The sequence below is a fragment of the Misgurnus anguillicaudatus genome, chromosome 23, assembly GCF_027580225.2.
Source record: "Misgurnus anguillicaudatus chromosome 23, ASM2758022v2, whole genome shotgun sequence".
In the NCBI taxonomy this organism is placed as follows: Eukaryota; Metazoa; Chordata; class Actinopteri; order Cypriniformes; family Cobitidae; genus Misgurnus; species Misgurnus anguillicaudatus.
The window spans coordinates 1,067,224-1,139,312 of record NC_073359.2 but is presented as its reverse complement, the minus strand read 5'-3'; the positions used below and the strand labels follow the sequence as shown (position 1 = coordinate 1,139,312).

Sequence of the window (72,089 nt, the reverse complement as noted above, 5' to 3'; positions counted from 1 at the left end):
AAAACCCAGTCCTAATTAAAAAAGAAAACAATTTTACAAAATTTTTGAATCCAATATTGGGTAAATATATAGCATAACAAGTGATTTATAAGCTTTTTTTAGGCTGGTCATTTTTGATTAAATAACTTTAATTCATATTGTTTAGGCTACTCATTGCCTCCTCAGTTTCAGCGGCGAACTGGCTTATATGCTGCTCAGAAGCTGCAAAGTCTATGAATCGCATGTATACACAAAAGGCTAATATTTTAACTAAAAAAATGTTGGCTTGTAAATAGTTTGAAAACGGTATTAGCCGAATAATAACGTTGCTAATGCTAACCATTACTAGGCGTATTTCTCTTTAAGTTACCTGTTGTCACTTTTGTTTGTCCTCTTGAAAATAAATCTGTAAGTTTGGCACATTTGGCAGCATCCTCCTCCTCTCAGACGCGTATTGTTACGGTAGGGCCGGCCCAGCCTACCGGAGAAAAGTTTTGGAAAAGACCTGCTATGGACCGAACCAACTCTATGGGAGGGGAGGGGAAAACTCCTTCACATGGTACAACCCATGCAGAGGCTGCGCGCTGTCAATGCGAAACGTGTGAAGTGTCATTTAAGAGAAGATAGACTCACTAACGTGACAAATGTAAAAAAAAAAAAACTCGACCGGCCCCAAAGTGAAGCGGCCCACCGGGAATTCTCCCGGTTCTCCCGATTACCCACTCCGGGCCTGACCAGCTGTTAGTATTACTGTCATTTCTACAGAATCTTTTTACAGTGTATGTATTTACATGTCTGTAAATGTTCCTACAGTGTGTCATTATTATTATTTTATTATTAATTAATGTTATGTTTTATCTTTGGTTTTTAAATGAAATACGTTAACAGAGGTGATTGTCTTGCACATCATAGAAGACAATGTTAGCATTGGTTAATTTTAACATAAGGAGAAAACTACGTAATTTTGAGCTTTATTGTGCTGTATATATCGTGTCAACATCATGTCCTGCACTGCAAAAAAATTATTTTCAAGAAAAAAATGTTCTAAGTATTTTTGTCTTGTTTTCTGTAAAAATATCTAAAAATTCTTAAATTAAGATGCTTTATCTTGACGAAGAGAATGTCCCAAGAAAATAAGTCTAGTTTTTAGACCAAAAATATCAAATTTAAGTAATTTTGTGCATAAAACAAGCAAAAAAATCTTGAACATTTTTCTTAAACACTAAATTCAAGAAAAATTCAAGAAAAATTTGCTTACCCCATTGGCAGATTTTTTTTGCTTGTTTTATGCACAAAATTACTTGATACACAAAAAAACTAGACTTATTTTCGTGGGTCTTTAGCTCATCAAGAATAAACTTCTTAATTTAAGAATTTTTTAGACATGGTAACACTTTACTACAATGTTCATAATTTAACATTAGTTAATGTATTAACGAACATGAACAAACCATGAGCAATACATTTGTTACAGTATTTATTCATCTTTGTTAATGTTAGTTAATAGAAATAAAGCTGTTCATTGTTTGTTCATGTTAGTTCCCGGTGCATTAACTAACGTTAACCAAATTTTAATAAAGTATTAGTAATTGTTGAAATTAACATTAATAAAGATTAATAAATGCTGCACAAGTGCAGTTAATCATTAGTTCATGTTAACTAATGTAGTTAACTAATGTTAATTAATGAACATTATAATAAAGTGTTACCGACATTTTTACTTAAAACAAGACAAAAATACTAAGAAAGTTTTTCCTTGAAAATAATTTTTTGCAATGTGCAGACTTTTCAAATCTTCAAATGCTATATTATCATATTTCGACTTTAACAGTTTTGACATTTGTTCAAATTAAATATTTCTTATATTTAGCTGCTGTTTTTGTTACACTAGATAAATATCCTGTGCCCCGCCCACTTCTCGATGTTCTTCTCACAGCGTCTGTGCCCATTTAACTGCATTTTTTAAAATGATAGTGAGGTGGACTGGGGCTGAAAGAGGGGGGTTTCATGACTCTTTAATATCCGGTGTAAAATATGGTTCCTGAAGCAAAACATGTTGAAAACCCCAACTAAAAAAGTATTCCTGTTCTGCTGAACACAAAGATATTTTGAGCAACGTTTGTAACCAAACACACTGACTTGTTTGCATACTATGGAAGTCAATGGTGGTCCTGCTTTATGCTTGATTACAAATATTTTCCTCTGTGTTCATTTTTGGGTGAAATATCACTTAAAGTTTATAAAATTAAAATAAATAATTAAATTGGGGAAAGGAAAGCATCACTCTCTTTGTCTCTCCAATTCTCTGCATCAATTTAAAACTTTGACTATACGTAACTTTTTGAAGTATTAAAATCATTCAGTTATTGTAATCCATTGCAGTGTATTGCAGTAAATTCCAATACATCATGCAGCCTAAGTTTGTGCTATTATTTATATGCTAACATGTCTGAAGTTGACATGAACTGAAGTTGAAGTAAATTAAGGTTTATTTATTTCTTATCAAGGTCTGCTGCTGATAATTGTGCCAAATGCAGACAGCCTGATAGCGTGGAGTCGTGGGAATCTTGAGGTGATATCATTTGGTTAGACGTATTAACAGTAAGCAGTTCTTTCTGTCACCCAAACAATTGATAATCTTTTCCCCTTGGAGTCTTCTGCTTTGCATATCAGACCTTATTTGCTCGTAATGATGTATTTTTGGCCTTTATCCATCTAAATGTGTCTGTTGTGAGGCATAGTAGCTTCAGCTGACAGGAACGCAAACTAAGTTGGGATAAAACTGTGAGGAATATAAATAGGCCTTGTTAGTGTGAAGCTAACGCGCCGCTAAGCTAATGGCATGCGCTTCTGGCTCGATTGGTGCTAGATTGGCTTTTCTTATAAGAAAAATGCCACAGTCAACAACTGCATTTCTAAAAGTGACAACCTGGCCTAAAAAGACCTTTGCATGTGGTTACAAACGACTGAGATTTCATATTTTTGATTGCTGAATTGCAAAAAACAAAGGGCATTTAATATTTGCTAACAAGGAAAGCAATATATTGTTGCAAAGATGTAAGATTTACAATTCAGCACACCGAGACATGGTCACATTGTCAGTTTTTGAAAGCTGGCAAAAAGAAGAACGATTTACTGTGGTATAATCTTGTGAAACGTTCTAGATACAAGAAAACGCATAAACTCAAACTCATAATTCATGATTAACTGCACCCCTTCAGAAAGATTAATGTCAGAGAAAGTTAATAATTCAGTGTTTTTCTGCTTTTTAGATTAGCGAGGTGAACAGCGTGAGAGTTCAGGGACTGGGTGAGACTTTCGTTTTACTGGACTTCTTATCACGCGGTAGGAGGTTTATAGTTATTTCATGAAGATTGCTGTGGCGAGCTCAGCCGAGCTTAACCTGAAATCACCTGAGAGGTAAGCTGGATTTCAGCCATGCATTCTTGGTACAGTATGGCCAACTTATACCTCAGTATTATCTCAACGTAGTTTGCTTTCTCACATCTAAGCTAAGGTGAATGGTACATGTATGCTGTGCATGTATGCCGTTAAAAAAATAAAGATGTTTTGGTTGTTTTGTTGCATTTCTTTTTATAACAGCTAGCATCTACAGCTTTGCATGTTTCATTAGCTGAGGGTGAAGCACTTGGTCTTGAATGAACCAAAACACTGAGACCATTAAACTTCTGCCCAACTTGTTTGTGTTTCTCCCACTGGCCGCTCGCTGAATCTAAAATCAATTGGCTCATAGAAAATGCTATCACCGAGATACAAAGGTCAATAGCTGAAGGTGTGTGCTAAGAAGTTTCTCAACATTGACATGTATTTCCTTGGGCGAAAATAAAGCACTGATATGAACAGAGAAAAGCTTACAATGTTCCATGAAACAAACTACTGTACAACAAAAAATTGGTTTACTGAAAGCAACAGATTCAGATGCTGGGGATATTTCTTGAATCATATGAGGCAGTCGCTTGAAAACAACTCGGATAAAAAAACATTGACTTTAACTTTTCTGTTTTGGTTTGTTTTTTATTTAATAGCTATTGTACATGTCCTTAAATGTCAAACAAACAAAAAACTATACAACTGTTAAAGCCCATTCATATCATATATATGGCATGAAATTCAAGTCAATCTTTTTCATTCCACATCTGAAATATTGTACTGCTGTAATAAAGAATGTCAAAAGATTACACTTTGGTAAGCAGACGACTCTGGGCCAGATCCGCACCGGATCAGCACCGGAGCTGGTGACTTTGGGGCAGATCCAATACGGATTCAGCCCAGAGTCATCTGCTGCACTGCAAAAATGACTTTGTTACTTAGTATTTTTGTCTTGATTTAAGAATTTTTAGATATTTGTACTGAAAACAAGATGTATTTTCATGATGAGCAAAATAAGTCTAGATTTTAGACAAAAAATATACAATTTAAGTGAATTTGTGCTTAAAAGAGGAAAACAATCTGCCAATGCACTGCAAAAATGATTTTCAAGAAAAAATGTTCTTAGTATTTTGTCTTGTTTTCATTAAAAATATCTAAAAATTCTTAAATTAAGATGCGTTTTCTTGATGAGCAAAACGACCCAAGAAAATAAGTCTAGTTTTTAGACACAAAATATAAAATTTAAGTGATTTTGTGCATAAAACAAGCAAAAAAATCTGCCAAATGGGGTAAGCACATTTTTCTTAATTTTTTCTTGAATTTAGTGTTTAAGAAAAATGTTCAAGATTTTTTGCTTACCCCTTTGGCAGATTTTTTTTTTTTGCTTGTTTTAAGCACACATTCACTTAAATTTTAAAGTGAAATAAATCTGCCAAATGGGATAAAAAAAAATCTTGAATTAAGTGTTTAAATGGGACGTATCATGTAAATATGACCGTTTCCATGTTTAAGTGCTATAATTGGGTCCCCAGTGCTTTTATCAACCTAGAAAATGTGCAAAAGATCAACCCAGTAACTTAGTTTTGGTAAACCATACTCTGCAAGCAATTAAAAAATAGCTCATTTTAATTTGGCTCCCCTTGTGATGTCAGAAGGGGATCTTATTATAATAATAATAATAATGCCCCTTAATCTGCACTATCCAACCACAGCACTGCCATTTAGTGCAGAAATCAACTCATTTGCATTTAACTCATTCGCCACCAGCCTTTTTTTTAAGTTGCCCGCCAGCATTTTTTGTGATTTTCACAAAAGTTTCACAAAATGCCTTGACTGCAAAAATTGATTTTCAAGAAAAAAATTCTTAGTATTTTTGTCTTGTTTTCAGTTAAAAATTTCTTAAAATTCTTAAATTAAGATGCTTTTTCTTGATGAGCAAAACTATCCAAGAAAATAAGTCTAGTTTTAGACCAAAAATATAAATTTAAGTGATTTTGTGCATAAAACAAGCTAAAAAATGCCAATGGGGTAAGAATACTTTTTTCTTAAAGACTAAATTCGAGAAAAATGCAAGAAAAATTTGCTTACCGCATTGGCAGATTTGTTTGCTTGTTTTGTGCACGAAATCAATTAAATTTTGACTTATTTTCTTGGGTAGTTTTGCTCATCAAGAAAAAGCATCTTAATTTAAGATTTTTTTATATTTTTTGTGTAATCAACAGCCGCGTGACGTCGACCAGCGTAGCGCAAGCCTAGGGTTCGGTTCGGTGGAAAAAAAATCTAGGATTCGGCCGAACCCGAACCCCTTCAAAAAGCCCAGTATTCGGCCAAATCCGAACCCGAATCCTGGATTCGGTGCATCCCTAATTTTTACTGAAAACAAGACAAAAATACTAAGATTATTTTTTTTCGTGAAAATTATTTTTTGCAGTGTTCTAGGAAAAAATTCTTCTATAAATATATCAACATACAAAGCAAATGAAACAACAGATCCTCTGCTTTCAAACAAACAATAAACAAACAAAACGGGGAAAACGTTTCATCTTGATTTGTTCTCTTTTTATAACCTTTCAAATATGGGTAGGTTTCTTCAAAGTGGTAATATGCTATATTAAATTATCTATATGGTATTTTGATCTAGAACTTCACATTTGAACTATGGGGAAACCAAAGATTTATTTACCATCCTAAAAAGTTCCTTGTAAGAATTTTTTTTAACTTATTTCTTTTTCTTACCCAATTGGCAGTTTTTTGCTTGCTTTAAGCACAAATTCACTCTCAATTTATATGTTTTGTCTAAAAACTAGATTTATTTTCTTAGAGGTCATTTTGCTCCTGAATCTTCATTTACGAATTTTTGAATATTTGTACTAAAAACAAAACAAAAATACTAAGTAAAAAAGTCGTTTTTTGCAGCGTTGGGAATGTTTTGGGAAAGTGCTTGTGTATAACTCAGTGGTTGAGCATTGTGTTAGTGCAAAAGATCATGGGTTCAAACACATATATACTGATCCAAAATATACCTTGTAATGCATTTTAATAAGAATGTCAACCAAATTTAAAATTTGATAATTGTTCTTACCCTAAAGAATAAAGGTTGCTAACACAGATAGTTCAGGTCAAATGACAGCGTCGGACACTTTAAGATGACCAGGTGACTAAACCAAAACGTCAGTGGTGTATTCATAATAAATAATATCTTCCCCTACCTCAGACAAAGCAAAATCTTACAGCTTTAGTGTTCACAGATCTTTCTTATAAGAGCACTTCACTACCAAATTGAACGACTCTAGCCAGTAATAGGTTAGAAAAATGAGAAGAGATCGCACAGCGAGATATACATCATCTCCACCACCTTGTCACTGAACACCCCCGAGGGTCAGTGCATCTGGCGCTACGCACCGAAGCCACGATAATGAGACCATGTCATCACCGCTGAAAGGATCGAATTTACTTAATGGTAGAAGTTCAAAGACTTATTTTACAGCTGAGACGACAATGAGACTCTGCCGTTGACCTTAACAATCCGGCCGTGGGAGCGATACCCTCAACTAGAATGTGTGCCGGACACAACTGTGTCTTTGTTTTCATTACAGTTGTCCTCCGAATAATGGAGAAAATAACAGGAAATAGCATAAATCATTATACATAAGTGATGTTAAATTGGTTTACTGTTGAGTCAAAACCCGCTAACTTTGAAAGTCCACCTTGCGTTTCTAGTAAAACACTATTTTCTGTCAAATTAACTGTTTGAAATGTTTTAAATAAAACCCAGATTTAGATCTGACATTGTTTTCTGAAATTACAAATGACTATACATTGAGTGACATGTTTTGGTGTTTTGGCTGCAGGCTTATTGTTCTAGTTTTAATTGGCCATTGGGTTGGTTTTCATATGCAGACCTGGCAGCAAAACCAGCTTCGACTGTGTATAATTAAGGAAAAAGTAAAAGCCACTCATTCAATATTAGACGCAAACCAAGGACCTTTCCCTCAAGGATGGGCTGAAATCAAATCAAAATGGTTCTCTTGACAGATCAGCTCCTAAAACAGGTGCTTACGGTACTTGTGTTATTAAATTCATGACACATTAGAGCGTGTACCATATGCCTATCTAATCTGGTTAACCACTGCAGGCCTGCCACGGATATAAGCAATCATTCAATACAGATTGAGGATTGATTTATCAGAGGTCTGGTCCACTTCTGCGTCGCTTATACGCTCGGTAGGATGAGCAAACATGCAATAATGAATACATTCAGTTGTGTGTAGTAGTAGTGTCTTTCTATTCTTTGGGAATAGGAATCCAGTGGCTTCTCAGTGCCGATCCAGAATTCCCTTCCAGATCATTACAGCTTTAGGCATAGAGTCAAGTCTGGCATTCAACCTGCGTGTTAAATTTAAACCAGAGCCAGAAAGTGTTGCCAGATATTCTCAGTAAATTCGTCGGAGTTCAATTAACAAAACGAGAATGAAAATTAACAAAATCCAAAGCTGAATGTGACAGCGTGGAAACTGCAATTGAGTGTGCTGGTTCATTTCCATTATAGTCCCGCTGATTGCTCCAACCCATCTGTATCACAGTATTATGTTACTCAAACAAGATCTTAAAATCTGCTTAAAATCTGATCATAATTTTTAAGTTGTTTTATGTTTTATAAATGCTTTTGATTTAAGACTACAGACTACAGATTTGTGTTTATACTTCATAAACTCGTTTAAAATACCTTAATACCCTGACTTTTTCCATGTTTAAGTGCTATAGTTGGGTCCCCAGTGCTTGTATCAACCTAGAAAATGTAAAAAAATATGTGTGGAAAAAATAGGTAATTGAAATTTGGCTCCCCTTGTCATGTCAGAAGGGGATCTTATTTTAATAATACCACCCCATTATCTGCACTATCCAACCACAGCACTGTCATTTAGTGCAGAGAGAAACAAAGAATAATTGACAGCACAATTGAGTTTTAATTTCAACAAACCCGCATTATGGTGATCAGTGTTTGCATTAGCACCAGCTCATTTGCATTTATAAGGACACACCCAAAAACGGCACATTTTTGCTCACCCCTACACAGTGGCAATTTTAACATGTTATAATAAAGCTAAAACATTACATACGTACTCTGGGGACAACAAAATATTTATTTGACATCTAAGTATAAACTAGGGGTGGCCTGATATGACATTTGGTATTGATATTTGTGCGATATTGCCGGGTCGAATATTGTAGAAGTCTGGGAGTACAATGCAATGCTTTTTGTACGGGTAACAATTGTGTTATTTGCAGCTTAATTGATTAAAAGGCCGATAGAGATGGTATTGGATCGGTATCGACAGATACTCAAGGTTGTAGTTTTGACATCGGTATCAGGCATGAAAAAGTGGTATTTGGCCCAGCCCTATTATAAACAATTTATCCGTATTTAAAAAAAAAATTCCCTCATAAACTTCAATCAAAATCTGAAATGTACTTCCGCCCAATTGTGGCGATCTTTTTCTGATGACATCAGTTAGATGGCTAACCCTCAATTTCCACCGACTGCGGAGTGGCTGTGGATCCGCTGCGGAACGGCGGCGGAGTCAATCGGTTTCCATTCAAGTCAATGTGTGTATTTCCACTGACTGCGTTCCGAATCCGTCACAGCTCCGGCCATCCGCAGCCCTCCGGCACAAATACGCAGAGCTTCTATTTTTGACGGATGCCGGACAGCTCCGCAGGGCGGAGCCATGACTTTATCGCGTGATCATACCTGAATTCACGAGATCTCGTGTTGGGATCTGGGCTGGTTTGTTATAACGTCATACTTCAACGTCATAATGGGCGGAGACAGAACTAGATATCGCGCGATCTTCATGTGAATTTGCGAGAACTCACGGGTCCTCGTCACTTCAGAACGCAGCCGCTCTGCAACAAATACGGATCCGGTGGGTATTGACGGACGGCCGAGTACGGAGCCGTAACGCAGCGGAGCCGATCTGCAGCCGCTCCGCAGTCGGTGGAAATTGAGGGTTAGGCGGAGCATCTATTAACCCCGCCCCCTACAAGTATCAGTCTGCTGCCAGTTCTATTTCTAAATTAAATGCCCACTTTTAATATACAATCAAAGCGCAATGTATGCCAAGTTTGCATTGTAAACTCCAACACCCGCACAGAGTCTGTGAGTTGCCCGCCAAAGCAAATTCTATCAATAGCCTCAATTTTAATATTTATTTATTATAAACACCAATCAGCCATAACATAATGACCACCTTCCTAATATTGTATAGGTCCCCCTTTTGACACCAAAACAGCCCTGACCCGTCGAGGCATGAACGGTCAATTATCCCTTCATGCAATGTTGTTTTTCAATGACTAACTAATACCTCATCATTTGGGTTGTACGTGCCATGCCGAGCCGGTACATCCCAAAATGAGTGCGAGATGATCAAAGCATACTTTCATCACAGCCCAGGAATGGACTAAACCGTGACCTTGTTGGTCAAGCTGGTTATCAAGACCTGTTAAAACAAGATCACGTATTAACTGTGCTCTGCCCGGCAACAACAGAGAAAACTTCTTTATTCTCCCAACTCGACTCTCAGAGTTTAAAGCTTATTTGTGTGAAAACGTATTGCTGCGTGTCTCTCTGCAAACTAGCATTTAAAAGAAAGCCCACAAGCTGATTTATGAGACATGGTTGAAAGCATTGTTCTGGAAAAAAAATGAACTGCAGCTCGGCGGCGCATCTGTTTGGTCAAAGCGACACAATCGGGTCTGTGGCATGAAAAGGCGGGGGAGCGCATTTCTGTCAGCACATCTAAATAACAATGACCACCCAATAACAGTCTGGATCAGGGACTGCCTGGTGGCATATATAGGGGGAATCTCTTCTCACTTTGCAATTACAAAGAGCAGAAGGTTACTAGAAATCACCATTGATCTATTTGAACTTCATTGATCCGGTTTTAAAGGAACACATTGACCCAAGGGCATGTTTGATGTGTACGAATGTGGCTTGCTGCATCATTGTATCTAGCGATGAAGGCCACCGCAGTACATTCAAGTCCTCACTCCCACATTTTCACTGTAGGAGTGTTTGGAATTTGTTGGGTAGAATTGAAAACAACGTTTCGGTGGGGGTTGACCTTTAATCTATGGTTCGGTAATTTTTAAGCAGCCGTGACTGAGTTACTTAGGCCTCAGTGGCACGGAGGGGGTGAACAGGTGGTCAATGGATCACAACAGCCATGGGAATGTGCCTTAAATCAGCGGATGCTGGCACCGAATCACAGCATTTTGATCTTGAGCAGAAAATTACCCAAAAGCAAGTCATGCAAAAGGATTCATTTATAAGAAACATGTTCATCTGTGATCGTAAGGAAGCACTTAAAAGTACCTCTTAGAGTGCTTTTAGAGACAGTAGAAATATATACTATATTTGTCTGTAATTCCAATTATAAAGATGTTTAAGAAGATGTTTCTTGGCTTAGCCATGTTTGAAATGGAAATGACTTTTACATTTAATCACTTAGCAGATGCTTTTATCCAAAGCGACTCATAATGAAGAAAAGCATGGCTGATTTATCCAGCAGCCAACAATATTAGAAGTACACTAGTAAAAAATTGCCAAAAATGATCCCAAGTTGTCACTGGGGCATAGTTCACCAGAAAATGAACATGAGGATGAATAAATATCAGACCATCCTTTCAAAAAGGTCCTAATATGTATACATTTGGTACCAGTATGTACTTTGAGGTACTAGTATGGGCTCATTGACAGCTATGGACCACTTTTGTACAGCAAAAATGAGTTTTAGTAGTATACCAGAGTAGTACAAAATAGTAATTTGTTAATAAGAAGTGCTTTTTCCATGTTTTAAGTGTTATAATTATGTCCCCAGTGCTTTTATAAACCTAGAAAATGTAAAACGATCAACCCAGTAACTTAGTTTTGGTAAATCATTCATTGCAAGCATGCGAAAAAATAGCTCATTAAAATTTGGCACCCCTTGTGATGTCAGAAGGGGATCTTATTATAATAATACCACCCCTTAATCTGCACTATCCAACCACAGTACATACATTTAGTGCAGAGAGAGAGAAAGAAAAATAATTAACAGCACAATTGAGTTTCAATTTCAACAAACCATCATTATGGTGATCAGTGTTTGCATTATCAGCTCATTTGCATTTAAAAGGACAAAATGGCAGATTTTTGCTCACGCGATTTTAACATCTTATAATAAATTATTTATATGATATTTTGAGCTAGAACTTTATACATGTACTCTGGGGACATTTATTTGACATCTTAAAAAAGCTTGTGGTGGTCTCAGCGGATTGGGTGGAAGTTTTTTGGGTGGAAGATTTTTCTTCAGAGTCAAGGTTCACGTAAATTGTACGTCATTGTGAAGCTAAGAACCAGGCTTTACTGATTTAAAGGTAGTCCAGAAAGCGACATCAGTAGTTTAAATATTACCATGCTTTAATTTTGCACTCAATCCACTTATGCACTATATATATATATATATATGTGTGTGGGTGTGTGTGTGTGTGTGTGTGTGTGTGTGTGTGTGTGTGTGTGTGTGTGTGTGTGTGTGTGTGTGTGTGTATATATATATATATATATATCATATATCGCATAGACTTGTTGGGTCTTTAGAAGTTAGCAGGCTGTTAAGATGAGAGCTTTTAGTGAAAATTCTGTTTCTGACTTTGACAAACTTTACAAGGTGCATTGCATCATGTCTTAAAAGAATTTCACAAGAACCACAAGTGTTCTGGCTTATGTCTCAAGTTTGCCACCAAATTCCTAAAGCACAACTGAGTATTCAAATTTTCTGCATTATACACTATGGCTCCTAATATTGATGCTTATCATTTCTGGATGGAGAGAAACTTAACCATCAAACACTAATACCCCAGCGAGCAACAGTCATCATTTCACCGTCTATGTATAGACCCGCTATGAGTAACCAACCCACTTCTAGCAAAAATAAACTTGAATTTGGTTACGTAATTTTTGAAAAAACTATCGAGATATGTGATATTTCATCATGCAAGCAAAGTTTAGAGTGATTACAAGGTGTTTGGTTTCATTAATTTATTTTCAGACTATGGTTTGATTTGGCATTGCTTTAGTCTCGACGTCTGGGCTGTGTTCAGACTTCTATATATGTTTTTAAAATGCAAAATTGCTTGTTGGGACCCCGTAGTGATGTCTACCGAACAGAAAAAACTTCATACAAGCTTCCGCTCAAAGCTAAAATATGCCAATAATGTAAAAATATTGTAATTTATGGTGTCAAAAATCTATTTTCATTGTAGAAGATAATTGCAGCTCTAATAGTGACAGAAAATTACCATGCATAAAACCTTGACAAGTTCATAAAGAAACATTTGTGGCTTAAGCGGCGGAAATCCACCCCTAAGACTGCCCATGTAGCTGTCCTCCATCCAGCAGTATTATTGGACCGTCTTTGGCAGTTCTTCTCCATGACCCCATTCATAAAACATTCGCTATTGCCATCATATGAAGCTGCGTTCACATGCACCAATTAAACATATAATTACTATGTAGAGGCATCATTTGGATGATGACATGCATGCCAGATAACAGAGCCAAATTATATGTCGCCTAGCAACGTTTCATCGCGTTAACCTCTAATGTTCACTCTTGGCTTGTTTCTTTCGCCCTAACCCAATGTTGCTATCCTACAAGATTTGCAATGCAAATTAATTCATGCATAAATTCAATTACATTCAATCGAATCTCTAAGTAAAACATTTAGTGTTATGAGTTGTGTCGTACAAGGGGTGTGGCGTCAACGTCATCGAGGTCTTGAACGGGCATTTGGGAATCCTTGTTAATGAGGTTGAAATTTAAAATCGATATAATTGCAAACTTCATAATAACGTATGTGCGTGCGACAAGAAATATCCCTCACAGCGGGGCGAAATTTAATATCGGGGAGAAACGGCATTATGTACCTGTTCATCTTTTAATACGATTCATCTCATTTCAATAATGACAAAATAATGTAATTACTGTACTACATCATCACCATGGAAACAGAGATGTTCATCGCGGATCTTTATGTACTTGACTGTAGTCTGGGCAAGCATGATATTCTCAGACCTTATGAGACAGTTTCAGTATTTACGTCATCCAAACTCCGGGCTTTATTGTGGTCGCAGGCACGATTGAGAAATTGATCAGAAACTTGATACACACAAAGAGCCCCGGGCTTAACAGAAATGTCACCGTGCTATAGCAGAGATCCTAAACAACTGACTTTTCTTGGCGTCGGACAGTAACGTTGGGAGTCGAGCCACGAATGTTTGTTTAACAAAATGTAAATTACAAATCCAAGATGCCCGATCGTGCACTTGTTTACTCTGGAATCAATGGATCATAAACTTTTCAAAGGATTGTATTTGTGCCGCTCCCCTCAAAGTGGCTCGCTCACAGTCTTGTACAGCCAAGAATTCCCATAAAGGACTCAAAGAAGCCAATTACTTACTATTTACTTTATGGCTCATTGAATACACAGCAACACCCAGAGCCTCTCCGAAATCTTTTTCTGCTTTACAGAGATAGTGATATCATGACACAAAACCTTGTTAAGGGCTTTTGCAGCTCACTCCAATGCACAACGACAGCGATTTTCAGTCTGAATAATGAAAGCAATGCTATAAAAACACAAACTCCACTTTGAAAGAATCTCAGGGAGGTGACTGTGCTTTGCAACAATGTCTGAGATTGAAATTACTATGGAATGGCTTCACGGCCCAAAGGCTTATAGGCACCGTTTCTGAGGTTTGTCTTTTGGGATCTCTTGGCGCAAGGCAAGCATTCCACGGGTCTCCGCTAAATGCAGGGGAATGTTTTAGGGTAAACAGGCCTCTTAATGAAAGAACGGGTGATAAGCCAGGTGAGACGGTTTAAGTCATGGTGCCCTCCGGACATACAAGCCTCTCACAATAGAAGATGCCTCAGGTGATCACAAAGGCTGCTGCCGAGTGAAATTCCAAAGGTTTGGGGAAAATACCAGAGTTAGGTCAGGGCTTTTGAAGGAATCTCAAAGACAAAAGATCAATGGCGTGGCTTTACACGTCGCCCCACTCAGAAACTTTAGTGACCTATCTTTGTGGCCCAAGGGGACGAAAAGGAGAATGAGAAAAGGGAGGATAATCAGGTTCTCACCAACTTTCCCATTGTAAGAGGTTAGAGATGTGAGGTTGGATCCTGCTAACTCCAAGTAATTATCCACAGTACAGCAGGTACGGATGTATTTGAAAGAGGTACCCGCAGTGTAAAAGCGGATGGTACAAAAGAGATAAGATAGGATATCACAAACAAGATCTCCTTGGTTTTAGACATCAGTGACGTTAAATGGAGAGTTTTGTCTGAGAAGACCACAAGTGAGGAATTTTAATATAAATGTTAACATTTCTGATCACATTCTTCTTACACTGTAAAAAAATATGTCATATCAACATTTCATTTTATTTAAGTTCAACAATGTCAACTTAACGTTTTTATAAGTTATGTCAACTTATTTGCTGGTCTAGTGCTGCTATAGACGGTTTTATCGGACGCACACGTGCTGATGCAATACACGTCTGGATCCAAACTTTCTGTGTTGTTTTTTTGCTTGTTATATAAATAAACAACGTTTAAAGAACTTGTTGTTATTTATTCTTAGCGGAGTTTACCGGAAGTTACGTGCTGACCACGACAGCCGCTTGTTTATGTTGTTACTGTTGAAACCGTCTATAGCACAGTGGAAGAGCATTGCATTAGTAGCACAAAAGTTGTAAGTTCGAACCCAGTGAACACACATGATGATTAAAGAAATGTATACCTTGTAATTCACTGCAATGCCCAGTGTGATTTTTTACGCATAGGCGAACGTACACGCACAGTCAAACACACAGCCTTGCAAAGCATAGTTCATTTGACTCATGCACATGACAATGATTTGCAATAGCTCTCATAGCCCACTGTACATTCTACATACTCCTGTACATGCATGCAGGACCCTTGCATACAATGTACGCCGGGTTTTAAAAATCCAGCATTGCCCGTACAGTACAAATGCACTCTTCTGATGACGAAAATTGCCTCATGTGCACTGTACGCGAATGTAGTCATAAAAAATTGACCATACTTTGTCGCTTTGGATTAAAGTGTTTGCCAAATGCATAAATGTAAATATAGTCTACGTCATCAGCATGCGCTAGTAGTAAACAAATACAGGTGGTAGCAGAAAGCACACTGTGCACTGATCATGCTGATTTTCTGACACTGTCTGACCTTATTTATATTTTTGTGCTTTATATGGGGTCCCCCTTTAGCCTCGGTTTACCCATGCTGCCTTGCGCGCAAATTTATTCACGCTGCAAGTCTAGCATGAAAACTACGGACCTCTTTTGCCCCTGAAATAGGGAACCAATCACAGAACGGGGAGGGGGCAGCAAGAAGATGACAACGTCTATGTGACACACCGAAGCAGTTTTGTTATTTGTTATAACACGGCAACAGACGCGAAGTTACTTTTCGATGCAGCCTTAGATAGTGTTCTAAGTAGTTTGAACGCAAGTTTATTTAAAAAAGAGCAAGTTTTGGCGTTAAACAATTTCATTTCCAAGAAGGATGTTTGTATATGGCAAGACATGATAACCACAGAGTTTTATAGGACCAACGGCTCTGGGCATTCGTAAACCACACCTCAAATACGAGAAAATGAGCATATGGTTTCCAGACCACGTCTCATTCTCTAGTCTATGAGACTCATCTGGTGTTAGCCAGGCTAGAGTCCCTCAATGCATATAGGAGGTCCGGGACCACCCCAGCCCCCCCCCCCCCCAGTCGTGCAGTGTATACCGGGCTTAAAATATATGTTTATTCCTTTTGCGGAATGTTACGTGAAACAACAAATATAACATTTTTACTTGAGTAAAGGAAAATGAAGCAATTCATTAACTTTAAGTTTCCACTATCACAAAGCAACCTCTGAGCAATAAAATCTCTCTCTGGCATGTCCTCGGGCTTTGGTGGTTATTCTCTAAAATCCAACCTATGAGTCTTTCATTTGCTAAGGGGACAGGTGCTGCTCCTTTAAATCCTTCCTCCAAACCTTCATCCCTTTACAAGCCAACACGTCCACACAGATGTTTATCTCGGCCCTGTGTCATACGATATCAGAGTCTTCCAGGTACCTGAGGGTGACCCTCCCACTCCACGTCATCTTTTGTGTACTCAGCTCAGCTCGTGAGATGTGAGGAAGGTGGGCGTGTGGGTGTGAAAGTGTGCATGAGCGTCTGTGTTACGGGTGTAATCAGAGTGATTAGTTTTCATTGTTCACTTGTTGTTTGCTCACCTGCTCAAATGCATGCCTGGTGAAGCATTTTTGAAACCTGATGTCTAAAGCTTGCTGAATTATATGAACACCTGTCTTTTTAAGTAATAAAAAATAGCAAAGTAAATCATGTTTAAATTCTATCAAATCAGAATAGCAAATATTTGTAGATTATTATGCTGTAGGAAGGTTGGTGTATGAGCTATCTTCTGATAAATTAATGGTGTCTATCGCATTTTACATTTTATTTGATAAAGTTTAACGAGTTTGGTTTGGGTTCACTTAACCTTAAATAACTGCAACAGGTAAAGCAATAAATGTAATATGTAAATGATAAAAAATACACATTTTGGCTTATGTTACTGCTTTGGACTCTTTTTATTTCAATCCAGCAAAAAAGGAAAATCTATTTCTCACACAAACTTATTAACAGAACACATTTTCAAAAGCCTTTTTGGCAACTTTGCATTTAAAATAAGAGTTTGCACTCAAAAATATACTAGGTTCATTTTAACCTGTGGTTTGGTCAGAAAGCGACAAAAATTATCTAGAAAGCGTCCACACTAAACAATGCAGTGTTATTTTCAACCCAGCGTTGAGTCAAAAACGGAGAAACCCCGCCTTTGAGTCCCAGGTAGCAATACACTGTGGGGCAGATTTGACCCGAAGGTGGAGTCTCTTGCTATCAGGGGTTTAAGTATGTAAATGTTTATATTGACCCAGCAGTGGGTTAAAACAAGCCAGCATTTTGGTCTTAAACATCCCAGCATATGTTACTTTATAACCCAACAGTTGGGTTTGTTTCTTTTTTGACCCGACATTGGGTTGAAACCAACCTTGCTTTTTTAGTGTTTAGGGACTGATGGCATCCAATCCAATGTAAAAAGATACGATCTTTACTTATTTAATGTCTCCTTTAATAATGTTTTATTGCAATATAATATTATACATTATACCACAGGCCTGTTGAATGCTTTATTCTGATTGGCTGAGAAATGTTGCATGGGTGTTGATTATTTTATTGTAAACCGCACCTAAACTTAGGTGTGCATTATTTTCGAATAATTCTACGACCTGTTATCAATTATTCCTTACGTTCTTATAAAGTTTTATTTCAATTATGTTTTGCGATGCACACTTCCAGAGGTCAAGACTTTCAGTAATATCTACCAACGCTATCTCATGAGAATTCGTACTTTACGAGTTGGCTAATTCGTATTAATTCATACGACCACATTCGTATGTTTTAGTACGATTTGCCTTGACCACTGTGACGTTAGGGTTAGGTGCGTGGTTTCTTTGTTGTTTTTTAATGAGAATCGTCTGATTTTGCACAATTAACTTCGTATAAATTCATACGAATTAGCCAATCCGTAAAATATGTACGATTTCTCATGAGACCAGGCTGTATCTGTCTGACAATATACACTGTAATCTTACTATAAAGTAAATAAATTATATTTTATTAACTCAAATATTGTTTTGAAAACTGTAAATAACCAATTAACACTTTAGTATATCCTTGAATGCATTGGTTAACACAAAAGCAAGGTGAAGAATAAACCAGCTCGTGTTTTATTCAGTTGGTGCTGTAATTACAAAGCTTATGGGTTTTTTGCTGATGCAAGAACAGTGAAACCTCACAAAAGCGAATAGCTTCTGCATCGAATGTCATCCATTAAAGAAAATGGCCTATAATATGAAATTGTGAGTAATGAGCTTTTTTGCTACGTTTTGTTTGATCCGATCAATTTCTGTTTTTAAAATCTCATCCAATTCTTATCGTTGCTTGCCAGCATCATAATTTCACTTTACTGAAACTCGAAGGAAATTATGTACCGAAATTGAATAATATGGATTTAGCTACAAATCTTCATCATTTATCTTAATGCAAATAAGAGGAATTGGAAGGCATGGGATTTACTTTGAATTAGGATGTCATTAGAAAGAAGTTAAACAAGCTCACATTTGATGCAAGGAAACTTCAGTGAAGAGTGAACGTGTTTATTTTCCTCTTTTACTTTAAAGAAGTGTCATGAAGTTGTAATCACAATACCACATTTCATCTTTTACGATTCGTAACAACCGTGTTTCAGTATAGTTTGTATAGATGAGTGATGGTATACCACAAATCTGGTTTTTAGATGTGAGTTAATGATGTAGATTCTCTAACATTGAGAGACATGCAGTGTAATGGGATATATAGCATGATATAGATTACTTATTTGTATGATTTCTCACCCTCTGACACACCATTTAGATGCTAATGCGATTCATTCTTTCATTTTCTGAGGGATTGTGCGTTAGTGCACGAGTCGGATCAGTCTAAGTTGTGTATTAAAATCATTAGGGGTCATTTAAGAAAATTTTAATCAATTGTTTATTTTTTACAGATTGCATTCCTGTAGCTTAATGGGTAGAGAATTGCGCAACATACCACAAGTTCGATCCCCAGTGAACACACATACTGATAAAATGTGTACATTCTAAAAGATGCTGGTTTATTTTTAACTTAGCATTGGGTAATGAATGAACCCAACCTGCTGTGTTGTAATTTGACTAGGGCGGTCAATCGATTAAAATATTTAATCTAGATTAATCGCATGATTGTCATGAGTTAACTCACAATTAATCGCAACTTAATCGCACATTTTTATCTGTTCTATAGACGGTTTCATGGGACGCATGTGCGGTGACGCAATACACGTCTGGATCCGAACTTTACTTCCAGTTTCGTTTTTTAATGATCTGACTAGTTGCTAAACTGATCTCTTGAACAAATGCCTCGTCGAAAATAACAAATGTTTTGGTTTCCTAGGTAATCTATGTTTTTTTTTTTTGCTTGTTATATAAATAAACTACGTTTAAAGAACTTTGTTGTTATTTATTATTAGCGGAGTTTGACGGAAGTTACGTTCAGACCACGACAGCCGCTTGTTTATGTTGTTACTGCTGAAACGGTCTATAATTTAACTTAATTTAAACTTTTCAAGGTTTTAATACTTAAAAAAAACATGGGTGTGGACAAATATGTATGCTTTATGCAAATGCCTGTTTATTATTAGTAAAGGGGCAGCAAAGTTAATTCTTTCTTTTATTGTTTAATTGAAATTGAGACACAAACAGTTTTAAGATTTACTGTAATGCGAGGATCTAATATAATCTTACACATCAGATATTTTCCGGACAGTTAACCAGATATTCACTTAAGATATAACAAATTATATCTGTGTGAATTTTTGTCGAAACAGATATTTTTAAAACTGTAATTCTGTATAGATGTGTATATATCGGGGTCAGGCGTCTGTGTGCATGCTTAAGATGTGTCAGTCATCGTGAGGAAGATCGTTTTCTAGTCTTGTTACTCTTAATAACTCTTTTAACATCAAGCAAGTCCATTTTATTTTTTAATTCCTGCATGTTTTATAACCAAAACCAAAATCTCAGACGCGCAAGTGGATGGACACACATTTATATATTAGCATTTAGGACGGTACACATCTCAGAAAACGTACAAATAAACATAATTTTAGATGTTTGGTGACTATTTACTGTCTAAGGCTGCGTCATCAGGCTAGGCCAAGGATCAAACAGAAATTGCACGTTGCATTAATCAATTAAAATAAATTAATGCGTTATTAACAATGCGTTATTTACAATTTTCACATTTCTAAATTTAACTATACTGGGTTGTTTTAACCCAAAATGCTGGGTTGTTTTAACCCATTGTTGGGTCAAATGTAAACAGTTTCTGGGTAAATGTAACCCAAGGGCTGGGCTTTTTCATTTTTGACCCAATGCTTTTTATTTTTGTTTTTGTTTATTTATGAATTTAGATGTGTTTGCATGTGTGGTACTAGTACTAGTTTGAAAAGAAGCAGCACAGATTGATGCAATGCATTATGGGTAAGCCATGATACATATGTCAGCACTCAACCTGCAGTTTTATTTCTCAGACAGATAGAACAAAGTTATTGTCCTTGCTTGCTCCAGTGAACCCATTTAACCTCGTAATTGAGACATTTCTGGCTTCTTTACAGCTACATTCTCCAGCAGAGAACAGAGGCGACTGTTTTAAACAGATGCCGCCCAGATGACCGTAAACGATGCGCAAATGTCCTAAGTGGGGCAGTTGCCCCATAATAGATGCCAATTTTATTCAGTACTCAGCTGTCTTCTTTGTCTGTCTATCATTTGGACCCCATTTACGGAGGCAATGAATTATTAACCGGAAAGACAGTATTCACCAGGACGTCCTATAGTTAATCGCCTCTGGCGCAGAAAACAGGTATGCACGCGCTGACATGACAAACGTGGACTTTTGCCCAACGAAATCGAATCAAAAATGAAGAAGACAGGCGCATTAAAAACGAAATATTTATGCATCAGAGCATGTAGACGTAATATTTTAGCCAACGCACGTTAACACGACCTGAGCAATAAACACAACCTCCGCATCAAAAATTCATGACGCTCAGTATCCCGCGCAAGCAGATGCTTATGTGGAGATCCGGTGCTTCTTCGTTTCAAGAACAACTGAGAGCAAACTAAATCCTTTGGCATTGCAAAAGCCTCGTGCCCACACAAAATCCCACAGGGCCGAACTAAAGATGCGAACAGCTGAGGCTCTAATGGTTGACTTTTATGGTACAGTATGATCCACATAACTAGATCACAGTGGGTTGGTTTGAAGCGAATCCAGTGTTTCACAGTGTTTGATTGTTCATTTCAGACCCATATGAGCTTTTATTGGCGTGAATGTTTATTTTTTAGACATAACAAATCTCAGAATATCTCTGGATCAAATTTCACATCAAAGCAAATGTAGCTTAAATAAAAAAAAAATACATTTTGCAGAAAGGACATGAAGCTTCATTTAGGGCAATTAGGATGTTTTTGTGACATTATTTTTATGAAAATAAGACATGTTCTCAAACTGTTATGTATATGCTTTTCATTTGCTTTTCATTCGATTCTCATTTTTCGCATTGATGATTCTCTGTAATACAATAATGCAGTAATGAGAATTACCCTGTACACTGTTCATTTATTTGTAATTAGTATGAGCATAAGTCAAACGCACAACAACAAAAACCACCATGATGCATGAATATTTATTTTTTTAACTATGTTTTGTTTCATAATATTCATTGCTTCTCATTACGGTAATGAGACGTTTTTCAATTTACAGTAATGAGAATTGTGCAAAATTAAAATAAAATAATAATAATCATAATTTTAAATGTAAATTGACTTAAATTAGACTAAACTGGGCTTTTTGTGTTCAATGTCCTACAACATAGAGTGTGCATACAGTATAACAGTACAGTAATACAGTTTCTTTGGTTGACATCTCCACGTCAAACAGCTGTATTCCAATGAGCCAAGAGTGTCATTGTTTCTGGCTTGTCGTTGCTTTTTAATACCTTAAGTGAAAAAGCAAATAGGGCTTGAAGCCCAGCAAACACCACTGCTCTCAGGGACATTGCTTTGTCACTTTACATTAGACACACTCTAATGGATTTGCACCAACATATAACTGTCCTGCTTCAGTTTGTACACCGTTTACAAAGATGATATTAGCAAAAAAAAAAAAAAAAAAAAAAACTGATATTAATAATAACTATTAAATATAACAGAAATTTGAAATTTGTGCAGTGTTATGAAAATTTATTTTGCTTTTCATTCCTTAAGAGGATGAACTTATATGCAACTTTTCTTTCATTCAGCATTTTAGTGTACAAATTGAGTGTACAAATCCGAACTTGAACTTTAGACATTTATTTTGCTTTTCATTCCTTGAGATAAACATGTACAATTGCACATTGTGAAGTTTAAAAACTCAAACTTTGTATTAATGAATTTATGTCATTTTTTTCCTAATATTAATTTAGGCATTTAGCTAACGCTACCTCGTGGTAATTTGTGCGTTTTTTACAGCGTGGTTAATTCGTACGACCACATTCGTACATTATTTTGTGCGATTTGCCTTTGCCCCTGTGACGTTGGGCTTAGGGGTGGCGTTATTGTTTATTTTATGATAATTGTACGTCTTCGTATGAATCAGGGGCGTAGCCACAAGGGGGCTTGGATGGGCCTTGGCCCCCTCCTTTACATGTCTGCCCCCTCAGATTTCCAGTTGCTTAAAATAAAATAAATAAAATAAGAAAATGTTGATTTCTTAGTCTGATTAATAGATTGACCAATCAAAATGCTGCATGGTAAAAATGCAGCTGTTTTCAAATTTGATTGGATTAGCTCATGTCACATGTTGTTGTGCGTTACTTACACTGTCATCTTCGCATGAGAGTTCATTAATATTCAGTGACAATGGCAGCTGTTGCGTAAAGTACAATATTACGCTATTTAAAAAAAGCACGGAAAGATGAGCGAGAAGGAGAAACACCATCAATACACTAAAAATCTATTTAACTTCTTTACACATCATGGTTTTAACCTTACTTTACCTCAACATCTGTTATTAGGATGGTGTGAGAAAGGCTTTCTCATTGTTCATGTAGTCTATAGGCTCATGCATATCTTAAACGGGTCACAAAATCCCTTTAGGCAGAGATGGAGCCTTGTACAAATGTTTGTCTCAATAGCAGGTAAGATATAATCAGCTTTGCACCTTTGTGATTTCATTTGCTCTATCCATTTCAGCCAGCATTTCAATTAAATAGTGAATACCCAGATTTGAGGAGAAAAAGGAGACCTTTGGTCTCTGGAGTTGCGCTGTATTTCTGTGAAGGATAAGATTATCAACATCTCAGTTTCTCACTCTGCAATCAATATCTAGCCATTTCTGGATATAAAGGTGGCCATCTGAGAGACAACCTGGGGTGGCTATCACAGATCAATAAAGGCCATCTTTAATAAGGGCACATGTCCCCAGCAGTACCTGAGATCACATTTAAAAGAAATACTCCGAAAGCATCCAGGCACTGATTGATGAGGTTAATCCTGGAGGTTTTCAGAAAGTGAGATTAGAAACAAGGAAGCTTATTGTATAGTACAGTATTTATGGAATCCATTGAACTGTGGAAGGCATTATTTTCAATACTTCTCAACCACTCACTATCCAAAAATATAAAATATAGTTAAACGTACTAAAAATATATACATAGTATAAATATAGTACATTGTTATTTTAGTGCAAAATAAAAGAGTAAATAATATACACTACACACATTAGTGTAATTCTACTTCAGTCCCACTTTAGTGCACTTGAAAAAATTGTACTAAACACCAGTAATACTTAAACATGCAAAAATAATATAATAGAGCACAAATAATATCAAACTGCACTTTATATGATATATAGTATAAGTTGGGCAGTGGAAAAACAGTATTATAATAATTTAACAAAATAACAGATAGTTATTCAAATGCATGGCCGGACTTACCATTGGGCTTGAGTGGGCTTGAGCCCAGGGGCCCCGGCCAATAGGGGCCTCCGTGCCGGCTTGCGTTCGTTTGATTTGTTCAGTCGTTTTTATTTTTTATTTTACAGCCTATTGGTTGGTGCTGCATTTAATTCGTTAATATATGTCAGTCATCTTGGTGCTGAATATGACGCGCTGAGTTTACTGCTTTTGAAACCCATAGATGCTGGTATAATAGCGAATACGCGAAATGAGGCTATGTTTACATTAATGCGTTTATCCTTTAAAACGCGTTACTTTTGCTACGTTTACGCCTTTCATCTACACTACATCACCGTTTTCGACCCTCATAAACGGATTCGTTCGCAAACGCTGAAGACCCTGTTTTAGTTTGAGAACTCAGACGTTGCTCTGAGTGTAAATGAACGTAGACGGAGTCTTATGTAAACGAACAGCTGATGTTAACGTGACAGCGCATCATTTTCAAAGAAAAAATATTTTTATGCAGGTAAATGGAGGTTTGCAACGGAGGTTTTGCCAAAAATAGTAGGCTAAACATCTACCAACCAGCTATTATAAACGCTATATCGGATTGTTTTAACATGCGTCCTTATAGATAATGACAATGTCGGTTTTATATTTATGTTTGAGTATTGTTGGGTTTAATGTGTTTATGTTTTGTTTAAATTTAGTTAGCTTACGAAAGATAGACTGTAATTTTAAACGCCATATAGGGCGTTGCAAAGGCCAATATGAAGGGAGAATTGTAATGGGTCAGACATTATTTTCCAGTTTAATGTAAGTTTTGTTTGCTACTTTAAAATGAATTTCGTTTCAGATAAATTGTCTCTTAATTTTAATCGATGTTTTGTTGATAAGTTTTGTGAATATAAATTAATAAAAACAATAAACTCAACGTCATTAATATAATGCTTGTTTAGGCGCTTGCGCTTTTATTTGTGTGTTGCTACCGGAGGACGTGCACAGACCTCGCAAACTTTTAAAAATTAATGCAATAAGCATTTCGGGTAGGCTAAAGCAACACTTCACCTCTTACTATGTTTGATTGAAGTTTGCATTTGCTAAAATGGATTTTTGCTTCAAGTTTGCTACTGTTTAGTACTGTTTACTTGAATGCTTTCTTTTAAAATCATAAAGACCTTTCTGATAGGTTATAAAATCAAAATTAACCTATTAATCATATTAATATGTTGTAGGGGGGAGATAGAACAGTATAAGTGTTTATGTTTTGTTTAAATTTAGTTAGCTTACGAAAGATAGACTGTAATTTAAAACGCCATATAGGCGTTGTAAAGGCCAATATGAAGGGAGAATTGTAATGGGTCAGACATTATTTTCCAGTTTAATGTAAGTTTTGTTTGCTACTTTAAAATGAATTTCGTTTCAGATAATTTGTCTCTTAATTTTAATCGATGTTTTGTTGATAAGTTTTGTGAATTTAAATTAATAAAAACAATAAACCCAACGTCATTAATATATAATGCTCGTTTAGGCGCTTGCACTTTTAGCTAACGTTATTCTGTGTTGCTAGCGGAGGACGTGCACGGACCTCGCTCACTTTTAAAAATTAATGCGATAAGCATTTCTGATAGGCTAAAGCAATACTTCACCTCTTACTATGTTTGATTAAAGTTCGCTACTGTTTAGTACTGTTCACTTGAATGCTTTCTTTTTAAATCATAAAGACCTTTCTGTTGCGTAAACGCGCAAAGGTAAGCTATTATTAGAGTAATAAGTTATTTTACACTTTTATGCGCATGCCCAGTTACATGATTGGTCATGTTTCATACGTTTATGGTGGTGTATAGTGTGGATGAAGATTCTTTTTAAAATGCCAGTATAAACGAGGATCGTTTTCATTTTAAAATGCCGTTTTAAAACGCAAATGCTCTAATGTAAACATGGCCTGAGAGTCATAAATGAGCTTTACAGATAACGAGAAAGAGCAACGCGAAAATGAAGGGCTCCGTATGAAAGATTACTAGAGTAGGTCTTATAACTCTGTTTTTTCTTGTTTGTTTGTAATCTAACATGATACGCAGCAGGTATACGCAGTATACCAACTAGGAAAGGTCAAGGATTTCCGTATACCCATTTAAAAAAGCGTGAAAATACTTAACAGTGTGTGACACTTTTTATTCATGAATTGACATCTGAATCACTCACCATTCGCATGCTCCACTTGCTACTTTGGCGGGTTGAACCTCATATATAGTCGGCTATTTGATATTTGGTACACTTGACTTCATGCGGCACTGCGCGATCCGATCATTATATGAAATCAAATTATCACGGCGCAAAAGTGACTGTAAAGCAGACGCGTGTATTCATGTGGTTCAACAACAGCCAAAAAAATGACATCAGAGTACCGCGAGAGCGATTCGAGAAATCACACGCAGAAGTCTGCTTTCTAATCGCTCTCGCGGTACTTTGACATCATCACCAAGCGGTCTGCGTAGCGCCAAATGAAATCCAATCTGCTCGCAGTCTGCAGCTCACACGACACTGTAACCAAACTATGAACGAGTGGAGCAGAGCTACGAAACATAACAAAATCCGGAGAGTTAACCACGCACATATGATTATGTCAACATTTAAATCATCAGTCCAGTTTATTACTTCATCTGGAGGTGAGGATTCACTAAATCATGGCAATGTTGATGTCCTGATGGTTTTTGATATAATCCACTGGCTAGCCTACCTGTAGTTTCTCTTTCAGCATGTTTGCTAACACAGAATCACAGTTTAAACTTTTAAAAAGTGTTCATTTTTATATCTACGTTCAAGGTTTTAATGTATTACGTTCATATCAGACGCAAAAATTAATTAATGATCATCTTCTCCACTTTGGTTTTTGGTGTCTAATATTACATGATGGTCTTGTCATAATTATTAAATAACATCCTAAAATCTTTTCTTTTCACTGCACCACTTTGGCTATATGCACAAAATACACTTGTTGATTATGTTTATAACTTTATATGGTGTGTAATAAGGTGAATGTTAATCAAAACATATCATTCTCTTCTTAAGCTAAGTCTAACACAATGATTTTAAATGTTGTTATGGGGTATTTTTTAATGTGCATGATTAATTTGGATTTGTGACATACCTAAAATACATGATTTAATTTTAGACTGGGCTTATGTTCTGCTATAGAGATATAGGGGCAGTTTCCTAGTCAGGTCTTATCCTAGTCCAAGACTAAAATGCATGTTTGATCTGTCTTAATTTAAACACATATTGCACTGGTATATCTTAACATATATCATTGTCATTGTTTTGTCTCAAGACGAACACCAGTGATGTTTTTTGTAAGGTTTGTTTGTAAAAAACTAATTGAATGCCCTAATATAACCTATAGCAATAGGCCTACCCAGAAAGCAGATTACTCTGGGCCGGTTCCGCTCCGGATCTGTGCCGAAGTCAACAGCTCTGGCGCTGATCGGTGCGGATCCTGCCCAGAGTCGCCTGCTGTCTGGGTAGTGCTAGATTAATCTAAACCCTGTCGGGAAACTTCCCTAAAATGTAGTTCTATGATATATTTTTTATTTTAGGTTGTTTACTGTATGTGCACTTTCAGAAGATAATTTACACAAGCTGTCACTGGGGTGGTACCCTTTCAAATAGTGCACCTTTGTACCTAAAGAGTGCATATAATGGGTACAAATGTACCTATATCTGTACCTAAATGGTAAATATTAGGACCCATTTAAAGGGTACCGTCCCAGTGACAGCTTTTGTACCTTTTGTTCTGATAGTGTAGGGCCCAAAATTTATTCAAGCCCAGGGGCCTCCACCCTGGTAAGTCCTGCCCTGTTCAAATGCAATTAATTTTGCAATACTCCTAATTTACCATTAGGAGTATTGTTACTATTAGATATTGCAAGTGTATATACATTTTTGTGTTATTGCATATTGCTTGATTTGTTTTTGTTTGATGTTGTATTGTGTTGTTTTGTATTATGATTTTTGTATTACTGTAATATAAATTTTTGGGGAGGGCGTTTATAAGCTTTTTGCTTCGGCCCACTCCTTTTGGCTACTGCTTAAATAAAATAAATAAATAATTTATTTATATTTGTGTGTTAACTACCAGTCTACTAAAATGAATTGTATAACATTTAATAAATTAACAAATAAATAAATAAATAAATAAATAAATAAATAAATAAATAAATAAATAAATAAATAAATAAATAAATAAATAAATAATAAATAACTAAATAAAGAAATAAATGCTATGTTTTATAATTCAAGTTTCATTTTCATAAAACGAATTGTATAGCATTTAATAAATAAATAAATAAATGCTATGTTTTATAATTCAAGTTTCATTGGTCACTCTCAAAAATTGTTTGCGTCCCCCCCCCAAAAAAACCCATAAAACATTCCAGAACTTCCAAAATTTGAATTAAACAAAACATATTAAAGTATACAATTAAGTGCTGTTTGATAGACACTGTTTTATGATAAATTAATGATTTTCTTTTAGTTTGTTTAAACTGGGCCCCCTGGCACCATCTCAGGGCCCCCAAGGGGGACACACCCCAGTTTGAGAACCACAGCAAGTGACGTTTTGAAATACTCGCTACATCTCTTTGCAGCATACAATAAATGTTATAGGTTACAAATACAAAATGAAGGGAAATAAAATAAAAAGATTAAGACAATAATAAAAGAATCCGTCTTATGTTTCCAGTATGTGCAGGTTCTGGACATTGGATCACACTGTTAAGGGGTGGAGTGTAAAGGTATATTCCTCCTCCTCCTTCTTCATGTGAAGAGCTGAGATTCTTCAAAGCACAGTCAGTGGAGTTACACAGCAAGTGCACATCAGCTCTCACGTCGACTACAGATCTTCATTTAACCACATCGGGATGTGAGGTTGACAAATCTCTCGCTCAGCTATGTGACCGTCCTCGACTTTCGTTATATACTTTCATTTTATCTTTCTTTTCATTTGTTTTATTCGTCATCAAGAATCACAGCAGGACTTGTAATCGAGCGCCGCGCAATCGTCCCGTGGATTTGTCAGGAATAACCCATCCTCATTCCAGGCTTATCGAATGAATCTTAAGGACACGTTTGAAACCGAGCGAGTTTATTAATAACCCAAATGAGACATCAGTAACCAGCGATATACATTCACCTGTCTACAAGATTGACTTTTGGTTTAAAGCCCTGATTTGTCTGTACAACAGAGGAGATTTGGAAGGATTTTAATCTAATTTGGATTCTGGCCAGTTTGTCTCAGTTTAAACGGTAAATGTGTTTTTTTATTATTATACATTATTTTGAGATGTGATTTTCTGTGTCAAATGTACGTGTGAACGAATGGACGGAATCTGCTGGTCGAGTCTTGAAGTTTGACAAAGTTTTTATTCAAGAATTATAAATCAACAATTTTCTCCGTAGGAATTGAGCATTTGGAATAAAACGATATTAAATAGCATAATAAATGCAATATATACATCAAAATACAGAATGCATTTTAAATATTTCTACACTAATCCATTTAGGAAAGAACCTCAGCTGTTCCATTTATATGAAAGCAGGTCACTATAAAATTATTTTTATTATTACATTATATTACATTACATTATTAACTTACATTTAAGTAGTAGGCTACAAACAAACTTGGTTTTAAGAAAACATATTATTTAACAATGGGTATTCTTTTGTATTTTAAGGAAAATACCATGGCGTCACTATAGAGAGAATAATATAATAACCATAATATATGTTCAACTGTTAAACTGTGTTAATACAAAATGAAATAAATCCGAAAGTTGGACGTATGTGTGGTCGTCTGAATCTTCGCTCGACTAGTCGAGTCTCCACAGTGAGGTGTGCAGATCGACGCGAGCGGTTCTGGGCTCTGCTGCTCGGGTCTTGTGTCTGGACAGTGAAAGTGTGTGTGTGCGAATTGATTCGTGTAGATGGAGAGAAGAGAGCCAGAAGGGCGAGATTTCTTCTCCTCCTGGCGCTCGGATGAACCTATACGATTGATATTCAGACGTTAAAATAGCTGAGATGTGACGCCGATCTATTAAAACGCAGGTAAGAGATCGCGCGGAGGGCGTTTGTGGCATCTGAGATGAATTATGAGGGGTATTTTTAGGCTCGCGCTTGTTTGTGCTGCAGAGACACTGGCGCTTCTGTAACGAACCGAGTGCAAACAGGTGTAAGACCCCCGTGTTAACTGCAAGCGAGCGTCGACGCGACGCGACATGCTAGAACGGTCCCTTTGTAATCGACGGAGCGCGTCACGCTGGCGTTCCGTGGTGTCGCGTCGTTTCCAGCGCGTCATTTGCGGTAAAGATGGGGTTTTAAATGGCTCGTTGACCGGTCATCGCGGGATATCGAATTGTAACTGAGTGTATAGATATGATTCGATATCTGAACACGATTCGGATCATTGTCGTTTGCGTTTTTGTGTTTTAATGTACAGTCTAGCGAGCTCTAACCTTAGTTATGATGTCTATCGACAACTGGTTATTTTTGGAGATTTAAATGGTCTCGGATGGTCGGTTAAATAGTAATGTGTCAAGTTGGTGACCACTTGATAAACGATCATGTCTTATAAATGTAGATTTGAAGAGAACCCGTGTGAGTAACTCGTCTCCTGTAATACGATTCCCCAATGTTATTATTGTGTGTTAATTTAGTCGTTAAAGGACATCGGTGGGTCATTTAAGGTGTTATTGATTACTAATAGATGACCACCAGTATCGATCTTAACAGAAAACCGATTAAATATGTTATTGCTCATGTAAATATTGAATATGGTGCAACCGACCTTCATTTCCGTTTTGTATTTGCTTTCCGATAGCATATAAGTTAGTTTTTTTTTAATCGTTCTTGTTTCTGGCGACTTTTGAAGATTTTGTTGTGTTTAAAACGCTGTTTCCTTTTTATTCATTTTATTTATTTATACCGTTTTTTCTTTGATGTCCGGTTTTTGGTGTTGGTAAATATTGTGGTGGCATTGTTGTGTCTGACATTTTGGAAAGAAATGTTGTTGAATGAGGTAGCCTACAGACTGTTTCAGGCTTTAGTTTAAAGTGTACACCTACAAAACCCTCAAAATGTGTTTGTATGAATTTGTTTTGTTTTCACCTCCTAATATAAACCCAACAAAGTCCCCCAGTGTGCACCACTAATGAAGCAAGAGAATTTTCTTGCTTATTGGCTTGTTTGGCATTTTATCATGTTTGTCACGTCCGACTCTCCATGGAGACGTTTTCAAACCTTTCAGCTGTGTGAGGGTTTCTTCACCCCCCCCCCTTCTTGTCGAGGGACATGAGGACCTCCATAAACACAGCGGACATTTCCACGCTATCTCTTAATATTTGCTTTCTTTGTTTGATGTACCTCGCTGAACAGGAACATGCTCTCAAAGGCTTGTAGATTTTACTAGACACCAAGTTAACTCCAAAACAAGGAATATATAAAATTGTGTTACACTTTGAAATTCATAGTTATTTATAGTATATCATTATTTGTTTTTTGTGTGTTCAAATATGATAATTTTTAAAAACGTGAATCTTTGTACCCAAACTCGGTTAAATTTAGCATCTGCCAGTCGTTTCTCATCTTAACAAGCATTGTTTTGGTACAGCCGATAGCGATTTTGGTGTAATGTCGTTTAATTTCTGTTTGGGTGTAATAATTATGAATCGACTGCAGCATGGAAAATATGGATTGTAAATATTAGGGGTGGGCAATATGATCAAAATCTTATATCACGATAGGTTCCTTTCATATCATGGTAACGATATGTATCGCGGTAGATTTTTCTTTTTATGTTATTAAAATCATTAATGACGTTTACTTTTCATTATTCTCACAAAAAACTTATACAAGCATAGAAAGAAGACAAAAATCAAACTGACTGAAGATAAACAGTCAGTGATGAAATAAGGATTTAAGATAAATAAATAAATATAAATAATGAAAATATAAAATATAAATATATATTATCAGGGCTCCAGACTGCCACCAAAATTTTAGAGTGTGCCACTGAATTTTACATCCAGTCGCACATGTGCGACCAGTAAATCTGTCCTTTTTTTGTGATGTGAAACTGAATTTGAAAACAGCACATTGTAGTTTCTGCATCTATCATTAAAGTATTTATTAGTAATACAGTGGAAATTAGTAGAATGTGAATATTTGGTTAGCATGTTAATTTACAGTGTGTGCCCCTAAATTTTCTGGTTGTGCCCCTAAAATTTTTAGCTGGGGGCCACTGTACTCCTATTGAAAAAAGTTAGTCTGGAGACCTGAATATCGTATAAATATATATGTTATTAAAGGTAGAAAAGTGATTTAGTCAAGAGCAGTAAGAGATTTGTTATTTAAGAAATGATTATTTAATTAATATTAAAATTTAAAGAGGTTTATTAACATGAGTGACTGACAGGAGCAAAATTAGGTAACTTCCCCTTTAAGACCAAAGTCACTGCGGAGCCAAAATACTGTTACACGTGTGATAGCATTTTCAACTCTTTACTTTCTCTTATGACCTACATTTTTGTATTTATGAGGATACTTTTTGACGCATGTGTATTTAAGGCCAATAAAGCGCCAAAAATGCTCACAAGCTTTATGATCAGCGGAAATGCGTCTTGGGCGCTCATCTCACACAGAAATTTAGTAATGTTTGTGTTTCAATGGCTTAGAATCACCTTTTTTTTAAAACCGCAGTGCTTAAATACGTATACAAACATTACATTTTCGTAAACACGTGCACAGCAACGTGACATGGGTGCGTAACCTCGATAGAGATGATAGTCCAAAATCTCTACCGGCCAGTTTATAGGCAACGCCTGGTAAATATATAGGCTTACAACAATAACATGCTGTTATATTTGTTGTTTTATAATCTAAATGGTTGCAAATTTTATTAAGATTTATGCATTTGGCAAATGATTTTATCCAAAGCGACTTACAATACAAAGTGCATAATCTTTTTATATCTGTGTTCGAACCCATTACTGTTTGTATTACATTTTTATCAAAGATTATGGTGTTTCACATTTCTCGAGAAAAATGTAACATTTACAAAAGATTGATATTACATATAACCTGTTAACAACAGTCTTATAAAGTAATAAGTTTGTGATTTTAGTCCAACCTAAAACTGATGCTACAAGCTAGCATTCAATGTCCTCTCTGTCAAACCCAGTTTTTAAGAAATAAAATCTCAGTATTGAGTTGCTGGTTGGTTGTTTGGTCTCAACATATCTGGTATGAACAAGGCTTTAGTGAGTTGTTCTGGAATAAGGCCACATCTCTGTCCTGGCATGTAGTTGAGTCTATTTTCTGCAACCCCCTCATTCCTTCCCAAGGGAAAATCCAGCGAGTAAAGGGGGATAAAATTAGAGGACAGGTATACGTTTCTTCCCTGCCCTTTTTTCTTGTTTAAGTTCTATAATTGCTCGTATACATATAGTGTTTCACACGCATTCACATCTTCCCTGGTTTACCTATAATGTTGCCCACTTTCATATCCAGTCTCACCACTCTTTCAATCCGAGTTTGGAGTACATCGCAGTCTGTGGTGGTGGGCGCTTAACTTGGTCCCAAGCAGTTTTTTTTCTCAGACGTCCTTAATTTAATTGCGATTGCAGGTATTGCAATGTCCCTTGAGCCGATCGTCTTGCAGAAGATGTTCTGGCGCGTCGTACTGTTGCACTTGTCAAGAGTTATTGATTTGTTTGCCCCTGAGAAGAACTCTCTTGCTTCTGTAATTGCATGTTCATTTATGCCGTAATTTGTTCGAGCTAACCAGTCCACGGAGATATTTATTTCTGGTGTACCTTGTAAAATGCCCTTTTACGGTGCAGCCATTTCGAAAGGAGCATTGAGAAAACATTAGCGTATGACAATATTGATTTATTCTTGCACACGTGAGTACAGTTGTGTTTGGATTTAAAAATAGACAAAGTAACTCCTAGCAGGTTCTTGAAAGTTTATTGCACGGTACAGTCACAAAAATGTATGTGGTTGAGTCTCTCTTCATAAATAAAGCCTATGCTGGTGGAGGCGCGCCCACAACAAAATCCGACGTTTGGAGTCACGCACCGGACCTCCTGTAATCTTGCAGGGTGATTGGATTTAAAATGACGCCGGCACCCGAGTCGCCATGCGTCGGCAGGCTGCGCGTCTTTTTTCGCATGCACACAGACGCAGCTCTTGTTTATTTTCCAGTGAGCAGCTTCATTCTTTTGAAGCACTGTCTGCTGCAGTGTGCAATAGTTCACACTTCAATAGCAGCCTAACCTAGATTTCTGTAGCACTGCTTGTAAATAACCCTGGGGCTCTGTTCGGCGGGAGGGGGCTTTAAAGGCGGTGGGAAACGGCTCTAATGCAAGGCTGCGTACGATGTGTGCTGTGATAAGACTTGCATCATCAGCATAGGTGCGGAGCGCAGAGAAATCTGTTTTTCTCACTGGCACAGAGCTAATAGATTTTCCCTCCACTATACCGTGCACATATGTATATGCAATAACATGCAATAGTGGTCAGGAGATATATGTTGACTTGATGATAATAAAAATGTTATGCCATTGCTTTGGCTAGTTTGACTTGCAGTTTTCTAGTGGGGCATGAGTGTAATGCCCAAACTGATCTTCTTTATGTATTTTGTTCAATGTTTCTAGTCATTCTGTTATGTTTATGAACCACTGGAATGCTAATCTCAAGAAATAAAGGATGTGTTTGGCTTGTAATTTTTTTTTTATCAACATGTGTTCACTTACATGTTGTATAACAGCGTAATGACAGTCTTTTTCTGGAAACCTATTATTTTTTTCCATTCTCATCCAACAATAGACAATGAAGCCCACCTCCTATAGATTGCAGTGGTCAAGTTTGCAATGGATACATTTTTTTCTTACGCACTGTTGTTTCACAAATTATGGGAGTAAAATGGTTTGTAAGTGGTTTCATGTTGTGTCTACGTCAGATGTTTCATCGTAATGTGTAGAGACGACTATAACACATTTAGTGGTTGATTTTTTTTGAAGTGTAAACATTGTGTATTTTTGGTATCATGAAATGTTGCTCTTTTTTTGTTGAGGGGCATTACATAAGATTTGGTGAGTGGTTCATTAGTTGCATATTTCCCTTTTTTTTAAAAAACGATGTCTTTTGCAATTTAAGTAAACAAATAGGCTATTTGTTGTAATCCCTCAAATAGGTCAATTTCTCAGATTGGTTTTTGGCTGTTCAAGTTTTCCATATTTTATTAAACAGGTTGTGCTGCAGACTTATAATTGGCAGAAACTGCATAATTCATTTCTGGCAAACCTAATATTAGCAATAACAGCTTCACGCTTAAGTCTTGAAGAGGATGATGGGGAGAGAGTGAAAATGTAGTACAGTATTTGAAAAAACAAGTTTCTTGTAGCTGTAATGTCACTGCACAACTAGGGTCAGGAATTTTTTTTCGCAGTGTCAGAGACCTTTGGACCAAAGCTGCGCTCTGACATTTTTGAGAATAAAACAGCTTTGAGTAAATCGCACAGCCTATACCAAACAATAAAAAGCAGCTTTTCATTGGAGGTCTGCTTGCCAAGTTCTTGCATTGGGCAGAGCAACATTGGCAATGTTTTTCAGACTGATTTCTATGGGCTCGATGGAGACGTCTTGGCCTGTGATCTTCAAAAGGAAAAACAGGAGGGAAGATCTGTCTTACAGGGAAGACGGCGTGATTCACTAGCTCAGCACGTTGTTGAACGCGAGTTTAATGTAGCATAGGATGTTAGCGCGATGGCCTGGAGACTAAGACATGTTGTCAGCTCCGGATGGGCTAACCTGAGCAGATAAAAGCCAACTCACATGAACACACACTTAAATTACCTGCTTAAAAATGCGATAATATTGATTCTGCTGATGCTGTTTACGTATCCCGCTTGCCTGTTAAACAGGGGGTTGCGTCTGCCGGATTTGAGAGGAAAATAAAACATTGGGCCCATTTAATGTTTGCAAACACCAATTTGTGTCCAACATCCTTTGGATGAAGGGAAACCCACCGCTTTAAGTTGCTCTTTAACTCCCACACAAATTGCCCGCTGTTTACCGAAGTGCGACTTTGCGTTTCGTGATCTTTACGAGAACGCTTCAGGAAGGCAACTGTGGAGTCCTGATTGAGCTCAGATCTGCCACTACCTTCAGATCTACACCAAGCCGAGGAGAGAGGGGAAAACACCTGCGTTGCTTAACAGATTAGCCAGATAAAAGTTTGAGGTTAGTCGTGGACGAGAAACCCAAAGTCATAGAAGAGGTCACGTGAATCCTTTCAGGCTTCGAGGGCTGATGAAATGTCTACTTTAAGACAATGATTTACAGTGTACTTTGTTTAAACGATGATATATTTTGCCCTGGATATTTTTTCCATCACGAGCTACTTATTACATTTCACTTTAAGCCATGAAGCTGCAAGATTAGCAAGTTAATCGTTGCTGCTGCATTTCCCAACTCATGGGATATAGTGAACAGTATGTACTACTAAGGAGTAAAAACATTATTACACTACTTTACAGTACATACAAACAGCTCTCTTTAATCACTATATTCTTTGCACCATCTACACCAGAATATTGGTTTTTGCTTTCCATTGATCACTGTTTACATCCATACGTGCTAAGTCCAGGTCACTTCATGGGGTCCCCTCAAACCCTGAAGAGATAAAAAACATATTGATGCAAAGCTTTACTTTTTATGCATTGCTGCAGGCAATTCTAAGAATTATGGTTTTGATATCTTTCACAAGCTTCTGTGTTCTGCCCCGCCATTTGCACTTCTGGATGAAATCAGTGTGGGCAATGAGCAGGGGGTCTGATTAGAGTTTAAAATTCAGGGCACGCTCCTGGCCGCGCTCCGTCCACTCCTTGTGAATCTTAAATCCGTCAATTTAATTTTCCTTGAATGGCGGTGTGCCGTGGAGGAGGGGGGTGTCCTCATGCCGCACAACTTGTCAATTTGTACAATATCGCTTCAAGGAATTATACTGAGTGCCTATAGTGGATTTTTCAGACAGCTCTGCCTCCTAATTCCAGAATCAAATTTGGCCACTCTTGTGAGGATACAATCGGAAAACAACATTACAAGGTGAACCAAAACATGTTTTTTCGGTTTAATTCGTGGTGTTTGCATTACTTTTGCTCATACTCCACGATTGAAGCCATTGCATTGTTATTTCTGAAGTGCAGAACAGACAATAAAATAGGTTAAAAAATCCATAGGCGTATATTGATGCAGGGTCTTAACCGGGGTGGGTGTAAGGCTGGTGATGGGCTAATAAGAAACCACATACCATAGACTTGCAATCACAAGGCAAATATTAGCCAACACTTGCATCTTAGTGGAAAGTTTTGCATTCTCTACAAAACAAGGGCCTGGCAGAACAAATTTGGGAAGCACTGGGCTTCATGCTGCCTTCATATACAATCTTGGTCCCTGATTAAGACAAAAGGAAAGGAGCTGGGGGAAAATGGGAAGACCAGGTGTGTTTGACATTGACAAACAGTAGAAGCTTTCAGTCGGTTGGTTGGTAACTAAAAAGTGCTGACCAAGTAAATATAGCAGAACCGCTGTGGAACCAAGGAACCAGAGGAGCGCGCGTATGCCATTTCTCTCAGGTCAACTAGATCGCGTGTATTCTCACAGCCTGGTGTCTTTGGAGTCAATGAAAGACATTGTCCCTCTTTATTTGAGACCACCAGGCCTTCAGATAGTTTATGTTTGTACGTGCTCCCTCACATAGCAGTGTGAACAAGACTACAGATTGGGATTCCCAATAGCTTCCATTTTGTGTATACAGAGAGTGTGCCATCAGAAAGGGAACATTTTTTTTAGGGAACATGTGATGTGGGAAGGTGTAGTCCCTTACCTTGGCAAAGCAAGAACGCTACAGTAATGCATGTCCTTAAGGTGAAGTCAACATTGCTTTGTGAGCATTGTGTGGTTGTGAATGAAGGTTGTACATTGTTCAGGGAAAATGACTACATAAAGGCTGGGACATAATGATGTTTCTGTTTTGACATGTTGTGAAGCTTAAAATTCCTCAAACTTGCACAAATTTGTTTTATTTTTTAGTCAAAGATTTCATCCAGCATGTAGTTCAAGGTTTTTAGTTATGGAAACATCAGTCATTATTCACACATTTTCTTGAACTAGCCTACTTGGTGCATAGAAGTTAAAAGTTCAAACATTAAAAGCTAGTCTTAAATGTGTAAGGTGTTAACGGTGTAAAAAAGGTGTAAAACTTGTGGAGTCTGTATGTTAAATGATTACTCCACTTTCATAAAAAAATCCTGATAATTTACTCACCCCCATATCATCCAAGATGTTTATGTCTTTCTTTGTTCACTCGAAAAGAAATAAAAAAATCATTCCAGGATTTGTCTCTTATTGAATATCAACGGTTCACAGTGTCAATTCAGCCAGTACTGTACTTTTAAATTGCAATTTCTCGTCTTGCACTGGCCATATGAGGCGCCAGCGCGACCCTACGTTTTGGCGTAATCACGTCGAAAGGTAAGGCGTTACATATGAGATGGAGGGTGGTTAAATTATCTGGAAGTGGAGTATTCTTTAAGCGTGTAGAGCATTGCATACATGTATGGCAAAGTAAACAAAAGTATGAGGGATTGCATTGAGAGTGTCGGCACTGTAAAAATAAGGCATCTCTTTTCATACAGTTGGTTAGTTATTTTCTGCATCGCATGCTTTGTAATGCATTCTAGATTGTACGCTTTTTGGCTTTTAGCATATTACAAAAAGTTCAGGATCACCTGGGGTTGTCATCCAAAGAGTCCCAGTAAAGTGATTTATTTTTAGTTTTCTCTCATATTTGGCTCTTCTGTGTTTCTTTAATATCTCGGCGCGTTTGATTTATGTGGCTTATATTGCAGAAAATGTTTTCCGCAAGGAAAAGCTATGATTTCTCAGTTTCGTAAGTTTGGCAGATATCAGAAGATGTCTCTTCACAATGTTATCAGTGATTTCGTCCCGTGTTGTGTCTTTGTCCGTAGGGTACAGTTTGAACCTTTTGTAACAAATTTTCCCTGCAAGGTTATGTTATTGTATGGCCCAGACCACATGTATCTTGGCATCTATGCTGCATAGTCAATTAGGTTGTTAATGTCTATTTTGAGCTGTTTATTGACACAGGTCGTTGATCCAAGACACCCTAACAGATGTGTTTCTTTTAAACAAGTCAGTTGTTGCGTCTCTAAGGCCATCTGTTTGGGTTTGGGTTAAGAGAATTTCCTCCCGTCCTCTGCAGATCTGTGTACTGTTTGGAAGGACAGTGGCGTGGTTTTAATTTGGTTTCGTGACATTAAAGTTGCAGCAAGTGTAAATGGGTTTCTCTGCCGCCAAGCTGTCGTGTTTTCTGAGCAAACATTGATCTTCTTTGAAGAGATTTTATCCTTGCTGAACAACATGCACGCGTCAGTTGCGCGGATAAGCAGGCCCTTGTGCAGTGGGTTTTATAGACTCCCTTTTCTCAACGGATATACGGGTCGGTGTATGTGCCGAATGCCATTGCCGTCCCTTTGAGAGCTGCGCTGCACTCCGACCCCCCCTTTGTTTCTGTCACCCCTCCCGTTCACCCCAACTTGTCCAGATTGGTGTGCCGAACGTGACAGTCCCAGCGTTGCACTGCTTCACCTCAGCACCCGAAGGCCTAGCAGCTCATTTACAGATTTTGTAGATTTGCTTTCTCCCTTTGTTGCCAACTGCCATTCAGTCAGGTGCACGTAAATTTGGGCCATCTTGCACTTTGAACCATGATATTTTAAAAACCTGAATGGGATTCAATGACAAATTCATAAGGCAGAATGTGCGTCCAGTTTAGCTTCTCCTTAATAATGGAGCTAGATTCGCAACCCTGCTATGTCCTTGAATAGATTTTATTGCCGTATCTCTACTAATCTTTTATCCTTGGTCGACTTTGTGTATTAATATATACATGGCTATTCCTGATTCATTAGGGTGTGTGATTTGGTTGGCCCACCTTTCGGTTCATCGTTCACAAAGCAGTTTTATCTATTTGCTGTTGCCGTGCTGATAACACTTCTCTGGTGTCTGGTGCCCTTTTGATTTGACCTTGTGGAAACTATTTCTGTATGGGTGTTTGTGTTTATAGCCTTGTCAATGATATATAAAAAGGACCTAGTGACCAAAGACAATATCTTTGTTTGGCGGTATTCCAGAAATCTTCCCAGAATGCAATGCATCTCTGCAAATGGCCCTCTGGAGAGAGCCTATTCGTCCACTTTCCTTAAAGTTAACGTGAAATCGAAACAACCCTATTATTGTTATGTTTTTTTATGTGTCTGTATTTATTGTGAATGATTCGTGGCAATGATTCCCAATTTTCAAGCTGGCTTCAAGAAGTAAAATACAGCGAGCACAGTTTTATGTTGACTTGAAAGGTTAGTTGATTTGTGTTAAACATTAGACAAGGGAGACATGGCAATCTAATGAAAGGCTTTTGACGTGGAGTTTGCCAGAGATGGGTGACTTGCCCTACTAATGCATTATAACTATTTAAAACATTAAGTAAGTATTTTTGCTGCTTCTGGTCGTCCTTGCAAGAAAAGCACCTGACAAATTAGGTGGCTCCAGATCTTTGAGTGCCCTGCGGTAGGCTGATTCACACCAGGATGGCAGTTTCACATTATCATAGCTAAGTAAAGCTTGTCAAACATAATTATGAAGGTCACCTTGTTCCTACAGGAACTTTTCTCACCCTGCGTGAGTCTTATTGAAAGAAGTGCCATTATTTACACAATTCAAAGACTACAGACTGCATTTTTGTCTCAGTCTCTGGGTCTGAAGAGTTTGATTTGTTTTTGAAGTTCTGTATTGAAATGACTGCCTGCATCGGACAAGGAAGATAATTTCGTTAATTGAAGGAGAAATTGGATGACTAGCTATTAAACCTCAGAGAGTGCATTGTATTACCTGGATGTAAAATTGCATCCCGAGGTACTTGCCTTATTCTTTAATTTCCAGTGTCCTACGCTAAAGGTCCATAAAATAATTGCATTGCACTGACGAAATGGAAATGCTACTAAAACTTGTAGGGGCTTTTCTTTCTTAAGGGTTTTCTTTTTCTAATTTTTAATTGTTTTGTTGCCTTCACATAATTGCAGGCAGCCAAGGAGCCTCTTAAGTAAATCACAGTCAAACTCTTCGCAAACCATACTGCCATCAAAGAGAAACAGCTGACGACTGACTTTACTGAGTTTTAATCAACGGGAACATGCGTTCCCTTCCGTTTGGGAAAGCGTTGCAATTCCCTAAATTGTTTCTCTCGATTCATTTTAGCTTCATCAAATTAAAAATGCATTAGAGAGGTGTAAAGCACTGCTACCCTTGCCTGTTTTCATATCTCCAAGCGCATAGGCATCAAACGCGCATTCCCATGCAACATATCGACTGCAAATCAAGTTACACCATTTTTGTGTGCCGCTATTATTTTTTCATTTTTTTAATGTGGATGAGTATGATTGCAACATAATCCATAAAAATATTTTTCTGTGGCTTTTGAAACTTGAAACTGAGTTTTCATAATAAGCTTTAAAGACTCCCATTGTTGTAGGTGTGCATGTGGGGTCAGTTTGTCTTCCACACCCCTTTCTCAAGTATCAGGATGTTGTTGGGTCTTCCAGATCATGTTTGGACTACAGGCGTGTGCGGACCTGTGTGTTTGCAAGGGCACTTTCCTTTAAAAGGACCTGGGGTGTGTAGTGGGCCTGCTGATCACTTTTTGTTTCACTCTGTTGTTTTAATATGGATTTACCCCATACCGTTCTTTCCTGTTGTGCACCACAAAAACTCGCCCACACTCACTCCTGCATGCTATGAATTGAATTAAGCTCTGGGACGTAGGGTGGCAATCCACGCGTAAACACAATGGCTTTATGTTTATGTTTTGTGGGGTCTAAAAACCTGAAGAACGCTGTAAAGCATTTGAGAATGATGCATTGTCAAAAAGGTGATTTTTTTTTTTCCCAAGTGCTACCAGTAGTTTGTAATAACTTTTTTATTCTTGGCTCTAATATAAACTCTGGTGTACCCATTTGTAGGCATGGGCCGGTTACCGGTTTCAAGGTATACAGAGGTTTTAAAAAGTCAAGGTTTCAAAACCACTAAAATGTTCAGTGATACCTTCTCCAAGGTATGAGCTATGTTTATACCAAAATTCCTTAATCATTTAGTCTTTGTTTACATTTAATATACATTATGAAAATATTATATATATATATATTTTTTTGAAAGCATATTACAATTTAAAGGCTTTATTTTTATGTGGCATTTGAAAATAACCCATTTTAGTGTTGCAACGGCAATACCGCAAAACCGTGAAACCGTGGTATTTTTGCTCAAAGTTATCATACCGCCAGAATCTTATACTGGCCCTTGCCTACCCATTTGTTGACCAGTGATAAGCGGCTCCAGTTGTACTTAGCAATCTCATTACAGTTTAATTTCAAACTTATCTGGCTTCATTGCATTTACTACTTATGCATTAAACACTTTTTCAAAGCATATCCTAACCCCCTGGGGTCCAAAAACGTGGTGCTGCGTTTTGACGTGTTTTCTCCTTATGGCAGAATCAACTTAAAATACTTCATCGTTAATAATCATACACTTACGTGTTTGACATCATTTGAAACTGTAAAGGGTCTTCTTTAATATGTGTGCATTCACAATGTGTAAGAGTTTTTGCTGATGTTGTCAAGCAACTTTACATTATGGAAGGTCCATAACATTGAATGATCTAGGCCTAGTTGTTAGCATGTTTGGTTCAGACATGCGATTCTTAAAGAAATTGTTCACCCCAAATTGAAATTCATATAATTTATTTCATATCTCAATAGTTCTCATTAGTGTCTTGTGACCAAATATCATATTTAAAGTAGTCATAAACAAGACACGTGAGAGAAACCAAAAGGTTTCAAAATATCAGCTTGTAGCACTTTGATGTTCTTGTTTGGGTTTCAATTTTGCAAAATAAGCTAAATGCATTTTTTTCTATTAAATATCCAATCGTTGCATAAGGATGTTTTTTTTTTGGTGAACTGTTTCTTTAGGTTTTTGTAAGGAAAACTGGTTTGGTTCTAGCTCTCTTCCCTGTTTCTACAGAAGCCCTTAATATGTATTTTTTATTCAACAAATCAGCATAAAAATATTGGCTTTCAGTTCCTGTAAAATAAATCGAATCCTTGCAGTTTAACCAACATCATTCACCGCCTAGCTCGTGTAAACTGCCCAAGTCTGTGCTGCAGTCAGGACTTTCATCTTGTTGCCAGGCCTGGCTTGGTTTTCCAGTTGTGAAAAGAACTTCTTTAACCGGCTTCTATCTCCTTTTCCCTCTTGCCCGGCGGTTGCCATTAATAGAAGGCTCAGCTGTGTCAGAGGAGGGCGGGGAGAAGTACAGTGCGAAGCGGAGAAGGTCAGCTTTGAGCCGACCGGGACTTAGGCAAAAACGAGAAGTCTGATTGGCTCCTGGAGGTGTTCCAGCGGCTGCGGACATCCAGGCTGACTGCTCGCACGAACGCCGTGCTATTGACGGCACCGTATCTGAGTCATTAATCACCGCAGGCAGTCTCTTTAGGGAAAGGCTTGCTCTCTGTTACTCACTCGCCAAATGAGGACTGTGGCTGTAACCTTTGACCCTGCTGAGGGTGCATACCTCACTATAAAGGGAACAGTACTGTTAAGGGACTCCACTGAACGATACCAGGATAGCGCAAAACGTCAGTGGATGAACATTTCAGTGGCGCCGGAGCGCTTTTGGCATTTGAAGTCGTTGGGTAGCTTACTCACCACCACAGGATAGAAAGGGTTGAGGAGAATGCAATATGAGTCGACTTTTATTATTATTTAATAAGTCATGAATATTGCCTGAAAATTATATTCTGACTAAAGGAGAGGTTGCCTGCAGTTCTCTTTAATTCATTTTTATAATTTACCATTGACGCAAAATGCTTCCAAGTAGTTCCCCCAAGGCAGTTTACTTGACCTGCTTGTTTAAAAGAAATGTGCGTTTGTTAACTTTAGTAAAAATCTTTGAGATCACCTTGCCTGTGGTCATATTCTCATTTCGCAGCTTGAAACGTTCAAACTGAAGATTGTGGACTGAAGTTTGTCGAGCTTCACTTTTGAAATCTTTAAATAGGCCTGACGTCACCTTGTCCATGTTAGGTTACTGGGATTTCAGTTGTTGATGTTTATTTATATCAGGTTCTTTAGATCGTGGTTTGTGGTTTGAGTTGTCGGTTCATTTATATTTTAAAGCAGTCAGTGCAGAGTTGTGTGCGTTCACTGTAGTAAACATGTTTTTATGGCAGTCTTGCATCAAATTTTCCTACATATTTTTCTGTTTACAGCAGAAATGCCTTTGCAACCCCCCTTACCAAATCCAGAATATTGTGCAGTAAAAGAAACTAGGGCTGCACAATTAATCGAAAAAACGAATCTTGATAACAATTACATTATTGGGCAACGCCTCATTTATAGCTGTCAATTAGAGCTCAGTTTTGGTCGTTTTGGCAGTATGTCTTGGCACCAAATACAGTGGTGAATCTGAGATTTTATATTCCATAATTATTTGTTATTTACATTACGTTACATTACATTATTTTAATTTTATATATTTTGAATTTACTATGCAGCTGCTTTACAGAAAGTTTTAAAGCATTAAAAATGTAAACGTCAATTTTATTTATATAGCACTTTTCACAATTGTTAATTGTTTCAAAGCAGCTTTACATGAATAGATATGGGGAAAACACTGAATAATCGATAGATAATATAAGAAGTAAAGTGAGCATAGTAATAATGTAACGTATAAAGTAAAGTGTTAAGTCAAGCCAATGTTGGCTGACTCTCCCGGGGATGAAAAAAACCCTAGGAGAAAAACCCTGTGGGAAAACTCCTAGGAGGAGAAAAACCCTTGAGAGAGATACATATATATTTATAAACACGATAGGGACATGAAACGGGTAAGCGGATTAAAAATATCAAGGTGAATAATCGTCAATTATGATTTTTATCATAATCTAGTAACCCTACTGCACGTTATTGAATAAAAATGTGATAACTTTTGCGATGGATGGTATGCAATACACAATAATACATTAAGTTTGTAAAATCAGTTTAAATTATTCAAGAAACATACATGTTTTACATTCTTTCTGATCGTTGATCATCTTGTAAAAGTCAAAGCACACACAAGCACTCGTCACTTTGCAAAAACTTTGATTATGTAACCTCTGGAAGAAGTTTTCGTCACTTTATTTACAGTGTCTGTGTAATTATATAATTAGATACTAAGTAATATATAAAGTAAAAACGTGTACTTACTATAGGGTTAGGGTTAGGATAAGGGTTTGATTTAGGGATAGTTGCATGTAATTATGCATAATTAAATGTTATTACTATAGTAAGTACATGTAACTTGTGTACCAAAGACACTGTAAAATAAAGCGTTACTGAAGTTTTCAGTTATTGCAAACTATATCAATATGCATATTGTCATACGCAACTCTGCAATAATTTTACTATATTATGCAGCCCTACAAGACTGTTTGTTCATTTGTACTATTTAATTGACGTTTAAATGACAATGCACTAGATGAGTAAGATGTTAACATGGAAGCTATTCTGGCTGATTTAGCAATTAATTTGTTCAGTAATGAATGGTTTGTGAGAGTTTTACACTTCATTGAAAATCCAGGTCTTTACAGTAACTTGCTCTCGAATCGGACTGCACCCGCCACACTTTGTGTTTACTTTAGTGTGCAGTCAGCAATCACAATAGTGAGACGTGTTGTCTGTTTAATGTCTTTGTATTATTTCATGGTACCCGGCCTTTATCTCATCAAATTAAATTCAAACTGCAGAGCCACAACTCGGTTAGAATATAATTGCTTTTGCTATGGTGCTGTAGATTCGGCAGTGACGCATGGCAATGTATTCATGAAACTGCTCCAAGTTAGGATAGGAAAAGAGGGTGTGCAGGACTAGTTTACCCAGATGGAGAGGAGTAAAATATTAACTATGAATTCCAATTTGGTGAGTGTTTTTCTTTGGAAAATAAAATACTAGGTAAATGAATTCAATTATTTTTGTGATAGACCAGATAATGAAAATGTGCCGTTGGACTATTCCAGCAAGAAACCTTGGTTCATTTTTCAAAGGTGAAGGGTATGGGTAAACAATGGCGACTTGCTTCGACTGGAACGCATGACTCAATGCCTTTTATAATCTTGTCCAATAGCACAGGCCCCCGTAGGGTGATGGACAAGGCAAGTCACCATGGTACTGGGGCAAAGGGCATGCTCCCGCCTTTCCAAATCCACTGCATTCTGCAAAATGATTACTGCTTGCCCTCTCCCCCAACCTACATACATCCCTGTCAAATTCTAATCTTCCAAAGCATCCAATGGACTGTTTCAGAGCCCATACACAATGGCCCTCTGTAGTTGTGCTGGCATATAGGGGCTTTCAAGATTCTCTTTTTTTTTCACCGATGAAATGATTTTCATTCCCTCTTTAGAGCTGTGGAATCAGAAAGGTTCATTTCAAAGGCTTTTCGGGTCACGTTTGACTGCTGAAAGGGCCCGAGTGTACCGCCGGTAAGCCTGGCGGCAGGGTTCCTGTGACCAATGCAGCGTCTTGTGTCGGCCTGATCAAGGTAGGATTGCTGTGATAGGTCTTTTTTTCCACCTTTTTGTGAGTGGCCCTCCATTCCTGAGAACTGAAAGGGCGTCTTTATCTGTGACCGGAGATGAGGTTTAAGTTCTCTCATGTACCTGCCAGTTCCATCAGGCTCTTTGTGAACGCTCAACAGTGGGACTGTAGTGGAAAGCATGGAAGAGGGTCATGTCACCGACTGTACCTCAAGCCGTACCTGTCAACTTCAATGATCTGCGATAAGACTTCAGGCATTCTGCAGACCTCCAGGCTAAGCCACCTTAAAAAAAATCTTGTTAAATGGTGAATGGGTTTGCAGAAGATGGTGGAGTCTTCATCTTTACGCTTAAAAATAGATTGATTTAACACTTTTAAAATATGATTTAGCGGTGTTTAGCCCACATATTTGACTGGTATTGTAAACAGAACTGTCTGTAATGTTTAAAGAGCAAGATTTAGTTTCACTTGAGAAGGTCCAGGTGCTTCAATGTTATCATTTGAAATCATCATATTGCTTTGCAACCTTGATCATAGTGCATTGGTTATAAGAATCATTTGTTCATCAATCACACATAATGTATGTTGATTGTGATCGTGATCGATTGATGATTAGTTCTTTTAATTGAGAGGCACAACTTTTGTCGCCAGAGTGCCCATGTTGAGCATTGCACTGTCCCATATTAGTAATAGCAGTGCAGAAACTAACTTGTTATTATATGCAATATCTTTGATGTAACCCACTCCTAGCTACAAAGACAGACAATTTCTTTGGAATAATGAGCACAAATAATTCACAATAAGACTTGCAACATAAATTAAAGTCAGTAGTGTACGCTTTGATTTTGTGACTTTGGTATTTGAAACTGGGAAAACAGACCTTTTTCTCCTATTAAAATCTGAGTAGCAATATTTTGGCAGATTTATTTGTTTGCTTGGGGCAGTGAAGTACATCAGCAGCTCTGTGATGAGTTCTCGGCTTGCATAATAAAAGTTTCTTTTTAAACCCAACAATTCAAGACTCTTTCTGAATAAAGTCTGCGGAACTTAGCTTGAGAGCTGTACCAATTTAAGTTGGTCACTAAATCCCAACGACTCTGTCTGTGGTGACTTGAAATGAATAGCTGAACGGATCGAATTTAGATTTTCTTTTATCTGAAAATCTATAGAGGAACCGGCCCAGGTGATTGTCAGCCTTTGATGATCCTTGGCTTGAAAACTGTTGAGCAAGTCTCTGATGTTTTGTTATCCATTCTTAGAGATTCCAGCTGTACATTACTATTCTGGACAGGGTCAGAACCCCAAAAACACACCTTATGCATGTTTTTCAACCTTAGGATGTTTTTGTTTTCTGTAGTAATTCTGTTTTTCCATTGACCATGTGTGTTTAATTTTCTTTCGGTGTCTTTTTTAACAATCTAAGACTCTGTTTTGCCAGCGTCTGGAGGAGAAGGCAAATAAACCCAGCTTCGAAAACAGACGTTGATTGTTTGATCATTGTTGTAGGAATAACCTTCCCGCTGGTTTTAAGTATGAAACGCCGACAGATAGCTGGGTGAGTCCTACCTATAATGTTGACGTTTCCTACAAAGATGTTCCTCTGAAGAAGCCACTCGTGAGCCCCTGCTAGAGATGGAGAGCGTGAGAGACCGCCTGAGCTTTCTTGTTTCCGTTCATGGGTTGACTCTATAGAGAGGTTCTCTGGGGAAATCATCTGCCATTGTATGCTGCTGCTCCCTCTTCACATGCATAAGATCTGCAGCCCACCCTGCACTAAACCCCATCCCTTTTCCACTCAAGCTTTCTCCTCCTCATCCTCTCTGAATGAAAGACTGCATGAATAACAAACCCCTAGAGTGTATAGAGAGCCCCCCATGAGACAATTCAGATGGTACGCATTCCTCTGAAGTGTTTGAACCGACTGGTCATTCTGGACTGACCCCTGCTTTCAACGCATTTCTTTTGTTCCTTATGGAGCCATTTGGTCTTCCTGTACTTTTTACGCATGTGCACTTTTTATAGCATATCTATATCCATTTGTTTAGGTTTTCTTAAAATTGAGAACAAATACAAATCAAAGTTTTGCAACCTGTTAGCCTGGTCCAACCAGACTTTCATACAATCATTTCATTTGTACAGAGAGTCTGGCCACCCTCCTTTGCAAAGCGTTACTTCCGTTAAGGAGGGTCCTCTGTTGAAGTTTAAAACTATTGGATCTGCCCACTCAGAGTCACCCTGAATCTGCCATAACCAATCGCTAACGTTTGGTCATGATGTATGTCATGCGCCGAAACCGGCCGGAAACAACAAGTCCAAATGATCAGACCAACAAAACTTAGCAAACATTGTTCTTGCTCCGGCTTTAACTTCTGTATATTCGGCAGTTTTGCTACAACGGACCGAATAACTTTTCTCATGTCTTTCTCCGCTGCCATTACTGAACTACAACTCAAGCTGACGCACGACGCACGACCTCAACGTCATAGTTTTTAGCCACCCCCCTCTGTTCCCTGATTGGACCTGCTGATTTTTCTGCAACTTCTTTCAGAAGTCAGAAATGAATCAAGCATAACATTCAACCATTAAAATGTATTTTCTATTAAGACTAAGTAAATAACTGTAATTGGTGCGCTTGCGGCATTCTGAATAGTTGAAATGTTTTAACTGTTTTCGGTGCGGACACGCCTGGAACAAATGAGTGCGTCGCACCGTGTGCAGGCCACAACCGTGTCGCTTACATTGTGAGCGTGCATACCGCGCGGCCACATTTGAAATCACGAACTTGAGTGCGCAAAAGACGCAAAATGTGTATCGCCGCTTATACTGCAGGTGTGCCTTATTTTCAAATAATTCAAAGTACCGGTGTCAGTTATTCTGCTTATACCACGGTTACCACAGACATTGCTCTGATGGTTATTTTAAGGTATTTGACAAGTCATATGCGTGTTTATTGAAAAGTAATGCATACCCATGGATAGGGCTTTCACAATTACGAAATTTGGCTGACGGTTAATTGTTTAATAAATTGTGGCGATTATGACGATTAATTGCCTGTTTATTGCTTTGAAATTTAATTCTCTCTTTTTTTGATTGTGAAACAAGTTTCGCTGATTGCTGTGATTATTTGAATTAAATATTTTGCAAGGTTTATCTGGCAGTAAATATTTATACACAACACATTTTTAAAAGTAATCTGATACTGTCTCGTTGATACAGGCGCTGCAGCTCCCCCTTGTGTTTTTTAGAGAGATATGCAATCATTGTGGTGAATTGCAATGAGACGATTATTTAATCATTGTGACAGCCCTTCCCCTGGAGCATTCAACAGGCCCGCGTTATAAAAACATACATTTTTTTTGTAATTACCAGTACTGTTGCACAAACCTTACATTGGGTGGTGTAATTTGTTAAAAACTGTATGTTTGTATTTAAATGTTTTATTGAAAGTCATAAATATGTTAATGTAACATGTCGAAAGTCAAATTTTTTTGTGGACTTCATGTTGCTTCATAAACAAGAAAAAACGGGTATTAAAAACATCAAACTTTACCACATAGCCTTTATAGCCTCCTGTATAGCTCATTATAGAGCATAGAGCATTGTGTAAGCAGCACAAAGATGATGGGTTCAAACCCAGGGAACACACATACGGACAAAAATGTTTAGTTTGTATTCACTGTCACTTTGGATAAAAGCATCTGGCAAATGCATAAATGTAAACTATGTACATTTGGTTATTAAAATAATACTTTTCATAATATTCTCTATTTTTGTAATGGTTGCTATGAAAAATTGTTAGTAGGACAAGTAAGTCATATCTATTGGTCGAGCCAGCAGGAAAAATTCTTATTGTTGAACCCTGACAAAGAGGCATAGAGAAAGCTACGGTATGTCAGGAGAAAAGCAAGAGAAAGCTGTGAATGGTAATCAGATTAGTCTTGATCCACCTGGGTGTGTGTGTATGGGTAAGAAACCAGTGTGAAACATTGACGCTGCCAGGGACCAAAAAAATAAGATCTGGTTTATACCATTAACTTGAGGTGATTTACGGTTCTGTTGTGATACGTCACGGATGCCTCTGTCAGACAGTCATCTTGTTTGGCTATTTAAATGCTTGCTAATGAATTCCTCTTTTCTCTTTCTCACCACAGGTCTTCGAGACAGCCCTTAAACTATGGGATTTCAGATCTACTGAGGGCACTTTCACAAAAGGAGGGAAGAGGGGCCGACATCCAGAACAAAACGAAAGGATTGAGGTTTTGAAAAGAGGATCAGTACTTTCGGACACAGCGGGGTGCATGCTGGCCCCTCAACTGGACGACCTCTTTTGTGCGAGAGAGAGAAAATAAAAGCAGGCATGCGCAATAAACTCAGAAGGTTCCGGGACGCGGACCGCCCCATGCTGGGGGACAGGACCGATTTGGTGCTTTTGACTGTATTGGTGCTTTTGGTAGCGGATGTGCGGGCATCCTGGGACCAGAACCCCGTGGAGGTTCTCGGCGATGTGGGGCAGCTCGAGGCATCTATGCACTCCTCCGTGCTGTCGGACCTTCGTGAGGCGGAAGCGGCCATGTCGCAGCCCAGCGGCTTGCCGGATTCCTCGGCGGTGGTGGGCAGGGTTTTCCAAATGCAGGTGCCCATCAAAGCCAAGGACTCTAAGAGCAAAATTAAGGTGAGAGACGTTTCTTTCAAAGCACATGGGTTTCTGAAATGTCTTGCAAATGTATGCAAACAAATTTGTCTTCTAGTACCCAGCGGCTCGTCCCTGGTATATCAGATAGGGCCGCATCTACACTCCCCAGCCAGTTTATTGAGTCTGTGTGAGATGATTTGACTTTGCCCCAAGCACTGCTAAAATCTTATTCTCATACGCTTTCCTTATGACTGATGGAGCATAAAATGTGGTGGTCCCTGTAATACTGCAATACTACTTGCAAACACGTGGTCTGCATGCATGATGGGACAGAGCTGCAGCGAGACGCATACACGGATGCATTGCATTTAGATCAACTTGATGTACGTGGGTACGTGCATGTATTTGTTTGTTTATCCTGTCAGGACATTATTTGATGTATAAAACAAGGTTGCTTTTCTTAAAAATACAACGCCGGAATGACCAGGTGTCTTTTGCTGACCACCCAGCAATTGCTTTTATTCACCAGTCCGTGTTAGCTGTTGTTAAAAGCATGACCCCTGCCCTTTTCTGTTCATTGTGTTCTTCTGTCCCATCTCAATGTTGGGCGGTACTCCCAGGCCTGCTGTGTAATCCTACATTCACTGGATCATTTCTGCCCTGTCAAGCGCATTTTTAAGTTGCAACCACAAGCCCCTTTGTGCACTTTCGGAAAATGTGTCTTGACAGCTGTGCCAAAGAATCTAACGCCCAGCAGTTAAAGCTGCCCACAGCTGTTCCCTTCTATAACCATTCAGACCTGTCCGGACCAATAGCCCACAATGAATTTCGACTTTCACACTCCGTTTAGATTCAACTTTGCTAACTATAAATAATTTTGTGCTCTCAGAAGCTAGCGAGTAAGCTATGAATTATGCTTACCACGGCAAGGATTTATTAAAATCTGAAATTGCATACTGCGACAGTAGGTATGAATTTGATGACGTACCCACTCGTCGGCCTTTAAAACTGAAGGTACGAATATGGATAGTATGAATAGGCCTGTCACAATGATTAAATAATCGTATTATTGCGATTGATTTCAGATCACCGCAATGATTGCATATATTTCTAAAAACACAAGGGGGAGCTGCAGCGCCTGTATAAACGAGAGGGTATCAGATGGCGCTCCTTGACTGACAATCTAACGCGATAGATTACAAAGCCATTTAATACAGTCGAAAAACTGCATTTAAAGAAATGGCAAAGCAGTATGAATTGCCAGGTAAAACATACATTTACAAAACGGATATTCCAAGTTTAGGGAAGGTTTTTTTTTTTAAGTTTTTGAAAGATATATTAATTAAATAATTACTTTTAAATATGTGTTATGTGCATTAATCAGTCCTTCTAGAAAAACACAGTTTTTTTGTGATTGTTGCGGGCAAAAATCCTTGATCTTTTCTTAAAAAATGCGATGGAATAGGCGGGGTATTTATGCAATGAAATTGCGTGAACTTGCAAAAATTTGCACGAAATGTTTACTGCCAGGTGAACTTTGCAAAATATTTCATTTAAATAATCACAACAATGTGTGAAAATAATTTCATGAACAAACAAAATATTTATGAGAATTAAATGTCAAAGCAATAAAACAGGTGATTAATTGTTATAAATATCACATTTATTAGACAATTAACCGTCAAGCAAATTTCATCATTGTGACAGCGCTAAGTATGAATGAATTTAGACGTACTACATCCGCCATGTTGATGCGTCATCACGTGACATACGTCATCATAACAAAAAGTTACTTGTTTAACGTCTTTTCAGTTAACGACTGTTAACTTGTCTAAACAAGGGATAGCTGTTTAATATATGTATTTGCATTTGAATAAAGTTGCGTCAGCGCACACAGGATAGTAGAGTAGTTTAGGATTGTTCATCATTGAATGAACACTTTGGGATCTTGCCGGAAGCAGTAGGTCATCCAGGTACTGTTTTTCGAATACTATGAATTCGGACTTACTACTCCCAACGCCTACTATAAAATATGGAAGTAGACGGTTTAGGACGCGTAGGTTTTTATTTTTTCAGCAGAAAATGTGAGTTAGTGCCATGTTGTTGTGATTTTCATGCCAGGATGTTGCTGTTCCAGGTCATATTTATCGTATGCTCTTTATAGGTGGTAATTATCGTCCATAGTCCAAAAAGTCTTCGGGTTGCTTTTCTGGTTGCTTAAAATATTATGATAGTATTATATCATTTGTTTTGTTTGTACATTTAGGTTTTAACACCCTGAATATGTACAGTAATGATGCTTGGCTTGGCAAACCCCACTAAGCTTCACGTTTTATTGCTTAATATGAATCCTGCATTTTACAAGCGTTTCTAATGGGCATAGTTTGGGGTGGTTTTAAAACCTTGGCACATAATAATCTTGTCGAGTCAGTCAAGTTCTCTGGTTTTGTTCACACCACGCACATCACTACGATTTCCACGAAACACTCGGACCTCAGATATTCGTAAATAACTGGCTGTGCGAAAGACCCTTTGAAGTCACTGACCTACTTCATGCTTTTACATTTCTCGCTTCGTTCTTATCAAAAGGAACCGAGGGGATACACTTAAAAGAGAAAAGCAAAGCTCATCTTAAAAACACCCCCCCCCCCCCCCCGTCCAGTTTTGAGCATAAATAGGCTCTAGTCTTAAACGTCAAAGCCAACAGACTAACGCTGAAGCATCTCTGGAGTTATAATAAATAGAGGCAGATGTTTCTGTTGCCGCTAATGTCGTCTCTGTTTGAACAAGAGAATCAGTGAGCGTCTCTCTCCCTCTCTCTATATATGCCTTTTATTTCCCTGAATTCCTCTCCCGCTCGTCCGTGACGGTAGGAATCTTCGTCTTCTCCTGCCCCTCCCTTTTTTCAGCACACAGACTGGCACTGAAACCTAATTAGCTTCGGCAGCGAGGCAATGGAAAAGTCGTATTCCTGCAGCCGATAATAAAACGGCTTCGGAAATTTGGACTCGCTTTATGTTGATGTGCAGATGTAAGTAGCTCGACATAGCTCTCATATTTGCTTTTTCTTTTTTACGAGACGGTCTGCATAGCAACCAGCTTTTCCTGGGGTAGTGCCGTCACGAGATAGGATTACTTTGCCGCACCACTGGCCAGTTCCAGACTCTCCGCATGGCTGTCATTTTCTAAAACAAGGTCCTGTCACAGTTTAGTTTGGTCGTGAAACAAAGGGTACAAAACGCAGATTGTGTGAATGAATCGACCTGCTGTGTGCTTTGGTTTATGTCCACTAGAGGGCAGTTAGGGGTTGACTAGTTAAGTGTCCTTGACTGTTCTCCTTGTGATTGTTTCAGGAAATGGAGCTCTGAGGATTTGCGCCGTATACTCTTTATACATTTTATCGATCCCTCTTTCTTTGCCACCCTTACTCTCTAGGCCCACATGTTAAAATCAAATGCATACACAAGTCCACCTGTCTGGATGACACAGCGGTCTGAGCAGCTGTAATTTTGTCCCAATAACAATCCAAGATAAGAACACTGCTTGCCATTCATGAGTTTTATCTTTTCTTGCAAAATATATTTTCCCCGTCCTGCACATTGACAGGTATTTTTTTTCGTTCATGCTTGTTCCACAGCATGGATCAAAAGCTGACATCGCCTTCTCGTCGAATAGCAATTTAAAGTTTTATTATAAACAAACAGCAGCTCTCCCGCTGAGCCTTTATTCGGTTTTCTTTCACTTTGAAAAATGTCAGCACATAGAATTGGCATTCATTTGATAACTTTCATTTACCAAGATGAAAGTAGTGGAAATGGGCTGCCGTCAGCCACTTGAAGTCTGTTTTGATTTCGCAGATGCACCTTTCACAAATCCCTCTCTCGGGCGACCCAAACACACCCCACATTTTCCTAGTAATTTTCGGCTACGAAATGGGTCACGTTCCACAGTCGGCTCAAAACGGCTATGGGTTATTTTCAAAGATTTGTCAAAATTAGAAATCCAAATGCAGCACTGCTCAAAATGTGACGTCTCTTTATATATATATATATATAAAAAGCAAATGTATAGCCATGATGGAGTTTAAGCATTGGAAGACTGTATTTCTTGTAAACATCTGCCTGGCCAAACTAAAGCTCTTCCCCTTCAAATTTTCCAAGCCAGTTCACTCCCTCTTGCCTTTGTCTCTTTTCCTCTCTCTTAATATCACAAAGACATGCCTGAGCCTACTCCTTCAGAACTGTGAATCTTATCTTTTCAGCTGTCTTCATAACCCAACAATGGGATCTTTTCTTCTGGCAGTCTCCCCCGCAAGTGTGCCTTAACAATGGGCGGCTTTATTCGCCCCACGACAAAGTGAGTTTCGATTCATCCATGTAATTCCTTCATTTCAGGGAGGAAAAGTTTATTCTTCTCATTAGACCACCTTAGATTTTAATATTACAATCATATTACAGGAATTAGAAGTCCTACTGTTTGTTAAATGAGACACAGCCTTGTTTTGGGGATGTGGATAAGAAATATACCTTCTAATTTACCTGTACATGGCATTCGGTTTCATCCTAACAGGCTTGTTTGTAACTCCCTGACTAACTAAATCCTCCTTTGCCTTTTCATTCTGTAGTTAAGTCATGATAAACATGCCTTCGGTGCAAGTTATACCGTCTTTAGTGTGGGTTGTATGAATCATCACTATGGAAACTGTGTGGTTTCCTAAATGTCAGTGTGTGTGGTAGTGTGCTGTTTTTTTTTTTTTCCGATGATCCCGTTCTAGTTTCAAAGGGCAGCGTTGAGGACTTGGCGTAACTCGTTTTGTACTAAATTTAGGATTAAAGTGGCAGCATGGCGTCACTGGCATATTTCTTGTTTTAGGGGTTGTATCAGTTACACTGTATTTAAGGTGTTTTGAACCAATGGGATTTATCTTAGGATGAATCCTGCAGTGGTGTTTGGTAACAGCAATGTTAAACATGAGAATAGATTTAGTTTCTGTATTTTAAGGCAACGTTTCACCCCAATGTCTTTGCAAACCTTCATGAGGCACAGAGCAGATTTGTAGGAATAAAGAGGTATAGGGACAGATGAATCTACTTGTAAAAATACATTTTATAACATGGCCTTCGACTTGAAATATGAATGATGCCTTTATGCTATTACTTGTTCCTCTTCATTCTTATTTGCACTTTTGCATTTTAGACTAGTATAACATGATATATTCCAATATGTAATCAATATGTATTCAAATTTTGCAAAAATAATTAACCAATGGCCTTTTTTTAATTTCTGTAGTCACTTTGGGTTTTCTATACACCTTACACGTCTAACACATCTTGGCATACTATATTAAAATATGCAGACATTGAGACTTGAAAACTATTGTTGATTTCGGTGTACATAATATTTATAATATAAATACTATTTACAATGTATTTGTCAAACAAATTTTCAATGGCTTTAAATGAAAACACAATTGTTTTTCAATATTTTACTATGTTCTTACCTCAACTTAGATGAATTAATACATGCTTATCTTTTTCAATGCATGCACTTTTAATCCTTGTACAGCGCTTCTTGAATGTGTTAGCATTTAGCCTAGCCCTATTCATTCCTATGGATCCAAACAAAAGTTTTATTTTGTGCCATCATACTAAGTTGTGTAACTACTCATGTAACAGTCTTTAAATAAAGAAAATTTGGAAGTGTTTGGTGGCTTCTAAAATCATCCCTGTTTGGATCCTAAGGAATGACTGGGGCTAGGCTAAATGCTAACACATTTACAATGCGCTGTACAAAGATTAAAAGTGCATGCATTGAAAAAGATAGGTATGTATTGATTCATCTAGGTTGAGGTAAGAACATTGTAAACTATTGAAAAACTGTGTTGTTTTCCTTTAAAGGGGACATTTCACAAGACTTTAAGATGTCAAATAAATCTTTGGTGTCCACGGAGTACGTATGTGAAGTTTTAGCTGAAAATACCATACAGATAATTTATTATAACATGTTGAAATTGTCACTTTGTAGGTGTGAGAGCTTTTGGGTGTGTCCTTTAAAATGCAAATGAGCTGATCTCCACACTAAATGGCAGTGCAGATTATGGGACGTTTTTATCCCCTTCTGACATCACAAGGGGAGCCAAATTAAAATAAGCTATTTTTTCACATGCTTTCAGAAAATGGTTTACCAAAACTAAGTTACTGGTTTGATCTTTGTCACATGTTCTAGGTTGATACAAGCACTGGGGACCCAATTATTGCACTTTAACATGGAAAAAGTCAGATTTTCATGATATGTTCTATTTAAAAGACTTGGGGAGCAGTTTCCCAGACAGGGTTTAGATTACCACAGGACTAGGTCTTTGTTATATTAGGACATTTAAGTAGTTTTAAAAAACCTACCTTACAAAAAAACCATATCAGTGACATTGTTTTGTCGCAAGATGCATATGTTAAGATATGTCAGTTCAGGTTGTTTTTAAAATTAAGGCAACTCAAACATGCATTTTAGTCTGCGACTAAGATGAACCCTGTCTGGAAAACCACTCCTTGGAGTACAGTATACCTGTTGTATGATTTGTTTTTAAGGATGCTTCTTTATTATTTTTGCTTCCTCGTTTGCTGTTATTTAGAAACAAACCGCTTGCATATCCTGCGTTAAGTGATCCATGAAGGAATAACTTTTGGAAAACATCACGACTGAGTAAAAAGCAAACTTTCTATTTTTGTGTGAAGCCTTAAAATACTGCAGTTCTTTGCCAGTCGCGTACCATTTGAAGTGCAGCAATGTTGGTGTTTTAAGCACACTATCAATCAACAGGACTACAGATCAGACTATAATTAGACTCCCACCTGAATTATTAACGTCTCTCGAACCTATCAAATAGGTTCACGATCAAATGTGCACGCATGCTCTGACTGGCTGATGAGAACATTAAAAAGCAGCAGAGGGAAAGGTGTGGTGCTGGTGGATTTTCTGAAACCTTTGAAGCCTGTCAATTAAAATATATAAAGCCCATCTGCTAATGCCCCATTCCCTTAGTGACAACTGTGTACTGGTTAGAATTTTATTGACCTAACCACTGAGCACAATGTCAGAAAGATGACATTGAAGTGACTGTAGACTAAGGCTGACAGTTCTTAACTGTTTAATCAATCAAATAGTCATGCATGTTTAGAATAACGCAAGTAAATGGGTAAACGAGTAGTACAGTTTAGTTTTCGGGTGAACCATCCCTTTATGGGCCCTGAAGCAAATGATGTATTTCTGTACTTGTAAAGAGGCTTGTTTGGGTTAATGAACCTCAATGCCATTGATTCATTATTGGTTATTTTTGACTGAGCGCTCATTGAACAGCTCTCCAGCTGGTGGAGTATCTTGTACTGCAGGGTGCTTTATGCCATTCTCGGATCACTCATTAATCATAGTCTTCATCCCTCATCTTGATGCATGCAACCAGGAAAGAATGGATACAAAAACTACAAATGTCAGTTTCAGAGAGACAGTCATGATTCATATGATTAATTATTCGTCACTTAATGATGTGGGATTTACTTTGTGTTTTGGTTTGGCATTGCATGGCTATACGCACATTTGTTCTGTTACATTTCAATGTGAATCATTCAGTTGTAGTAATTCAGGTTTTTCTCTTCCTGTTTTTGCAGATCACAGAAGCGAGCAAGGATGTGCTCCCAGCATGGTTGCATTGGGATGCAGAGAGTGGCACACTTCAAGGCCTTCCTTTAGAGACAGACAAGGGCGTTCACTACATTTCTGTTTCTGTTTCCAACGAGAGCCAAGTCTCCCAAAGCCCAGATGTGTTCTCCATTGAGGTGCACCCAGAGGAGCATGCCGATACGGACCCTTTTCTGCTCGCTCTCCAATCAGCCAGCAATGACGTTCAGCCATTTATCTGTGGTAATGAGGATCCTGTTACAGTGCTTACTGTCATCCTGGATGCTGACCTCAATAAGATGAGCTCCAAGCAGAGGGTGGAGCTACTTGCCAAAATGAAAAAGTTCTCTGGCATGGGGCTTCAGCACATGAAGATTTTGCCTGTGGTCAACAACCGTTTGTTTGACATGTCCGCTTTCATGGCAGGACCTGGAAATGCCAAAAAGGTAGTTGAAAACGGTGCCCTTTTGTCCTGGAAACTTGGCTGCAGTCTGGATCAAAGCAGCATTCCTGATATCAGTAGCGTTCAGGTTCCGGCAAAAGAGGGAACCATGTCCGCACAGTTGGGATATCCAGTCGTCGGATGGCACATCGCTAACAAGAAGCCTCATGTGCCCAAAAGGGTGCGAAGGCAGCTGAATAACACCCCCACCCCTGTTCCCTCTTTACTTCCCCCGACAACTTACCCTGAGCCCCCTACTCGTATCGTTCCCACCCCAACCTCTCCATCCATTGCTCCTACCTCTGATAGTTCTGCCCCACCTGTTCGTGGTCCTGTGCCCCTGCCTGTGAAACCTACATTATCTCGATCCAGAGATCCAATTGCTTACACTCCAACTTTAGTCCCCCCTCTGCCAACAAGAGTCCCAGATAGCACCAGCACTATTGCCATCCAGCCCACCATGACCAGGCCTATTTATGTTGGACCCTCTGTGACCCCAGCAACACCCACCACTAGGAAACCAACAAAGAGACCACCAAAGAAACCAAAGTCAACCCCTACGCCAGAAAAACCCAAGATCACTACAACCAAGCCACCAAGACGCACAACTCCTGTACCCGTCTCTCCTGATGGCAATATTAAACCTCAGCTGCGTAACCCGATTGATCAGGTAAACGCCTACATTGGCACATACTTTGAGGTGAAGGTTCCACCGGATACGTTTTTCGACAAAGAGGATGGTACTACAGATAAGTTGAGGCTAACCTTGCGCAAGGGCTCTGATTTGGTTGGGGATGATTCCTGGATACAATTCAATAGCACAAGCCAGTTGCTCTATGGATTACCAGATCAGGAGCATGAAGGAAAACATGAGTATTTTATGCAGGCGACTGACAAAGGAGGTCTCTATGCAATAGATGCCTTTGAGGTCCGAGTCAATCGTTGGGGAAACAATGTTAAGTCGCCAGTGTTGTTCACTGCCGTTTTTGACGGGGATGCACGTACAGTCACCAATGATGTTCACAAAAAGATCCTTCTTGTCAAGAAATTGGCCCAATCATTTGGTGATCGTAACGGCAGCACTGTTACCTTAAAGAACATTATCAAGGGGTCCATTATAGTGGAATGGACCAACAACAGCCTTCCGCAAAACCCCTGCCCAAAAGAGCAAATCGAGCAGTTGTCCAAAAGGATTTCTGATCCCGACGGTAAACCATCGCAACACTTTAAATATGTCATGCAACCGGACTTCAAGGCCTCAAATATCACCGTAAGGGGTACAGGAAGCTGTCGTAACTTCATGTTTGTCCCAAAAGGTGAGATCTTGGATCCAACTTCAGAACCAGTTACTCCCGCTGTTGGTGCTGGAAGACAGAGCACGGACGATGTGTATCTACACACTGTCATACCAGCCGTGGTGGTTGCAGCTATTTTACTGATAGCGGGAATCATTGCCATGATCTGCTATCGAAAGAAACGCAAGGGCAAGCTAACTATTGAAGACCAAGCGACTTTCATCAAGAAAGGAGTACCCATCATTTTTGCAGATGAGCTCGATGACTCCAAGCCACCTCCATCTTCCAGCATGCCCCTTATCCTTCAGGAGGAAAAACCTCCTCTTCCTCCGCCAGAGTATCCGAACATGGCTAGTCCAGAGACAACACCTCTCAACCAGGACCTTTTGGGAGAGTACACGCCTCTACATGACGAGGATCCTAATGCCCCTCCTTACCAGCCTCCACCACCCTTCTCTGTCCCAATGGAGGGTAAAGGTTCCCGTCCCAAGAACATGACCCCATACAGATCCCCACCCCCTTACGTGCCTCCCTAATGTTGGCAGGAGCCTCCGGAGCAGGAGGATGGGGAACTTTCGTAGTTCCGAACCATTGTGTTGTCTCTGCATAATTGGATTGTTTGAAAGGTTGTGCTGCAAATGTGGGATTTAGGTTTGAATGTCATGGTATGTTTTTGTTAAACTGAACTCTTATTAAAGGAGTGGGGGGAGGGCGGGTTACATGGATAGTCTGAAAAAGACAGCAAGTACAACCTCAGCCTCTGACTACTCTGGTTTTTGCTAAACTGTTGGGGGGAGTACCCTCAAGTCTTGGCGCTTTTGTGTCTAGATGGGCTTTTTGACTAATTATTTGTTTTTGTTTGTTTGTTTTTGATTTTGTTTTCTGACTCAGAATCAAACTCCTTGCCTAACAGCACTCTTTTTATCTTCTAAATTCGTTAATTTTGAATAATATAATCAGACAATAAAACTGACTGCAGGTGCAAAAGGTTTGGTAGGAAAAATTCAATAACAGTGGGAAGTAAAAGAATGGCCTTGAGGGACTTGGACAGCCATGCAGACAGTTTTGTGGGATGTTGATTCATTATGGTTTTGCCTTTTAACACAAAATTAAACGGTTTTATTGTTATTCACATGTCTAGTTAAAATCACAACAAGAAGTAGCCAAAATGAGAGATTTGTTTAATTCAATGTGTATTTGAAAGTTGTTATGGTAGATCATCTTTAATTTTTATTATATATATTTTTTTTACTTTTTCTTTCTTTAAAAGTATTACACTGAAAAACGCTATATTTTCAACCCCCTCGAACTTGGAAAAAAGAATTAAAATATCAAATCACAGAACATATCAGCGTGTGTTCTGACTTGAGATATATATATATACGATATATATCCCATATAGCCTCTCGTCAGCCATGTGAAACTTTTGAAGAAGGTAGTCTCTTGATTGATCTCATCGTCTATGCAGATTCTGCGTTTGACCCGACAGGCTTGATCCTGATATTGATCACACTTAATCGCATTTCCCACAGGCCATGAAAAAATCTCGTGATTTTAATTGGATTTACAACTTGATGGAGTCTTTGAATCCTTAATTTCTCAAGTCAGAACCACCTATGTACTGTTTCACCAGTTAAACTCAAGCTACTGATAGTCGTCAAGACGCTCAAAGACTTGATTCAATCCGACTTTCAGACGATTTGTATTTTTTTTCTTTTTGTTTTTATTATTTTTATATACATATATATATATATTTCAGTGATGATTATGGAGTATATGCCTTGGATCCGCTCAAAATAATTCTAAATAAAGACTGAAGATTTTGATAACGGCGACCCATCTTTTATACAATGGCAACGTTTATTTAAATGTCATATATATATGTGGAGTTGAATGCCATATTTTGCCTTGGTGATTTTGCAGCAAGTGTCCTCTCTGTAAATAATATTCTGCCTGTGGATATAATTGTATTTATAGGCCAAACGTGTGTAAATCGGATATGGTAAAAACAAGAAATAGAGTAAAAAATCTTGCTGTTTGTTTTAGATAAGGGGTGGTTATTTTTTATATAGCGATAGTTCTAAAGAAAAACCTTGAGCAAATACCTGGGGGGAAAAGTTGACTGGTTTCATTTACAAAATCATCAGAAAACTAGAAAAAAAAGGATTGATAAGATCACAATCTAATTTTTTTACACAGTTTTTGATACAGCCTAAAATTGTTTATTGAAAACAAATATATAGTGTACTGCAATTTGTAAAAACCTTAGTCTGGTAATTGATTCATTATAAATATATATATCTATCTAGCTTTTCCTCATGGGTCGTTTTCTTAGTTGCATTTCTTTTAGGTTTGCTTGAACTAAATAGCTAAATCGGTTAGTGCTATTGAGAGAATGTTATCATGTACGTTTTGATTTCTGATTTGTGTTTTAAGCTCTTTTGTTTTGAGTTTTAAATTCAGAAGTGATATTTGCAATAAAAGTGTGGCTTTGTTAAAGTCGGTCATTAAAAATCTGCAAAGTCTGTGTGAAACCTCAAAGTCTGACAACCCGTTGAATTTATATTTTGCCAAGGAGGTTGTTTTGTATGGATGTTATTTTCTGCGAATAATCATGATTTCTTTATTAATGCTTCCATTCACCTACGTACACTGTCAAAAAAATGGTCCATTTAACTACAGATGTGTGTGTATATATAATATATATATCAGATATGTACTAATATGGACTCTTTAGGTGCAAAAGTTTGTTTTAAAAGGTTATCGCTCCGTTAAAGTCCATTTTTCTGACAGTGTATATCGTTAAATCAAATGTTTATAATAAATCAAACCTCAGTGGATCTTGAAGTACAATATCTTATCAAGCTCCTATGATTTAATAGCATTTATCTTAAGAGTGCTAATTTAATTTCTTTTCATTTCAAACATTCACAACATCTTTGTTCGGCATGGATAAACTTAAGGACGCAACTCAAAATCAGAAAGAATTTGTGGCCTTTGTAATCGTTTCTTTTACGTCACATTATTTATAAATCAGTAGCGTAGCAATGTTGCAGTAAAGCTGCTTTTTCATTAGCACAACTGAATAAATATTTTAGGTGGAAAAACCAAAGATGAAATGGTTGTCGTTTACTAACAACTGAGTGTACTGCTTTTGTTTAATTTACGAGTTCAAGCTGTCTTTCGTTACTTACCGCGTCAAATAAAAGCAATGACATAAACTGATTATACGGTCGTTTTCATTCATCATCATTTGAGTGTTTCCTTTATAAGTTTGGTTTGATTTGGTTAAAGAGCATATTATTAATACATGTATTCAATATGTATGTTTTTAAGTTGTCAGCCGTACATGCAAACAGTATTCCGGTCTGCATTTGGTGCATTATAATAACATAATATCCAATACGAGTTTGATCCCCACCACTGCAACATCAAGCTTTCAGATGTGAAGAGGGGAAAACGGTCAATAGTTTTATATTGTATATGAGTCATGTAAAGACACATTTTGTTTGTTTTAAACATTCTGTCCAAGTTTTACAAAGTGTGCAAGCTGTATTGCCCGAGCCAAGTCAAGGTGACAAAAGATTGAATCCGAATTTTTAAGCAATGAATTATGAAAGGTGCTGACGTTGGTTGACCTCGGTGCCAGGTGTAACAAATGACAGTGATGCCCAGAACAAGACACCTTTTATGCCATTTAAAGGTTGACAAATACGCATCCGGTAAAGAGCATAATGATGAGCCACGCTTGCTTCATTCTCTTTCATGTTAAACCGCGTTGGTCAATTGATGCCACCACCAGACACTGTATGTTTGAATCTTGTATTAAAAAGTGTTCTCACTGTGAATGTTTGTGGGTTCTTGTGTACAATTGTTTGAGCAATCTGTGTTTCATTCATATTTCATGAAGCCGTGACGTACAGTATCATCATAAACATTTATGATGCTGGGTTTAAAGAGACAGTGTTTGTGGCTTGCTGTTAAATACTACAAGCAATATTTTCATTTTATTTTCATGGATACAAATTATAAGTCAGGATGTTCCACAAAAATTCACCAAGAAACATCATGGTGAATGCATGTTTGCCTTAAAGGGGCCATGGCACAAAACTTTAAGATGTCAAATAAAACTTTGGTGTCCCCTGAGCACACATATAAAGTTTTAGCTCAAAATACCATATAAATAATTTATTATAGCATGCTAAAATTTACACTTTGTGTGCAAAAATGTGCCGTTTTGGGTGTGTCCTTAAAAATGCAAATGAGCTGATAAAGTGCAGAGAATGATGGTGGTTTGTTGCAATTTAAACTCAATTGTGCTGTGAATTATTTTCTCTCTCTTTTTCTCTGGACTAAATGTCAGTGTTGTGGTTGGATAGTGCAGATTAAAGGGCGGTATTATTATAATAAGAGCTCCTTATGACATCATAAGGAGAGCCAAATTACCATGAGCTATTTTTTCACATGCTTGCAGAGAATTGTTTACCAAAACTATGTTACTGGGTTGATCTTTTTCACATTTTCTAGGTTGATAGAAGCACTGAGGACCCAATTATAGCACTTAAACATGGAAAAAGTCAGATTGTCATGCCATGGCCCCTTTAAATTCAAATCACCTTGCACTGATGTATCTCCACCAGTTTTGTCTTAAGATGCACACCTTTATTATTTTTTATAAGGTAGGATTGTAAAAACTAATGTCCTAATATAACTAAGACCTAGTCCTGGCTTAATCTAAAACCACCCCTTTGTGTAACCTTACAAATAAAGTCTCATTGGTTAACATTAGTTACTAATGCAATTGCTTATTCATGTAAGTTCATTGTGCATTGCTGACAAATGTTTTTATTTTTAACATGTCTTAAAAAAGGTTGAAATCAACATAAGGTTTATAAATGGTGTAGACATTCAGGAAAAAGAAATGGTCCCTACTGGGGCAGTACTCTAAAAAAGCACTTTTTTAATCTTTACCTAAATAGTTCATATTATTACCCAGTATTGGGGAAAGTTACTTTTAAAAGTAATGCATTACAATATTAAGTTACTCCCCAAAAACGTAACTAATTATGTTACTTAGTTACTTTTCATGGAAAGTCATACTTGCATTACTTTGATACTTTTGCGTTACTTTTTCTTACTTGGCTGAGGCTTGATCTCTTTCAGCCCTTGCAGGTGTTTGTTGAGAAGTTCTGCATTCAGAAATTGCATATTTCCATTGCAAAAATGTTGAGCTCTGGCCAGCCATAAACTATTTCCGCTCAGGCGTGCATGCATAGTGTGCGTACTGAAAGTAACTGAAAAATAACTTGCGTAACTCAAATATTAATAAGTAAATTTATAAAGTAATGCGTTACTTCAGAAAAGTAATATTACTATGTAATGCACGTTACTTGTAACCCCCAACACTGTTTGTACCTCAGAGGTACTTTTTGGTACCAAATGTATGCATATCTGTACCTAAATGGTACCTTTTTAAAAAAGTGACAGATTTGGACCATTTTTTGACATGTTGTTTATTATTAGTTCATGTTAACAACTGTAACCTTATTGTTAAGTATTGCCAATAAATCATATGGGTTTATAACGACATAAGGGATAAAATTAAGAAACTATAGATTAATCGGATCCTGCGTATTATCCCATTGTCCATTCTCTCCTCTTTTTGTTTCGGTAATACCTCTAAATACGCTTTTGAGTATTTACTGCATTTTTCAAAAGATCATCCTCTTTAAGTCCTCTCATTACCATCAAAGAACATGAACCCTCCAGCTGGTGACCTTTAGCATGGAGTGCCCTTCACAAAAACCTTTCGTTTTTGAGGATCTGAAAGCCCCCTTGGTGCCACCACGGCCTTTAAACCACATAGTCAGCTGAGAATCAAGAACAGGGCTCACGCATTACTTTATCTTAGCAACAGATCAATCTTGTGATAGACGAGAAGTACATTTAATTATACGTGCTATACTTGTTCGTTTTGAATTAAGACAAAGGAAAGTAACAAGGTCTTTTTTTGTCAAGCAAATTGAAAGGTTGAAGATGAAAGAGAGATTTTTTTCATTTGATGGATGTCTTCTGCATTTTCAAGAAACTGTCGATTCATTTTAGAGGGTTTCAAGATGAGAGAAGTTTTTACATCGTCAATGTCATTGCATTGAAAAATGCTTTCTGGAGATGTTGTGACGGCTTGAAATGATGACGTAATCACATTTGTTTGTTCTCAAAGTTAAAACAAAAACATCCAGTTGCTGTAAATACATTCATTGTGTCCATTCAATCATTTCTTCTCAGACCTTAAAGATGAAATTTTTCGTAAAATGCTGTTTAAGTCCATGGTAGAAATGAAGATTAAAAGCGTTAGATGTAAGGAACGCATCTTGTTAAAATGTACAGATGGGTCTGTCTCCATACTCAACCATGGTTATTAGGATGGATGAGCCACATAGTCTCCTGGATACTGCAATGATAACCTTCATGGAAATACTTGTAATGCTTGTATTGAATCTTACAATAAGTGGTGCCGTACAAGAGAAGCCTCATCCCGGATGCAATATTGGGTTATTGTCGTGTTTATAATAAAAATAAGTGATAAATGAGCTCTTTATGCTTGGAAACCACATTTGCCGGAATCGTTGTTTGTGTAAATATGAAGATGAAATGTGTAGAGAACATGTCTGGGTCATATTTCATCCTAAAAGCAAAAGAAAATTGTATTTGGCTTAAAAGCAAAAAGCCTATTTTTAGGAGCATCATTAAGGTTCATTTGCATCGTAACGTTATTTTCATGAGAATTCTCATTACCGTTATTGCAGCAACAAAATATCATCATATATATAAATAGGGTAATCATTCAATAGCATGCTGTATATATCAAAATGTCATGCATTGCCATCGGATAAGATTAAAGTACGTAGATTAAATAGTCTGTTTTCATTGGTTGACGGTTATTGCATTACCAATAAACAAACAACTGGCCGCTGTATCGCTCATATAGCAATGCTATCTCATAGCAATTTGCGCATATTTTACAAGATGGCAAATGACCACAATCGTAAACTTTAATGCTGGGGTTTCGTTATTCTTTTTATTATAATTGTACATTTTTGTATGACTCCTCGTATAGAACCTTGTAAAATATGTACGGATTATCATGAGGTCATAGATGATATCTGATATATGGAAAAGTGTGTTACTCGCTAAACAAGAAATAATCTATGAATATACAGAAGTGAGACTGTTGCCGTTGTAAAACCAGAACACGAATGTAGCACATATTAGCAAATGCAAAAAACAATGTTTGTTTTCCCCCGCACTGATCTCTGTCTTTCTGGAACAATCAGGCGCCACGCAGCAGACAGTGGCAATTTATCATCTCGGATGCATTTGATGCTGCATCGCAAACATCAAGTGGAAGATCCAGGACTCCACGTTGCGTCGCAGTCAGGATTTATTCCCAGGATCTGCTCACATGTGCTAAAAATCTGGAGTGGAATTCTACTTTATATCAGCATTATATGTGCGGTAGTTTACTGTAATATGTATGAGTAATGGAGCAGCTTCTCACACTGCTGTTAAGTATTCAATTATTAGAGTCAGAATGTTGTTGGTTTTGAAAATGCATTTATGTTACACAGTTTTACCATGTTTTCTATATGTACTATACCATGTTGTGATTTGTTATCATGCTGTACTATAGTATGTGACCTTGGACCACAAAACCAGTCATAAAGGGCAGGTTTATGGTTTGTTAGGATATGACAATATTTGGCTGAGATACAACTATTCGAAAATCTGGAATATGAGGGTGCAAAAATCAAAATATTGAGAAAATGGTGTCTAAATGAAGTTCATAGCAACACATATTACTAATGATTAGAGCTGTCACAATGATTAAATAATAGTCTCGTGATTGTTTGACCTCATTGCAATGACTTTAGATCACCGCAATGATTGCACATGTCTCTAAAAAACACAAGGGGGAGCTGCAGTTTTTGAAATAAATATTCATTAAATAATTACTTTCAAATATGTGTAATGTGTAATAATATTTACTGCCAGGTGAAACTTGCAAAATATTTAAATAATCACATCAATTTGTGAAAACTATTTCATAAAAAAAGTATGAGAATTGAATGTCAAAGCAATAAAACAGACAATTAATTGTCATACCATAATCGTCACAAGTTATTACACAACCGTCAGCCAAATCTCATAACCGTGACAGCCCTAATAATGATTTTTTAAGGAAATTTACAAATAATCTTCATGGAACATGAAGTTTATTTAAAGGAGACACATTGCAAGACTTTTGTAAGATGTCAAATAAATGTTTGGTGTCCTCAGAGCACATATGTGAGTTTCAGCTCAAAATACCCCAACGATAATCTACTATAACATGTCAAAATTGACACCCTGCAGGTGCGAGCAAAACGCGCCAGTCTTGTGTGTGCTCTTTAAAATGCAAATGAGCTGATCTCTGCACTAAATGGCAGTCCGTGGTTAAGATCCCCCTCCGACATCACAAGGGGAGCCAAATTTCAATGACCTAATTTTTCACATGCTTTTAGAGAATGGTTTACCAAAACTAAGATACTGGGTTGATCTTTTTCACGTTTTCTGGTTGATAGAAGCACTGGGGACCCAATCATAGCACTTAAACATGGAAATAGTCAGATTTTTTATGATATGTCCCCTTTAATATCCAAATGATTTTTTTGCATATAAAAAACAATAATTTTCACCCAATAGATTGTTGGCTATTGCTACAAATATAGATGTGTGACTGTGTGAAAGGCGATTTTTTCAATATTTTGATTTTTGCATCCTCGGATTCTAGATTTTTGAATAATTGTATCTCAGCCAAATATTGTCCTATCCTAACAAGCCACACATCAATTTCAGATGATATATAAATCTAATTTCCAAAAAAAAAAAAAACTGACCCTTATGACTGGTTTTGTGGTCCAGGGTCACACATGTGCACTAAAGTCTCCATAGTTTGATATTAGAAGCATCAAAGTTCGATTTTGACTTGATTAGTCATTATTAAAGCTATCAAGATTATATTTTCACAGGTTATATAGGATGATTTTATGTAGAAAACAGTAAACCACTAAACAAGACTTGAACTGACTTTACAGAATGGATCACATTTATCTAAATACTGTGCTATTACTATTTGATATCAAAGGTATTTTCACAGTATGTTTATTCACATCACGTAACATACAAAACCTGATACTCATATTCTTATGTACTGTATACTGTCATTGCCCATGAATGCAATTTGCATGTATTGTAAGATGCACTTCTCATTGGAAAAAAACAGGATGTAGAACTGAAAGGAGAAATCATTATGAGTCAGAAATATTCATAAAGCAAATCTATGCAAATTTTCATCAGACATGCACTGTGCTGCGCGAGTTTATCTCAAGGACCACGTAGACAAAATTCACCCAAATCTGTTAGCAATTTAAAGCAGAAGTGTGAATTAAACTCACGTGCCGGGTTTGTCATCATATGAGCGAAGGAATGCACTGAAGGAATATTGAATCCGGTTCTGTCTTGTTCAATCATTTCATATGTGAGGTATTTGGCACTTGTACTCAAATGCATAGATGAATATCAACCCTACACTGTTAGAAAAAATGGTCAAAATATGTACCCCAGCTGTTACTGGGGCAGTACCCTTTAAAAAGGTCCTAATGTGAACAGATACGTATACATTTGGTACCAATACGGTATGTAATTTTGAAAAACTAATATATATATATTTGGGGTGCTAATATGATCTCTTTAGGTGCAAAGCTGTAGGTATATAATTGACTTTTTTTTGACAGTGCATGTCATTAAAGAATGATATTTTTTGTAAAAAAAAATTCTGTTTAGTCTGTTCCTCACACAAAGCTGCAAAAACAGTCCATACGTTATCCAAATCACTGCCCTTAATGTATTCATTGAGAAGCTAAAGATTTGACATTCAAAACCCTGTTTTGCGTTTCAAGACAAAGATTTCAAGCGACACGTGTAAATGATGAAATAATATTTCCATGATCAGGTTCTTTAAGAGGCACACAGATCAGATATACGGTCCATATACAGAAGCAAAAAGAAGGTCAGCATAGATGGATTTAAAAGATTAAGAGGACATGAGATGAATATGTTCCTCTCTCGCTTCCTCCGATACGTGGGGAGCTCATTCAGATTCATCCTTGGTAACCCAGGTGTCCCCTCTCGTTGTGCCGTTGCAGGCATGATGAAGCACCGGGTCTCAAGAGCTCCACGCAGGCTGTTGGCACAATCTATTATGCATGATGAGATTTGGCCTCTCTCGATCCCTCTCTTTCTCTCTTTCTATCTTGTTGGCCAGCTAGCTAGAACTCATTACTTTGTACTTGTTGAGTGGAAGCCGTTATTTCAGGCCCATTAGTTAGCCATAAGGGATTTTTATGTGACCACAGATGCACATTTTCTACATGCTAGCACAGAATCATTTTTTAATCGTCAGAAGCAAATGGAAGTTTGTGGCAAAGTGCCCCGTTTTGGAACTTGCGAGCGCTTTCGTGTGCGTACCGACACGATTGAAATCGGTCAAAGGGCTGAGATGCCAAAATAAGAACTGTAAATAAAGAGTTCATGCAAATGTTTACTTTAAGTCTGGGACATCAAAGGAAGATATTTGAAGAAGCTTCGTGCAGCTCTTTTACATACGAAGGTTTATCTAATAAGCACAAAAAGAATACTCAGTACTATACAGTATATATTATATTTTAAATGTTTATTTCTCTTAAATTTTATAATTATAACTGACAACAAAGGAAAATCCCAAATACACTATCTCAGAAAATTTGAATATTGTGAAAGGTTCAATTTTGAAGACACCTGGTGCCACAATTAAGCTAATTAACTCAAAACACCTGCAAAGGCATTTAAATGGTCTCTCAGATCTGTAGGCTACACCAGTGTTCTTCAACCCTGGTCCTGGAGGACCCCCTTCCAGAATGTTTTAGATGTCTCCCTAATCAACACACCTGTTTTAACTTATCAGCTTGTTAGGGAGACATTCTGGAAAGAGGCTGATGAGTTGGTTCAGGTGTTTTAAATAAGGAGACATCTAAAACTTTCTGGAAGGGGGTCCTCCAGGACCAGGGTTGAAGAACACTGGGCTACACAATCATGGAAAAGTCTGCTGACTTGACAGTTGTC

General features: G+C 37.7%; 1 protein-coding gene across 2 annotated transcripts; it reads left to right on the top strand.

The window, feature by feature from the left end:
* Positions 1–28,913: 28,913 nt before the first annotated feature.
* LOC129452803 (dystroglycan 1) lies at positions 28,914–64,735 on the top strand. 2 transcript variants are annotated; one of them, XM_073862102.1, is made up of 3 exons: positions 28,914–29,386; positions 50,998–51,518; positions 59,141–64,735. In XM_073862102.1, exons 2-3 carry the CDS (start codon positions 51,204–51,206, stop codon positions 61,421–61,423), a joined length of 2,598 nt encoding a protein of 865 aa, XP_073718203.1. In that variant the 5' UTR covers positions 28,914–29,386; positions 50,998–51,203; the 3' UTR covers positions 61,424–64,735. The 2 variants fall into 2 exon arrangements, with proteins under 2 accessions (XP_073718203.1, XP_055072805.2); XM_055216830.2 differs by lacking the exon at positions 28,914–29,386 and adding an exon at positions 30,016–30,184.
* Positions 64,736–72,089: the final 7,354 nt, after the last annotated feature.

What these genes read in the sequence shown, in the direction of transcription:
- LOC129452803 (XM_073862102.1), top strand. Translation starts at nt 51,204, where the DNA reads ATGCGCAATAAACTCAGAAGGTTCCGGGACGCGGACCGCCCCATGCTG. An exon ending in ACTCTAAGAGCAAAATTAAG is followed by an intron (nt 51,519 to 59,140) that starts GTGAGAGACGTT and finishes CTGTTTTTGCAG; the next exon opens with ATCACAGAAGCGAGCAAGGA.